Source organism: Lupinus angustifolius, chromosome LG07 (assembly GCF_001865875.1).
Source record: "Lupinus angustifolius cultivar Tanjil chromosome LG07, LupAngTanjil_v1.0, whole genome shotgun sequence".
NCBI lineage: Eukaryota > Viridiplantae > Streptophyta > Magnoliopsida > Fabales > Fabaceae > Lupinus > Lupinus angustifolius.
In genome coordinates, this window is record NC_032015.1 from 12,385,347 (window position 1) to 12,450,641 (window position 65,295).

At 32.2% G+C, this 65,295-nt stretch overlaps 5 protein-coding genes and 1 long non-coding RNA gene across 7 annotated transcripts; 1 reads left to right on the plus strand and 5 right to left on the minus strand.

Annotated features, from left to right (window-relative positions):
- On the plus strand, positions 10,244-11,024 carry LOC109352373. The gene is made up of 2 exons (XR_002108358.1): positions 10,244-10,712; positions 10,762-11,024. It is a non-coding gene; the product is annotated as an uncharacterized LOC109352373 (long non-coding RNA).
- Positions 10,745-15,622, minus strand: LOC109352372 (heterogeneous nuclear ribonucleoprotein F-like). Of its 2 annotated transcripts, XM_019594340.1 has the most exons (3): positions 15,477-15,622; positions 11,045-11,820; positions 10,745-10,920 (listed from the first exon to the last, which is right to left on the minus strand). In XM_019594340.1, exons 1-2 carry the CDS (start codon positions 15,488-15,490, stop codon positions 11,052-11,054), a joined length of 783 nt encoding a protein of 260 aa, XP_019449885.1. In that variant the 5' UTR covers positions 15,491-15,622; the 3' UTR covers positions 10,745-10,920; positions 11,045-11,051. The 2 variants fall into 2 exon arrangements, with proteins under 2 accessions (XP_019449885.1, XP_019449884.1); XM_019594339.1 differs by having other exon boundaries at positions 10,745-11,820.
- LOC109352374 (armadillo repeat-containing protein 8-like) lies at positions 21,608-27,854 on the minus strand. The gene is made up of 9 exons (XM_019594341.1): positions 27,392-27,854; positions 25,547-26,266; positions 24,378-24,473; positions 24,073-24,156; positions 23,174-23,408; positions 22,937-23,097; positions 22,263-22,541; positions 21,991-22,178; positions 21,608-21,822 (listed from the first exon to the last, which is right to left on the minus strand). Exons 1-8 carry the CDS (start codon positions 27,719-27,721, stop codon positions 22,128-22,130), a joined length of 1,956 nt encoding a protein of 651 aa, XP_019449886.1. The 5' UTR covers positions 27,722-27,854; the 3' UTR covers positions 21,608-21,822; positions 21,991-22,127.
- LOC109352940 (RNA-directed DNA polymerase homolog) lies at positions 35,092-35,921 on the minus strand. The gene is made up of 2 exons (XM_019595126.1): positions 35,900-35,921; positions 35,092-35,435 (listed from the first exon to the last, which is right to left on the minus strand). Exons 1-2 carry the CDS (start codon positions 35,919-35,921, stop codon positions 35,092-35,094), a joined length of 366 nt encoding a protein of 121 aa, XP_019450671.1.
- LOC109352375 (ruvB-like 2) lies at positions 41,847-45,477 on the minus strand. Its single transcript, XM_019594342.1, has 2 exons — positions 44,645-45,477; positions 41,847-42,654 (listed from the first exon to the last, which is right to left on the minus strand). Exons 1-2 carry the CDS (start codon positions 45,391-45,393, stop codon positions 42,006-42,008), a joined length of 1,398 nt encoding a protein of 465 aa, XP_019449887.1. The 5' UTR covers positions 45,394-45,477; the 3' UTR covers positions 41,847-42,005.
- LOC109352376 (proliferating cell nuclear antigen-like) lies at positions 60,320-62,610 on the minus strand. Its single transcript, XM_019594344.1, has 4 exons — positions 62,225-62,610; positions 61,057-61,209; positions 60,860-60,957; positions 60,320-60,702 (listed from the first exon to the last, which is right to left on the minus strand). The coding sequence occupies exons 1-4, from the start codon at positions 62,541-62,543 to the stop codon at positions 60,472-60,474; spliced, it is 801 nt and encodes a 266-aa protein (XP_019449889.1). The 5' UTR covers positions 62,544-62,610; the 3' UTR covers positions 60,320-60,471.

Sequence of the window (65,295 nt, forward strand, 5' to 3'; positions counted from 1 at the left end):
TTCCCTTGGCCAATGTCTTTATTTCTATAGAGTTCAAACTCATTACCACGAGTTGATGGATTCTTTCTTGATTAGTCACTAATTCTACAAGGATTTAATTATACCTAATAATCATTCAACTAATATCATAAGGCATTAGGTGTCCGATATCAAAATATAATAAATAACTTGTTAATTACTATGATAATCTCAAGTCTAAGGAAAATATATATTTCTTCACAAGAATATCCTATTGACAATTCAAATGTAATATATTAATCATTAGGAATTCTCTTTTGAGTCAGTTCAATAGTCATATCTCTATATGCACCATTTATATGTGTTATTTAATAAATGAGATATATTAATCATTATCTAATAAAGACCATTACACATATATTGATCTATCCGGATTAATAGTATCCTAAGCTCAATAATCCTATGATCAAGAACGATTTGGATTAAAATTATAAAAGATTTATTTCTCATTATTATAATCTCTATTATAATAATAAATCTCTAATTTTAATCAAGGAATTTTCATATTAATTATTTTGATAAATAATGAATATGATATTAAGATGATAATACATATAACTTTATTATTATAAACATGACAAATTGATTCTTGGGCATACATTATATCCCAACACAAACAATTCACAAGTGTCATATATATTAGGTGACACTACTTTCAATTTTGATTTCCTTGTGGCTCCCAATTCAAGATGATGGGTTTTAAATTTGTGTTGCAGATCTAATTTTTGAAATTCTTGCCATTTAGGCTTTAGAACTACAACACTGAATTTTATCTTAGTGTTTATCATGCCCGATCTCTCGACCTCCATGACTGAAAAGATGTAATGGAAATGACAAGATTTCACTCTCTCCCAAAAAGTTGGAATCGCCACCACATGTTTGTGAACAGAAGCATAAACCCCCCTTTATGCCCAGTTGAGGCAATATGAGTTACATTATCAAAAGTTTCCCGATGTTCTTGAAGGATATGCAATGGAAATCAGAACACTCTTTCAAATGATTCTAAAGAGATCGTTAGCTATATGCTTAGCATAGTTGAATGAGTTATTTCTTGGAAGTCAAACAAATAAACTATCCTAACTCAACCCAGTGCGGAATATGAAATTACAATACTAACTAGTAATAAAGAAGCAAGTTGGCGAAGAAGTTTGATAGAAAATGTTCTCAATGTAAAAATCAATACAACTGTGTTGATCCATTGTGATGGAATTAATTAGAGAAAAAGTTTAGAATACTTCTAAAAGATTGAGACTATTTTCTTTAGAACTGGAGTTATTCATGAAACAATCTGACCTAAAAGACTTGAAATCCCAAAAAATCAAGTGCAACCGGTAAAAATCAATCATTAAGTGATATAACATAGAACATGATTATTATAAAATAATAAGCATGATTCCTAAAGGGATAAGAGGACGAGATAATATAATGTATCAATGATGTTTATATTCTATTTAGAGCATCTACCTAAAAGAGTTCTCTTGATAGAGCGGCCTATGTGAACGTGGGAGTAGGTCATTTCCTATAAAATTTTGGGAAAACATTTTTAGAGTATTTACTATAGTAGGATGAATATTCATAATTTTTAATGCACTAGCTTTATGACTACACTTAAGAAAATGTTATGTATGATTTGATGTTAGAAATAAAGTTTAAGACTATCAGCTAGTATAGTTAAATCTGAATTTTACTTATTATCCAATGTTTCTGTTTTTAGACATCTTTGTTTATGTTGAGCCTTATGGAAAATGTTTTGCTCAAGGAGAATATTTCTTACAAATTCGAGTGGGGCATTGCAGAACAACAAAAGGGAATTCTTGAAAAGCTCGGATGAGCGGTGAATTTAGAGAAATGGAAAATTAAGATAAGTGAAGAAATTGAATAAGTGAAGAATCAAACAAGTTATGATTCAAATGAGTGAAGAATGAGAAAAGTGTTAGACATTATACGTATTAGATTTAATATGCATGTTTTAAGACAAGAAGTGTAGCTCCAATAAAACGATTTGTTAATCATATCCCTTTGTTTATGTCCACTTGTCCCCGATCATTTTGAACATTTAATTCTTTTCATTATTTATTATTGTTAGCAATGAGTTATAAAATGTAGTAATACAAAACATGAATGAAAATAGTCTCGAACATTTCAAGAAACAAAGAATTATAAGTAGAGAATTATGGTGAATGTGTAAGTTAGAGAATTTCTAACGTGCATTAGAAGTTTGTATATTAGTTTAACTTAGGTTGTTGTTTGTATCATGGAGATGATACAATTGATACATCTCCTTGCATTAATTAAAGTTCTTCAAACCTATTTTCATTTAATTAGGGAACTTTAAAGGAAATGAAAAAAAATCCTAACTTCTAAGTAAGTGATTATTCTCTTCAACAAACTTTCCCGAATTCAAAATTTAACGTTCAAATAGGAATTCTATTTTGGAATTACGTCTATAAAAAAAATTCCTAACTTTTAAGTAAGAGATTATTCTCTTCAACAATTTTTTAGAGAAAAGTCTAAAAACACCTCATAAACTTTACTTATTATATAATTTAATCACTAATTTTTTTTAAAAAAACTCGAAAACTCAATGTCCAAGGTGCTAAATAGTACAAAATTGTACAAGAATAAGACCATACATGATTATGAAAGAGAGAGGGAAATTTTGGAGGTAAATATGTAGCATAAAATTACTTATGTACCAAAAGAAAGCTGAAGATTACTTAAAATAATAAACAGTTGAATACAATAATTACCTGCGCTAAGTAATACATGGGAAGTTACACCATTAACTATTAAGTTAATAGTATTATTAACAGACACCTATTAAACTCTAAGCTTTAGTTATTTTCTAAGTAATAAGTGATTAATAAAGTGTAACTTAACAATTAAGAGTATTTTCTAAATTACAGCTTTCTCTATTCATGTCAAATTGATGTTAATTTGAACTTGTTCCATAATTTTAAGTGTATGGAACTGCAGAGCAAACAGAGTACTGATGCCGAAAACAATGAGAGATTTTTGCATACAAAGGGAAGTATATGAGTTTACTTTCTTTAGGTAACTAATTGCAAGTTTGCATAGACACATACCTCAAACCAAATCCATTACATTAGCACGCACCACACAACTACAAGAGGTAAAAAAATTAACATAAGGTAAGCATAAAATCTAAATGTAGCTGGAGAATCACCCAACTAAATTTAGTGACTTACAAAGCCTACAAGTTGTTACCCAAGGAAGGGTCAAGTAACTGTTCCTAACATCAAGCACACCAAAATCTTGATTTCTCAAAGCATACCTTTCATATTGCTTGAGGTATGAAGAGAAAATGTTCAAAAAAACATAAACAAAACACTTCAAAACTCCATCTTTTAAAGTGTCACCTTAGTATATGATATGTAACTAACTATCTATTAACACACAAGGTTTTAAATCTTGGTCCGCGACTTAATTGAGACTGCAAGGTTAAGGTTTCTGGAGACCGCAATTTAAAACCTTACACGCGAAGAAGTACTCAAAGTCAGGGGGTGAAAAGAATGATAGAGATGACCTATGCATAGAGCAATTCGATGAGAGTACCATTGGTTTCTTTGGTGCTGGAGGGCATGTTGAAATCTCTGGTATCCTGAAGTTATGACCTTTTGGGGTGGAACAGACACTGCTAGTGACATCAATTACCTCACAAACTTCATTGTCAACTTCTTTTGAAGAGTGTTGTGAGCTTATTGAGGAGCAGCTGGAGGGGGAAATAGTACCCATCTCTTGTTTTTTGCACTTTGTATGCTTCTGCTGGTTCTTGAAGTTTGTTCTCCTAGAATGTCTTGTTCTTATTCTTGTTTCTATTGTTGTCTTTGTCTTTGGTTTTGTGGTTGGTGTTGTTTTTGTCCTTCCTGAAGGGGCCATTTTCTTGTGGCAGAGGGAAAAGCTTTGAAGTAGGTTTTGGTTAAAAGAAATTGGCAAAGGTTGTTATAACCAAGCAGTTTGATGACACAAGCTTATCTATATTGGTAAATGCTTTCTAAATTTTGACTGAAAAGTGGAGTTTAGTAGAGAAGTTAGTACGGTTAGGGATGTTCCTCATACATATATTATTTGCATAAGAAGAGTACATATCCCAAATAGTATCTCATTTAATGTCCAACCTAATTAAAGTGTTTCATTTTATTACATTTTGCTTTTAAAATTTTTATTTTATCCACATGTCAATATATAATTGATTTGGGACAGAGAATAAGACACCATTAAGGACAAGTGATTCCCTCCATTATTTGCTAGTATTCATACCGGTAGTTTAATTAAATATTTTCTAAAATAATTATTTATATGATTATTAGTAAAAATTATTTAGATTTTAAATTTATTATTATATTTGAATCATCAAAATTCATTATAAAATAATAATAAAATATATAACATATAATTATACAATAAAAAACATTTAATTAAAAGATAATAGTAAATACTTATTTTAGTTTATTCTGTTTTTCAACCTTACTGATTTAGTCTCTTAAAATTTGAAAAACCCAAAATGATCCCTAAAATTTTTAAATGTTGATTAAATTAATTCTTTTTACAGTCAAATTAGTCCCTACCAAGTATTATAAAATATGTTAAAAATAACTAATTTGATCTACATTTAAATTTTTTGTCAACCATTTTGAATTATTCAATTTTTGAGGAACCAAACAAATGTGGTCAAGAAAAATATGAAAAACTAAAATGAATAATAAATTTATAAATATATATGTTCTCATGGAGCAAGTATTGTATAATAACATCTGTTCTCATCCCTAAGTTAAGTTATTTTTGTAAATATCCATAATTTGGATTTTTATAGCTACACAGTGCACATTTATTTTTGTCATCATCCCCAAGTATGGTAATGATGGTTCCACTGGAAACTATGATCACCCCATGTATATGTGACTGATATCTGATGACAACAAAGGAGCACAAAGTAACTCTCACCAATAACAGACTAAAATAACAAAATTCTAGAGAGTGGAACAAGGAATCCCAATAACAAGGTTTCTGAAAAATGTGATAAAAATAGCCCATGTATGTTGTTTTTAACACCCATTTGGGACTGTGAACAAATGTGATTAAAATTTTGAAACAAACCTAAGTAACTAAAAATTAAAAAATTGCAGCCTTGCCATAGCCATATTAAACCTAGGAGAACAATTAATGATAAGTAAAACCAAAATCACATTAATACATACTTATTATGAAAGGAGAAAATAGAGGTAGCAGCCCATAGAAAAGAGTAGCCAAATAAAGAGTTGGGATTTAAAGCCTCAATTTTAAGACTAGGGTGAGAAAATAAAGGGAGTATGAAATGGAGAGGAATGATTTTGACACCCCTTTCACAGTGTGCACCTATTTAGGACCTATAAAGGCTATATTATTAGGAAGGAAAATGATATATCTTCCTTCTAAATTCTTTTACTAGTCCTTATACCCATAAAAGAGTGACATATGTCATAAGATGATATTTTATTTATTAGCGATTGGTTTACAAGTGATATATGTCACTATCTTATAGGTAGGAGTATTAGTAGTAAGATTTAGTAATAGGAAAAAGCATCTAAAGTCACATAAATCATCTGTTCCAACATTTGGTGTTTTATTGTGTCTCATTCCAATTAATATGATTAGCTTGGGATTAGGATACATCAATTTTATTGTGTCCCAAAAAATTGTTGTCATCATGTCCCAAATCAATCAAATCTTATTAAATAATATAAAAAATATTGTTTTCTGTTTTTTTTTATTTTTCTTTTATGTAGGTGGCTACTTTTAATTAGATTGGTGCATAATTTGGACCAAATATTGTATGAACAAATATTACTTGTTTCTAATTATACATTATTTTCTGTCTCGAACCAATCAGATATTGTCACATAAATAAAATAAAACTTTTAAAAATAAAAAGTAACATTTTAAATTATTTATTAAAATTTGGGTGGTTTAAAAGAATGAAATACTTTTGAAGAGAGTGATTTTCGTTCATAATATTATAACCTTGTTCGAATTATCATGGGACCCTATTGAACTTTATTCATTCAAAAATACCAGAGGTGCCCCAATAATCAAAGAGAGGGGAGAAACTCATTCAAATACCAGGGACCCTATTGAACTTTATTGATTGGCTGTGACTTCAATTTTTGGGATTTCGTCAATTAACAAAAGCACTAAAGAGTTAGTAATTAAACCATTTGGAATCTTCTTTTTCTTTCAAGTTTTTATTGACAAAGAATACTTTATAGGTTACCTTAATAGCTTCAAAAGTTCAAAACTCAGTTAAACATATTAGAATTCAAACTTTGTCATTACTCCTCAAATTTATTAAGGTACTTCAAAGATTTTTTTTAGTGTTTTAATAAGACATATACATATTTATTTTTCCACTTATATGTTATTTGTTTTTGTTCTATCTTCGTTAAAGACACATAATAGTTGGGTAGAGCTGTTAAGATTCAGTTAATTATCGAGCCTAGAAGATTTGGTCCTAACAAATGTTAATGACATATAGATAATCAACCAAGCAGGTAAAGGACAAATTTGATGGAACGAGGCCCAACTAACATGACACGGGACCGGTTGCGGATTTTCAACTAAAATTAAATATTTAATTAATTTATAATTAAAATTAATTGAATTATAAATAAACATATAGAAATATTTTAAAGTTTCAAAATATATATTAATATATTCTAAATAACATTTTAACAACTAAGGATGATAAAGAATAATGTATATTCATTTAAAGTTCTATTTTTTTGTTCTTTTTTTTAGATTTAAATTCATCAATAATTGAGTCAAAGATAAAAAAATTAATTATTTTCTTTTCAATATAAATCACAATAATATTGTCATCAAAAAATTCATCTTGATTAATGATTAAATTAATGTATGCTATAATTGAAGTTTAGAATATATCAATAATGTCTATAATTATACTCCAATATGGAGTAATGATTGTGTAATATTAAATTATCAATTAAGAAAAAATAACATAAAAAAGTATTAATGAAAATTATTTACAAACACTGCATGAATCCATGAGTGATGATGAGAATAATGTAAACAAAAATTGGTAATGAAAGCGCATACAAAAATGGACTCTCAATGGTAATGTTGATTTTTTTAATGATGTTGCTCTAAGCCTACAATGTTGTGTGGCTGTGTCCTACGACGTAAATATAATAGTGAAATTATTTGTCTTCTTATGTGTCATCTAAAATTGATAAATTACATTTTAATTTAAACACTCACTTGGTAGATAAAATAAATATTTTAATAAGATAATGTTATATTTTCCTATTAAATCCTCCTACATTACAAAAAAATTGGCATATGTCACATGTAAATCAATCCTTGATACATTTTGTGATCCATATTACTTGTTACATTTCATACGATGTAGAGAGATTTGTAAGAAAATATATCATTTTTATTTTAATAAATTAAGCAAAATAAATATGTTAGAAAAATTGAAAAATTAAAAATTCAGGGACAGTTGCCCCTACCTATTCATGTGGAGTTTCGCCTCTGTATGGACCACAACTCTCTACCACCAAACTGTCATACCACCTAAACAACACCGACCTTTGTCACAACTATACATGCAGCATGCACCTTGTAGCACCCCTTGTTGCATAATAAGGACAAATCTAGTATATGACTATGAGAGCTAGGACAGACTATAAGTCAACCATTCTTAGAGTTTAGACATGATAGAGTCATTTGGCACAGATAAAATACTCATTGCTTGTCTGGGACAGGCTCGAAATAACAAAATATCGATCATGCAAACAATACCTACTAGAGAATATTTTATGTCTTTCTCCTCTATAAATAGAGGAGACTCCATAAGGAAGTTAACACCTAATAATATCTCTTATATGCTTGCATTCTATTCACTCTACACATATTCTCATATTGATATGAGCATCAAAGTATCTTTTCAAGTATCATATGGTGTTCCCAAACCAGATTCGAGTGACACTTCAGCAACCAATTACCTGGATCTTAACTTTCTAACCCGACAACCTCCATACAAAACAATAACTTTTAACTTAGGAGGATAAAATTGTAATGTTTTTAATTAATTTAATATCTAAAAATTTATTTAAGTAACAGTTATAGTTAGGGTTTGATTCATTTTATCATTTTGTTACTTTAACCATTGTGCACAATTTTTTTTTAAGATTAAGGGTGGTTTTAAGCTGATAGTTAGAGTTTGATTCATTTTATCAATAAGGGATTTTCCACACACATGATAGGAACCAAACCCATAATATCATGCTTAATAAAACTGAGAGAGATATTATAAATTGTGTTAAACCTTCTTATTGTAGTGGAATTTTAAGTAGAGTGATGTATTAATATAGTGGGAAAAGAGGTCTAATACAAAGCTTCTTCTTCTTCTTACTTTTGTACGAAATAATATAGGGTATTGAAGCTCAATCATGTCTTCAATTTAGTATCATGAAGAAAAATTAAGTTTAAAATTTAGTAACAGAGAAGATAACTAACTATATTAATCGAATACTAATTTTTAAGTCCAAATAGATTTGAATAACCAATTTTTATATACAAATATTTATATTTTCAACCCCTATATATTCAATTAGAATAAAAAATCTTAAATGTGGTTGCATCTCTAAAACATCTCTTTATTTCGATAAAACATGATGAATCGTCTACAGTTTTTGTTCATTAAAAAGGAATTAATTTAATTTTTTTATGTGTTTTACATTGAGAACACTTTATTGATCCATTCAAAATTCATTATGGTGATGTACACGGATTGATAGAAATTTGTCTCTATTGTCAATTGAAAAGCACTCTTGTTCTTACCAGGAAAAAAACAATCAATTTTTATTAAATTATATTGGGATACTTGTAATATATTTAGGATTTTATATGTATATACTCATAGTGTAATTTTTTTATACTATCGAAATATCATCTGTTATTCATATATTAACTATCATGACTCTTAAACAAAGGTAATGTAAATCAATGGTGGATAATATACAGAATTTTACACTTACATTGCATAGATATTAAATTCATATATGAAATATAAACTCATATAATTTGTTACATAATCAAAGGGTATTGGTTCAAGTGGTACATGTTTGATTCCTCATAAGCAAAATCTTGAGTTCGAGTCTTGTGAATAGAAAAATATCCGCTAGGAGAGTTAGGCCCACATACCTGTGGATGTTCCCAGTTCGGACAAGATTGCCTCCGATGCGAGGTTACTGTGGGAAACCAAAAAAGATCCTTCTTATAATGTGCATCAATTAGAAGCATTATAAGGGTCTTGGGTTTATGGGTGTAATAGAACTTATAATTATTATTCTCTAATAATATATTGATAGTCACTCAACATTCTCGAAAAGATAGACACAATTAGTTGAACACCATTAACAAATTCTCTTTTATTCTTCTTTTTATTTATTTACTGCGCTTTATTTGTTTTCTTGTGATCAAATTGTGCAATGATCGCTTTTGTTGCACCAATGACTAATGAGAGTCCATTGGTAGACAACTCTTAATCTAAATACCAGATTCATACTGGAAAAGTTTAATAAACTAATAACTATTAATTGTGCCAAAGGAGTGTGAAAACGTTAATAATGGTAATAAACTCTATCTCTTTGACTTGATTTATTTTTCTAATTTTGTTCCTCTGCTAGACCCTTTTAAACTATAATGGTAATGTTTGTTCTCTTTTGGTCAAATGCTAAGACTAGAAAAATAGTGCCGTAGAATATTGTGGAAAGACTGGACGAATAAAATAGACAAAGTTTTCCTAAGAGTGTTATTATATATAGCAAAATCTATAATGCTTTCTTGAAAAGTGTTGTAGTATTGTAGTCATTATACAATGCTTTATTGAAAACTGCTATCATATATAGCCATTCTATTTTGTTTTTCTAAGAAATTAAACAAGTAAAAATATTGATCGGAACCCGAACTATATGATTAGTTCATTTATGTTTTTGTACCATGAAATAGTAGGAACCATACTAAACCTAGTTGTTTTGTTCAGTTTTGTTTCTTATTTCCTCTTAAAACAGAATCAAACTACACTTTTACATCAATGTGGATGATTATCCTGTTTACAGAGATACTAGTGTTGGAATTCTCAATAGTAATCATGCAAGTTGAACCAAAATTTCTAATCACATTATCTGCTCTACATTTTGTGTCACTCCCTCTATTCAATGTGGTAACTGGTCTATAGAAAATTAAGTTAATTCAAATTGTGATACAAATAATGTTTTTCCCTGAATAACAGTGAGAAGAATAGCATGATCACCATGCACAGTGGTAAATCTTGAGCTAAGATTATGCACAGTGACATGTAATTTGCAAGATGATGGAATTTGAAAAGGTTGTTTTTTCCATTATGCAATTCTTCCTATAGACAACTAATGTGACAGATCATGTTTTTCCCTCGACTGGAGATTCACCTTTTTTTAATTCAGGATAAAGCTTCATGAATCTACTCTTTCTGCAAATAAAAGAATATTTCATAGTAAATAAAACTTGACACAAGCATGATAGATAACATAGAAAAGGTGGTTTCGGCTATCCACTCAAAAAACTAACTAGAATGCATGAAAATGAGCACTAAAGTAACAACATTTGCCTAATCAACAAATATTCCCATTCCCGTTCTTAGATGATGGAATGACACAAAGGAATCAAAGAAATCAAAGCCAGATCTATGCTACATCTCAATGCACTAAAGGCAAAGATAACAAGATGAGGGGTGATTTCATCATAATATTCTCATACCTGTCATTTCAAAAACTTCAATGTTGGTTGACCAAAAATAGGTCCAAATATTAAATCTGGTTAAATTCTTATACTTCCTTTTATCTGCATATTAGAAAGCATAATGAAGCTAAAACAAATACAGCAACGAAATGTCTCTTGAGCAAAATCTTGATTATAAGATGAAACTAATAATTATAACTACAAAAGAGCAAATGAGAGAGCCCACCAAGGAATCACTGTCCTCTTGAAATTGCATCTTCCATCTCGCTATGAGACGAAGGAAACAACTCTATGTAACGGCTACCGAGTGTCATCCTATCCTTTGCCATTGCTGCCTTTGATTCTTCAGCATTTTCAAATTCTACATAAGCCTCTCCAGAAGGTCGACACTCCAAATTCATTATGATATGAATAGAATCCTCTGGCAGCACAAAATCCTTGAAGAAGTCCATTATGTCATCCTTACTAGCAGAAAATGGCAGTCCCCTCAGTCGCAATACCCCTGTATGCTCAGCTGAATCTTTTCCTTCATGATATAATTTTGCACGGGAAGCACTTTGACGCGGTGAACCACCTCTTGCATCTGAAACCTCATTTGCAATTGCCTTATAATATTCCTGCCTCTTACTTCTGAAAACCTCAACATATCTTCTACCTATGTTGTGCCGGTTTCTTTGAAGAGCATAGTCAACTTGAAGAATATACCCCAGAACACAGAAGGCTTCCCCAGAGAACTTGCCACCTTTGTGAACAAAAAGAACATCAACTATGTCAAGACCATGGAAGAACTCAGCCACATCAATTTCAGTACAATCAAAAGGAAGGCCTCGCAGTCGTACAACAGGAAAAGGCGGAGGAGGAGGAGGTTGGTTGACATATCCATATGGAGATGAGTTGTACATAAAACTGGAACCAGGGGAACCATAGAATGAAGATCCTGGATCAATAGTCCGCTGGCGTTTTGGAGCCATTTCACGCCCATCACCAACATCAGCATATTTTCTACAATTTTCACCGATAACCAGAATGGAAATCAAGAAGCTCGTAATAAGTAACAAATGTGTAAATTTAAGCTTTTCACCTCAACTTTAAATTTCAGTTAAATCAAAAAAAGATACATAATTCGTAAAAGAAAAGAGTCCTATCACAAAGCAATCACATTTGAAATAAAGGTTGAATGTTGTGGAAAAAAACAGCTTCTTATTACACTAGCTGTGCTAGATAAATCTAGTAGCAAATCAAAACTGAAGCTAAGGTATTCATTGCATCATAGACAGTGTAAAAAAGGGTAAGAAATTTATTGAGATGAAGAAAACAAATTACAAAGAGGAATGATCATAAGGAATCCTCCTTAACGAAAGGACATTCTCTCTAATGCATTCATTTCTAATCCTATATTATCTTGTTGAAATTTATTCTCATTTTTACTATATGAAGTTTATTCTCTTGTTGAAATTTTTTCACCCAACATTCAGTATCATATAACATTGTGGGTCTTATAGTTGTGCGGTAAAACCTTTCCTTATGCTTGAGTGACACATTTCTATTACTTACATGACACCTGAAGCACTGCACTGTTTATCCACTCTACTTGAACATCAAGGTTTACATAAACGTCAATTTCTCCATTATGTTGAATGATTAACCCAAGATACTAAAATTTAGTGACTTGTGGTATGGTATAATCTCTAATCTTTACCTCCGCACATACCCCATCTACTTCGACTTATATGAAACCACATGATTCTAAAGGTTGTCTATATATTTGTAACCTCTCATTTAATTTATCTATTGAGTCTCTAACTAGGACAATATCATCTGCAAGCATGCATTGTAGTGTCAGTTCTTGGATATGATCAGTAGGTACATCCAAGACTAATGTGAACAAGTAGGGACTCAATGTTAACTCTTAATATAGTCATATAGAAATAGGAAAATCTTCTAAAACTCAACGGGCGAAATACTTTTTTTTTCTAGAGCTTTCCACAATACCTCACTAGACACCTTATCATAAATCTTCTCTAAATCAATAAAAATCGACTTGCGAGACAACTAAAGTTTTGCTCTCCTAAGACCTTTCAAGCCTAAACAGATATATTATTTGGTTCAATCGTTTTGTCATTCTCCATCCTTTTCAAAGTTTCTTTTACCTCTAACTTCCAAATTTTACAATAAATCTATAATTTTGATCCTTCACTTCAATGTTACCCACTAAAAAATAACACAAGAAATATCACAGTACTGCATATTGCTTCTTACATTAGCGTTATACTTTGTCAGGGAAAAGAAGAGTACCAAAATTATGACAAAAAGGTCTTTTCAGTATTTTTATGAATTCAAAATGGGAAACCTATGAAGCACCAATACTTCAATAACTTTTATGTATCCATACCCAATACATACTTTCTGATACTTCATCAATACGTACCCATAGCGTATCAAAATTATTTTTTTTGAAAAATAAACAATTTATAAATCTGATACTTTCTTGATACTCTCCAATACTCTTAAATTGTTTTCTCAATACCTTATAGACACTCAAACTACCATACAATAATATTCTAAGAGAGAAAAGCATAACATAATGAATTAAATATAAGAGAGAAGCATAATATTCAATCTATTAAGTAGACATGTAGCAAGAGAAAAAAGACAACATGCATATTGCATAGAGAATGAATAGGAAATGCATATGCATAATATTGATAATTCATTAAATGGGATTGATATTGTTCCTATTTGTCGACACTAAACAATGATTTCTTATGACAATATGAATTTCATTTTTTATTTAGTAATGTCTAATAGATATGTTCTTTATATGGAAATTCATAACAATAATTATATCTTTATTATTTTTATGGATTTTATATACATATTTTACATACGTATCTCAAACGTATTGTATCCTGAATTTTCAAGAAAAAACATATTGACGTATCGAATACGTATCGTATCAAATACTCATATCTGATGCTTCATAATGGGAAACAAATGAAGATATGAATAACATGATGACACTGGTCTAATTTTCCCATTCCTTGACATCATTTTCATCTAGCAAATATAGTTATCTAAATGATTGTCAGGTTTTGGGAGGATGCCCTTGTAGGAAATGTCCCTTTCCTAAAGGCTTTTCCTAGTCTGCAAGATCCTTCTACATTTCAAAATCCCCTCACAAAAATTTATTCTACTCAGGAGCCTCATTTAAAATGGGATTTCCACTTCCACAAATGTTAGGGAAGATCAAATGTTAAATCCATGGGGTAGAGTAAGATAAATATGGCCTCTACAAGAATAAAAAGGACAACATATGAAAGAAGACATCATTTATATATAAAACACATAAGACTTGTTTAGGATGTTTTTCCTCACATATTCAGAATGATGACAATCTCATCCCAAACAACAGAAAACTCACATTTGATCGTTTGCAACAGGCGAAAGAATAGATGTAAAAATTAAAAGTAATATGGGGTAAATTTTGTCATGGCATTAAGCATGTTAGTTTGTGCAATAATGCCAGTGATTCCATCCAGCAGACAATAGAATGGGAAGAATTATGAGCCAGTGAGCCAAATTGTTTAGGCTTAAAAATTAATTATACTAAAATGATTTTTCCATAAGTGTCAAAATGGTTTTCTTTTATCAAAATAATCACTTTTTTGTGAACAAATACTTAAACAAATAGGGCTGCATATTTTATGATAAACAAAGAGATAATACGCAAGTAATTAGATGAAATAAGTATAAAGCAAAACCGAATAAGAGCAACAAAACTATAAGGGATACAAACTAATCTAAAAACATGTCTTCTATAATCTCTTATGGGCCAACATCTCTTAAGAAGACAGCTATGACTCTGAACTCCACTTGGTTTCAACATAGCAACGACAACTAAAGCAATCAAGCCCTGATCCCATGAGGTTGGGTTGGCTACATAGATCGATTAATACCATAATATTCTATCATATATCAGGTTCATGGAGACATGGACAAAACTTTGATATCTAACTTTTCTAATCGTTTCGCGTTTTTTCTAAAGCAAATAATCAGTACACTGGTTACAGCACACTGAACAAATATTCATCTAAAGCAATGATTGTTAAGAATAAAGGATTTACCCATTTCCGGCATTCAATTTCATTACAGTTATAAACGCTATCATATCATTTATCTGAATTCTGAAAAGGTTATAACATCAGCAATCCCTAACAAGACATACCTGTTTGAATTATTTTTTAACACTAATAACATTATATCACAATGACACCACACATCACTAGAATAGACAAAAGAAATATCCTTATAACTTTTATCTTCTATATTGATCTAATTTTAATTATAATTCATCCCAAATTTAACAAAAGAAAAAGGGGAAATAGTTCAAATTAATTAAAGAAATTAACCAATAAACAAAGGGAAAAAATAGAATGATAATAGTTCTTAGTCTAAAAAATTATTGAGAATGTAAAAAACAGAGTCATACAGTTGTAGCGGGAAATAAACAGAACAAAAAAATAAAAAGTAAAGCAAAGTATGAATTAAAGCCATGATTTGCATAAGTATGAAGAGAAATAGAAAAAACCCCAAAATCTGGATGGAAGACCTAAGAAAAAAAAATAAATGGAAAAATATAGAAAGAGTGTGTTGGTTACCCTCTGAAGAACATCGTAGAAACGAAGAGAGGGTTGATGTTTGTGTGAAGATGTTGGATTGTAACAATCAAAAAGCTTTCTGCGAACCCGAACGACCAAGTCGCTGCTTCGTACTCTTCTATGTATTTTTCTTATTTACACACCCAACTAATTTATTAAATTATAAGACGTGTCATATGTTAGGTTAAATTTCCGACGGGTGTTGGTTCAACTGGTATATTGATTTCGATTTCCCTTGAACAAGGTTCATGTTCAAACATTGTGGATGAAAAAAATATTCGCTGTAAGAGTTAGTCCCACGTACCTATGAATGTTCCCGACTCGGAGAGGATTGTCTCTAGTGCGATGATACTTGTAGAAATCAAACAAAATAGGTTTGGTTAAATTCTAACAAGGGTATAGTGTAAGACCTATTGAATCCTAGAATTACAACAAAAAAAAGTTAAGAGTTCGATTTTTAGGAGTAACATTTGTTGGGAGAGATAACATGAACTTCAAATAAGATTGTTACTTAGCCAAAATGGTGGGGAAATACCCTGGACAACACTAAAAAATACTAACAACTTTGTAGAGTTTGTGATCATTTTAGACACTTTTTATTACATCCAGACTTTTTAGCCCGGCCCGGTCGGGCTATGTGAAAATCGGGCTCGGACCGGACTTACCTGGGTGGGCTCGGGCTACCCGTTTTCCCTTATTTTTTAATCTTTTTGGAACCTTTGGCTTGGTAATAAGCGTTAGGTAAAAATTATTTTACAAAACAACTTATAATAAAAAATAGATAATAAATATTATGTTATGAACTTTGAATAAAAAATAGAGTAATGTCTATACCATAAATATTTATAATTACAAATAATATAAAATTAAACATTATATTATTTTTCCTATTTTGCATAATATTCTTGCTCAATAAAAAATAATGTTTCAAATCAAATTAGAAGACATTAAACCATCTAGATTTCATTGTTTCTTTCTTAATTGTGTATCTAATTAGATTTAACTTCTACAACAAAAACACAATAAAAAAAGTAATTTTTGTAACAAAACTAAAGGACAACATAATTTTTCCCGTAGAGAACTTCACACAACCAAATTTAATATAATAGTTCATAATAAAAGGGTTAATAAAGAACATAATAATATTTTTTATAGTGTCTAAAAGTTTATATATTATAGTGAAGTCCAAATTATATTGTGTTATTGAGTAAGAATCAAATAAAGATGAGATATTTAACAAATGAGTTATGTTAAAAATTATATATGTGGATATCTTAACTAAAAAATAAGACATTAGATCTATAAGTTTGGTTATATTGAGCATATGAAATGTGTTAAAAAAGTAATATATTAATATCAAATTATAAATAGATTAAATAAGTTAATATTTAAATAATTTTCTTAATATTATGCGGGCCAGTCCGCCACAACCCGCAACCTACTTTGGGTGAGTTTAGGCTATAATTTGATATGCATAAATTGTATCCAAGTTTTTTAGTCCGGCCAGATTTAGCCCGAACTCGATGTGGGTTAACCCGAATCCGTTCGGGTAGCCCATTTTGACACATCTAGTTAGAGGCATCCAATGCCAGTATGCCATAAATGCAAATTGATTATGCTATTATGATCGAATAAGAATCACATGTCCTACAAAAAAATCACGCTCTTAACCAATAAAATTTCAACCAATATTATAAAAATGTTAGTTTATGTTTTTATAACTTTTATTTTAAATTAAGTATTACTTTTTAATTGAATTGTGACACAGAAAAAATATCAAATGATAGAACGGATCATGATTGGTCATATTTATGCTAAAATATTGATTATATTATAATTTAATGTATTAAAATACATGATAAGTTAACTTGCATTAAAGATTATTCTATTATATTATTTTCTGTGGAAAATTTTCATACTCATGACCCCTATAAATATCATAGTTTTAAAGTTTTTATAGTACTGTTACTAGATTATTATCTTATTATATTTGGGTTTTCTAACATTATAAGGAGTATGAGTTTCAACCTTGTTGAACACGCATTGTGAGACTCATACATTATATGGAGTATTAGTAATTATTATAATTAGATAGAAGTAATATATCTCCATATTTTTAACTGAAATAAAACAAAAAGTTAATAATGTGCATTTTTTTATTTCAAGTACATTGTTTGTTTATTCCAATTTAATTGAGTTTAACATAGATAAATTGAAATTCCTCCGTTCAAAATGATCCAACCCCTATTCAGTTAAAACTATAAATATAGACATTTTTAAATTTAATTAGCGATCAGTCCAATTGAAACTCTTAATTTAGTTCAGTCCAGTCCTCACCATCTAATTAAACTCTTACTTGGTAGGGATTCTCACATATCATTTTTTTTTAGCTGAGTCATTCTTTATCATGCTAATGTTGATTTCGTGATAAGTGTCTCATTCTTCTCTCCACGTATGTTCTTACTTCCCCAACCACATCAACAAATATAGATATTGCTTACTCTAAAAGCATTTCTTCAAATTTGTTTCCTCCACTAACAAGATATTAGTCTAATAGTGTAAGATCTCATTAGATTTCCAGGATTACCAAAAGGTCAATGACTCAATTCCTAAATGTATCATTTGTTGGGAGGAGCAAACATACACCTTAAAGAAAATAGTTCCTAACTCAAAAGCGTGAGGGAATATCATTGGTAGTACCGAAAAACTCTGTTTCGTCGAATACATTTTTGACAGTTAATAAAAAATTAATATATCACTTTTACTCTATTTATGACTATTAGGATTTTTTTATAGATATCAAAATTTTATTATATTTACTTTATAATTATTTATGAACTAATTTCTTAAAAACAATAATGAATTGAGGACCAACTATTGTAATGTTAGTGTAAAAATGATATTAAAAATAGTGAGAAACTAATTTTATTTTTTTTAAATGGAAGTTATAAGTTTTGATATAGAAAATTGTTGTAGAAACTGTAAAATCAAATCTCACTCCAATTTTGTTTCTAACATCAACAAATTAAAATTAATATCTCTCCAACTATGAACAGATCAAGATTGTTATTTGGTACTTTCTATTGTAATATTTGAAAGTGTTAATAAGATGAAATTATAGGCTTAATACTTTAAGAGTTTGAGTCAATATATGATATTAAACTCATTTATCTTGGTTCACTTTTCCATAAAAAATACTTTACTCCATAGATGGAAATCTTCCCTTGTTTGGAATCCTCAATCCTCAAAAGTGGTATTAGAGTTTAACGTTCGATGACTCGAACAAGTATGGAAGCAACAGATAGATCCATGCGTCAAACTTCTTGCTAACAAAAAGGTAATATAACATGTTCTATTGATGACAAGTCAAACTAACGATAATGCAAGTATATAGTAAGTTGACCTCTAGGTGTCTCATGCATCTAAGACTCATGAATAGAAAGACTTCTACCCGAGAGTGACCATTTACAAATGATTCCTACTTGAGAGTTGAAATTGTTTGAATTTATTATATGTGAGTATAAATGAAAAAGTCATACATTAGAAAAATATATATATATATATGCAAATGGACTTATAGATATAACATAAAGTTTTAGATTAAGATATTGTATCAAACTCAGTTATATTGTTTTGGTCCATGAGTAAATATACTATATTGTTTATACTTCCAAACTCTTACACATTCTAGAAGAACAACTATAAAAATCATTTAAAATCTAAATTATTGTATCGTCTACACATATCATTTTTTTTAGGCAAACGTTAGTATGTGAATATTTTATAACGAATAAGATTTGAACCATTAATGTCACTCTACTCTTTAAAGTCTATACCCTAACTACGTTATGATACCCTATCAATATCATTCAAAATTATACAGTTTCACATAATGTTGTTAACTAACACCACCCTCCTCCTTCCTTAAAAAATTAAATCACCCCTCTCTTATCCATTTTTAACCATGTGATGAGAAAACCAAGATAGAATAAAAACTTAGATAGAGATGGGGGAACCATTAAATGTGATTTAATTAAATAGACCTATGATGATACCTTTTTTCTATATAGAGTAAATTACACTGACACCCCCTGAGTTTTAGTGAAATTACACAAACCACCTCTCACTTTTCTACACCTACGCAAACCTCCCCTACTTTTTAACTTTCATTACATTGATCACCCCTGCATAAGAAATAAGTGTAATTTTTTAAACAAAAAATGTGATAAATGCAATCAAGTTAAACAAAACATGATATATTGTGGAGACACGTCCAAATTATATATGAGTCAATATTTCTTTATTATTTTTGGTTCGTTACACTATATTATAAGAGCGATTTAAACAATATTTCTTTAGAATTGTTGATGCATTTTGTAACAAAAAATAATAAAGATACATTGATTTGTATATTATTTAGACTTGTCTACACAATATATCATGTTTTGTTTAACTTAATTGCATTTATCACATTTTTTGTTTAAAAGATTACACTTATTTCTTATGCAGGGGTGGTCAATGCAACGAAAGTATAAAAACTAGGGGATATTTGTGTAGGTGTAGAAAAGTGAGGGGTAGTTTGTGTAATTTCACTAAAACTCAGGGGGTGTCAGTGTAATTTACTCTTCTATATATTAAGAGTGTGATAGATTCATAGTTCTTTTCTATTTTCAAGTTGTTCCTACAAGTTTTTTTTGTTTAAAATAGTTCATTTAAGTTATTTCCAAATTGGTCACATAAATTCTTTGTTTATTACTTTTATCTTAAAACTCATTTTTAAATGAGAATATTTTCAAGATCTTTTCATTTTTAAATTCAGTAACACCAAAATTAGGAAATTTAGTTGAAAACTGAGAAACATGAATCTAATAATTTTGCCTAAAAATTATAATAAATCAAACAAGCATTATTTGGTCCTAATAGAAAAATCCTTCTTTGGCTTAATGTTGTAAATATGTATGTGGAAAGTGAGAGCCGTGAACTTTAATCATTAAATCTTATTCACATTATTATGAATGTAATATATATGAATTGACAGTAAAAATTTATATATAATCAAAATGTATTATCTACCATTTATTTATATTATTTTTACTTAAAAATTAATGATAATTAAAAATAAACGTTATATAATACAGACAGTATAAAAAACTTTTACATTATCTATATATACATATTTTCTCTAAGAACATTCAGGCACATGGCTTTCTTTAACTGGACAATCACTGTATTACTTTTCATCTTGAAATCAATATATCATTGCATGATCTGGATTACAAGGCCACAAATAAGAAGGCATTTCATGAGGGGGTTGACCACGGCCATTCTGATATTGTTATTGGGTTTGTAGTTTAGCTACGATGGAATTTTTACCTTAAAATGAGAATTGTTTCATTATATATTATCCCACACATTCTACCACCAACCCTGGGACAGTGAAGTAGGTTGACCCATTTTCTAAAATGTGCTAAGAAAGTTAAGCCTGAGTTGACCAATAAACCCGTTTAAATAATAAAAAATAAAAGGAAAAAAGTTATTAAAAAAATAATTTCTTACAAATATGTCAAATTAGGTAATTTCAAATCTAGTATAGAAGTCCAATTATTTGTACAATTAGACTGTTAAATCTCCTCATCTTTTTGTAAAGAGCTAATTTCTTTTGGGGTGTGTAACTATCCCTCCCAACAAGTGTGCCCCAAAAATCAAAACATTGACGTTTTCAGTCGTTCTAAGTATCTAACGGAGCCTTACACCACTAGACCAACACTTTGTTGGTGATGCAATCACATTTAAATACATAACATCTCTATCTTAAAATATGAGATAACTCAATAGCCACATATGTTATTCGTATGATTTAAAGACTGCAAAAATGAAATTGGAGAAGTTGCCACTGTATTTTTTCATTTTCAAGAATAGAGTATAAAATTCTTGAGTAACAAGCATATCTAAGTGGGCTACAAGAGTTTTATCTTCTATGATCCTTACAGACACAAGATAAAGTAATTTAAGAACCAGAGGAAAAATGTTTATAACGCATGGATTAATGCCAGAAACATCCTCAATTGCTACCCTTTGAAATGCCGTTTACACAGAAAATTTCACTATTTGTCAATATGCCAGAACAAGAATAAAGTTGAAACAAATTCTAGAATTGGCATTTACTAACTACTATTCATATCATACAACACTAAGGCATGTAAATCTACCTTGATCATCCGATTTATAAAAAATAATACACAATGTATGCTATGAGATTTTGAAGATAACCTGCAGGAGTGCATATCCAAAAGCTCTCACACTGCTCTGACTGGTTAAAAAGAAAAACTACAGCAATTTGATATCCCTGTAAAGGGGAACATAAAAAGAGCATGCATCAATTCGGCAGTTAGAACAGCATTACCATCTTGTGAATAAACTTTATGGGAAATGTAACATTGGTAGACTCATAGAAGGTATGGCGAACCACTATAGGTGAAAGAAAAAACTTTGAAGAATGTCCATTGGAACATACCATATTGAAAGCTGATGATGCATAAGGCAAGATTCCACATATATGTATGGTGAGAGAATACAAAACAAACTAAGTTCTATCAATATCCCTCGGCTTTGCCTGCGCCTAAGGGTTTGGAACAGAGGACTTGGTAACATTTAGCCATCACCAAAAGTCATAATCTGCCTAATTGCAATTCTTGCACGAAGCTGCATCAACAGAAGAAAGTTTACAAATCCACTTGAAGGAAAGTACAGGAAAAAAATCCAAGTCTGGGATGAAGATTAAAAGACCTTCACATCCATGCAAGAATCATTGAACATCTTCTTTATTTTAGAAATTATGCCAAGACTACGTAGGGTTACAATCCGACCAAATGCACCGGGACTCTCGGGAAATGTGAGATTCGTTATGACCCAAATAGCAGCTGTGCGCAACTGATTCTCATTACTCTGCAAAAACTGTTTGAAGAAAGATTGAGACCCACTCTCTGCTTGTGGAAAAAGTAGTTGCATTACAGCTTCCTTATGAAATTCATTTCCACTTGCAATATTGCTGAGTACATACAACCCCTACATGGAATATAAAACAAATAATGATCACCTCAAAGAAAAATGATTAAAACAAATTGATCAATTTTCTTTTAATATAATAATCATATTAGTTAGTGATTTCTAGCAAGATATTGACAACTGGAAAAAAGGACGGGGAGAAAACACAAATTACAGCCAACACAAATGTAGCTCAATTGGTACCAACTCCAGTCTCTAAACTAGGGTGTTACAATGGTATATTATATCCTTCCCTGGCCTGCCTATTCCCTTCCCCTGCTCTACCTAGGTTTTTGCACCTCCCATATACCCAAAAAAAGTAATAAATTTTTTTACAACACATATATATTAGAACAGGGAAATCTACATCTTCACTCTAGACAGAGCAATAGGTAGTTTTAAAAGTTAATTCCAACCTGTATTCCAATTTCAACTTTTGAATAGTTTCGCAATTGCCTTCCAACAGCATCCAGTATGATACCATCTTCAGCAAATGCATATTCAACAGAGTACACACATCCGTCAACAAAATTACGAACAAGGGCCAGAGCTTGTTCTTGAACAGAAGGCTCAGGGTCTGCAGAATATTACACAATCAAAGACAACTTAATTGGTAGCTACTATGAACCAGAAAAAACATGAGGTATAATTACCACAGATAAGGCTAGCCATTGAAGATGCTGTCAACTCCACAAACAGTACTTCCTTGCACATCTTATCAGTTAGGAATACCATGTTCCTCAAGGCCCGTACAGCATTTAGCCTTAAAGAAGAATCCATTGCCTTTGACAATCGCACAAGCTCTTTAATGCCTCCACAATGCATGAATGTGGACTTATGCGGCATAAAGTCAACGACTATGTTGCTTATGGCAGCAAGGGCTGCAACCTGGAAGATAAAACAGAAAAATGTCTGCATTACTACACTTTAACAAGATTAATGAGCCTATATCTGTTTAATTATGGTTAATGAGTATTACATTTTCAGAAAAGAAAATAAAATTAAGTGACGGAGAGAAAAGGGCATTACAACTTGACTCAAATTAAACATAAGCTTCTAATTATGATTAATAATAACAAATGGGATAATTATATCATATATAGCCTTTGTGATAACCTCATTTAATGTAACATATAATATGGGTCTAATGAGAGGACAGCTTCTAACAATGACCAATGATAGTATAACATATAATGCCTTTACGACAACCTCTTCAATGCAAGATCTAACACTTTTAATGCAACACATCATTTTTACAACATCTTTTTTGTTCAAAAACATGTCAGTTCTTCTTGCTAAACATTATTTTTAATGTAATTCAGAAAAGTTGTATGAGATTAACATCCAAATTATCATCAGAACAGCATACAAATAGTCACATATAAATTTATACTAGCATATATTTAATAAAAAAAAATATTGTATCCCTCAGATTCTCAAGTTTAGAATCCAATTCTTTAGTATGATAGGCAGACTCTATTTTGTAACCCTAGCAACTACTCGATTGAACTTAAACATGAGAAATATGAACATTATACATACAATAACATACCTGAACAGAAGTAGAAAGATCAGAAAGAAGCCGAACCAAAGGAAAGACAATCCTTTCATTCATAAAACAACCTGCACTCAAGTTCTGAACGGAGTTTTATGAGAATTAAGCAGTATATAGGGAGAAATTATTGGATGACCCGGACCAATGGTGCAAAACAAATCTTTATCGTTGATTTTGAATTAACTCATAATCTTAACTCACTAATGCATGATAAACAATAAAAATGTGTTCAGGACTATCCAAAATTTCTCATATATAGCATAAAAAACTTCAGTTGCCAGATGTCATTTCATGTTACAGACCTTGATTGAGTGAGAGACACTTCTTAAGCAAATGCAAGCTGCGGTGCGCACACTGGCATCGTCGTGAGTTAAGGCCTCAACTACTATATTCAAGACCTGCATTCGCAAAAGTAGGACAAAGGTCATCTATCAGGAAGAAACACAGTTTAGCACTTATTCAAACTTGATCGAAATTTGGGATGGTATAAGACATAATGTCAACAGCAACAAATGTCCAAAATCACTACCATCTTAAATAATTAAATCCAATACCATAACACCTTATCAACAATCCATTAAAGGGGAAAAGGATTCCAATCATTATGGAAGACTTTAAGGTACAATACAACCATCAGTTGCAACTTGCAATATAAATTAGCTTACTAGAAGGCAAAAGTGATATTTATTTTGGTATGACCAAGGTATGCCCTCACTCTATGGGTAAAGAACTAATCTCTTTCGGGGTATGTGGCTGCCCCTCTCAACAAGTGTCCATCCAGGAATCGAACTTTTGACTTTTGACCTTTGACCTAGTACAATATCTGGTGATCTAGTGGGGCCTTACACCACTAGACCAAAGCCTCACTGGTTAGTTGCAACTTGCAATATAAATTATCTTATTTGCAGGCAAAGGTGATATGTCATATAAGAAAACATAAGCAAAGGCTATATTTACATGAAATTTTCCTTAGACAAGACCTGAATAAGTTTTGCTAGTAAGAAAGTAAGATGAGCTGGTTGAACTTAAAAACTACTTCCATTTTAAAAAAAAAAATTGTCAATCAAAATTGTTCTCCAAAACAATGTGGCACACAGACATGCATGCAACTGCAAATAAACACAGGCAACTAAGACACCAAAAACAGTCATAGTAACCTGCACTGCAAAATAAAAACAATCACATAATCCAAAATGGCAAGACGTCACAGCAAAAAGAGAGATAATAATGATGATGATGATGATGATGATAATAATAATAATAAATAATAACAAGTTAGAACATTGTAAGATATTAGCAACCCAAAACTCTCTAACATACTGAATGAATTCCTATAGAAATTTCTAACTGCAGCTTTTTCTTTATGACTTTCATGTCTTGTTTTGCATGAACAAAGATAATCATGCACATGTCAACAAAAATGGGTGCTAGCAACATATATAAGACATTTAGAGTCCATGAAACAACAGACCTGCAATGAAAGAAAACTCGACCTGCAGCACTCCAATTTTGAGCAAAGATCAGCCAAGGCCAAAAACACCCCTTCGAGCCGTTTGGGTTGTAAAGGACGCTTTTGCAAGAGACTATGGAACTTACCAATAGCATTTGCATCAAATGCTAACTTCTGCAAATCTTTCTTCTTTGCAATTAAGCTTGAGAAAGCAAAAGAAGCTTCATCCCCAACTGGACCAGAATCATCAAGGAGCTCAAGCAAAACGTGTATCAATTTCTTTTTAATCCCTGTGGCTTGAAGATGTGAAGAAGAAGAATTCATTACACAAATCAAGAACAAGCAGGCCAGCAACCTGGTCCGAGCATATCTATCCTTAGTTAATTGAATTACAGAACTTAAAGCTCTTCCACAGTGAAGGTCCACAAATTTAGACACAGCTTCTGGGTTGTTTTTAATAATTGCAGGTAAGGAATCTAAACTACCATCTCGCTGACTTAGAGAACCACCAAGAAGGCTAGTAAGTTTCTCCAAAACACCAGCATAGCATAATATATTTTGTTCAGCACTTGTCTCGCAAGAATGAATAACAATGCCAATACCTAGTAAACTAAGATTTTCTTTCTCACTATCCAACAGTGACAGAAGAAACTGCATGTCCTCCTGTTTAAAAAAATCATACTTAGGGGCTACTTTTGATTGATAAATCATTCGTAAAGAACGTGCAGCAGAATCCACAACCTGAAATGAACAGAGAGAGGTTACTAGATGGCATTCCAAATGAAAGTAGCATTAAACAATAAGATAAATAACAAATATGAAAATCTTTTCCTATTATATCTTTCCAACAAAGCACTGCAATTACTTCACTGCATCAAATTTCAATCCCCTTCCATTTCGGCTCCAACCAACCATGCATTTCCCTAACCCGGAGTCCCATATTCGTCATTAAATAAGAAATACAATAAGTTTTGTCTGTCGCTCGAGTTACAGGTATTCCAAAAAACAATAAGCATTCTGTCCACCAACAGGACAGAATGTACCAACACTTCATTATTTCATTAATTTATAATAAAAAACATTCAAAGATCCTTCATACAATTCAGCAGAAGGAAAATATTTTAATATCCAAAACTTTAAGGAAAGAGAGTGAGTTTGGCGCAACTGTAAGGTTGTTGCTTAGTTACCATGAGGTCACGGGTTCAAATCCTAAAAACAATCTCTCTGCTTGCAGGATAAGGTTGTGTTGTCACTGTTGTGTACATCTACCCTCACCAGATCCCACTAAATGGAGCTTTGTGCACCAGGCCCGCCCTTTATCCAAAACTTTAAGAAAGTGAACTAGAAGTCTAGAACATAGTTACATGGTTCCTTCATTTAGCCTATGTACCGCATACCGGGTTCGGCATACCGAGTTCCATATAAAAGAAGTCTTTGTAATAATAATGCAAAAAGTAAAACCAGGTAATGCGCATTGCAACCAGTACTGCGAAGCATGTAACTATGCTCTAGAACCAAAAAGCAGGAATGACACAACCAAGACCATAATTGAACTTCGGAAAAGGTAATTCAATTTTAAAGAAGCACTTAGCAGAAAGCTTTACAGGACTCACCAAATGAAGCAAAATCAAAATAACAGTTACAGGTATTTCATTTCCAGTTTTCATTGGATTATGATTAAGAAAAACCAAATTGTGGATCAATCAATCTACATTTCATCCAAAAACTTAAAAGAATAGCACAAATCACACAACACAGTGATAATCCTACAAGTTCTGAACAGGTATCAATTTCTGGTAAACAAAAGAAGAAGAAAACAAAAAACAACAACAAAAGAGATAAGCGGTTATGATAAATGGATATGACCTTTTCATCGGAAGAAGAGAGGAACCTAATCAAATGAGGTAGGGCTCCGGCATCAAGAACGGCGGAGACTCCGGCGTCAACACCGCAGGCGAAGCTGCCAAGGGCGACGACGGACTGGACAATGAGGTCGGATGTAGATTCGGAGCCAGCAAGTACGGCGGCAACGGCGGGGACTGCGCCGAGCTTGATGTAGGAGAGCTTCTTGGTGCGGTTACCGATGATCTGGTTCTTGACCTCTCGAACTGCTTTGAGCTTGATTTCGCTGTCGGAGGAGGACAAGCGGTCCAAGATGTGATCGGAAGGAAGGTTCGCGGCGGAGGGAGTTGGCATAGCGGCGGCGGAAGTGACGGTCGGCGGAAGTGGAAGAAGTTTATGCAATGCGGAGGAAGAGAAAGGAAGCTCCGCGTTCCACAACCCACTATGGAAGAGAGAGAAAGAAGAAGAGGGAGATGGAGTTTTTTTGTTTTTGTATTTTTTTTTATTGTTTTTGTATTTTATTATTTGCTATTATTACATTGGATGAAAAGTTTTTAACTTTTTTATTTTAAAGTAATTATTTACCACCACAAAATGTGTTGTATTTAATTTCATTTATGATAGTCTATTAAAAAATATTATATTCAGAGTTCTTTTTTGTAATATCGAGAGTATTTCTTATTCTTTTGATGAAGGAATTAGTCTATTTAGGGGTTCGTAGTTGTTATTCTCAATAAATATTGTTCCCAAGAATCGAATATTTAACATTTGGTCATACTGAGAATACGGAGGAACCCTACATCACTAGACTAACATTTTTTGTTGGTATTATATTGAGTTTGATTGTTGCTCAATAATATTTTAATAATGAATAATATTTTACTATGATTTCATAGTTGCTAAAATAAATGGATAATGTCTTGGATTTATTATTGCCTTCAATTTTTTTCCTATCCTTATAATCTAAAACAGATATGTGCCATGATCATTGACCAAGAAGACTCATCAATTCATCATTAAGCTATATACATAAAGAAAAAAACATATTACTCCAATCCTTTTTAGAAGACAATTTTAGATAATTTCATTGGTTTTAAAGAAGTTAATTAATATGTGTACTAGTATTAAATTTTTAACAGATAGATGTATTTTTGCAGAATTAACATTCATTGTTTAGACTCATTCTTTTTCCATTCAATTAATAATTTGTATATTCTTTTTCTTTATCTTTCCACTTAATAAGAGTAATTTTATAAAAGAATCAATTAACATACTAAAAAATAAGAGCATGATGAAAATCAATAAAATTATTATTCTTATATCATATATAAATGTTAAACAAATACCACAATAGCATATAATTGGATCCTATATACTTAAAGGAAAAAAGTTATATGGTATAAAAATTATACTATCCGATCCTTTTTATAGGTTCATTTTTTATAATTACACATGAATTAAGGAAATTAATTGATAAAGCTAGAAATATTAAATTTATAAACATATAGCTATTTTTTCTTTAAAATTAGCCTTTTGTTATTTAGAACCACATTGTTCTCCTCTTTCCACTCAATTAAAAATGGTATATTTGCAAGATAATCAATAAATATAATCAAAATTTGAAATACAAAAAATCATATAAAAGGGATCAAAATCAATTCTCAAAATAGCCAAATCAATTGTCAAGATAATCAATAAATACGAAAAAATGCTTCATTAGTTTTTAACATTGATAATACCAAAAGGGTTACCATAATAAATATAAAAATATCATATAAATATAAAAATAATCATACAAATTAATTAAAAGTTAAATTCATTTTTCCTTGTGACATAGTCATTGTAGTAATATTAGAGAGATTTAGGAATTCTATATCCAAGGTATAGCTATAAAAGAGAAATATGATGGGTGGTGTAATGAAAATGTACAAACATAAATAATATGTCTGAACGGAAAATATCACCCATCATACAACATATGTAGCTTCTTAACACTTTTTATTTTTCTGAAGAAAAAAATTAAATTACTGAGACGTAAATATTTAATAACTTGATATTCTTTTACCAGATGAAAGAATAACAAGCGTTATTCTAAATTGTGATGTTAGAATTTTTTTTGTAAGAATATAATATTTCGTTTTAATATCACACATTGAGTATTGAGATGAAATGGAATTAGAAAAACATAAGCTTTCAAGAAACATTATGTAATGAGGAAAAACTGGGAAATTATATAAATTGTTTCTCCTTTTTTATTGAACTTAATTTATATACATAAATTATATTGACTCTCCCTTTATGATAGACTAATATATTCTTTTAAACAAAAAAAATGAACTATGCATGTAATTAAGTTAAACTTTAAGGGGTTTTAGTATAATTTGAAATATTGCATATAGAATTTAATTACAAATCACTATATTGGTGTAGCGGGAGCTATTATTGTACAGCGTTGACTACAAATAATCAAATGAAGTTCCTTATTATGCCTACATCGTCAGGAGCATTGAGCTTGAACCAAGATATTATTAGAGGATTATAAGCTCTATCACACACATGAGCCAAGTGCCAATGAAGTATTTCTATTTAGTGGTACTTATATTTGGTGCACATTATAACAAGATACTTAAGTTCAATATATTGCATGGTCATTCTACGTTATTCCAATACTATACAATATGTGACTAATACAATGACATATTACAACATCCCAACATTCTCTATATTGATTTAAATATAAGAATAACTCGCTCCTTAGGAAATCTACACAAGAATCTCCACCTTGACGAATATCTCGTTCCACCTTGCTCAATGCATAATTCTCACTAACAACTCCTCCACATAAGATTTTGCTCCCCTTCAGCATAAGCCTTTCAGAGTATCATTGACGATGTTATGAAAAGTCTAACTCTCCAAACTTGTAGTGCAGTTTCACATACCACCATCTAATGGAACATGATGCCTATCTATCTATATACACCATAGTTCACCAACAATTGCCTTCTTCAATACTCAGTCAAAATGAACCATGAAGCTTCCTTGAAAAGCATTGGCCGCTACCACCATTGTTCATTCCGACAATCATAGTTTCAAAGAACTATCATACTCTATCATAAGGAATATACCCTTAATACACACCATGCATAAATGTCGACCGATGTCTGTGTCTATCATTGGCAATTTGGGCCATGTCCATGGGTCGCGCTCGCCTGCCCGCACATTTCGGGCACATAATGCATGAAAAATGTGATATCCGCCCTAAAATGTTCACCCAACATGCAATTTTCACTCATGGGCATTTTAAACGGGCGGACAGAGCGGCCCACAGGCATCAATGAATACTATAGTAAGAAATTTGATGGGTCAAGTATGACATGGGTAATTCACATTCTCACCATTCAAGTATAATATAGCAATTTTCCAAAATATAATATCTTACCAATTAACTACATGTCCAGTTTATGCAAAACAAGGTGTTATGTTTTGTGTTTTGAATCTCACTGTATCCATGTAATCTTAAGTATGATAACATCAATATTGCAATGTTTCAGCAGTGAAAAAAAAAATAAGAGACAATATATAATATCTTGCAATGTTCGATGTACTAGATCATTTTTATTTTATTTTTTAATTTAGGGCGGTCCACAAGCCCGCCCTATCCATGTTGAGGGCGTGTAGGGCATGATATTTCATGTCCTATTTAAAAATGGGCATGCTCATGCCCGTCCTAATTTTAGTGGGCATTGTATGGGCATGGGCAGAGCGGCCCTAATTGCCAATACTATTTGTGTCACACTCTTGGATCCAATCTAATATCCATGTCACATCTTACATATCTATGAATACTCGTGTTCATTTTACATCCAAGCCAACGTACATGTTACACCCTCCATCAAAGTCAGTCATTGTCTCTGTGATTTTTGTGGATGCACTAACAATTAACATTTTTCACTATGATGCCACATTCATACCATAAGGATACTTCACTACTCATATTAAATGAAATCATCTTCTCTAAAATCTAGAAAGATATGGACACATTTTTCTCAGAGTTTGACTTAGCACCTGATTTCTTAATGCATGAACTTTTGTGGTTCTGGATCTAACACACTTGTGGTCCCCCATCATGTTCACGTCATGTTTCTTTCTCTTTCAACTCATCTACTTTATCCATGTGCAATACCTTTGACATATCTTGTCCAACCAACATGCCTACACCATCTTTAGCTATAATCTAGCATCTTGGTTAGTATGAGTCATCTACCAATTGGCTCTAATATCAATTGTTGGTACAACAAAAACGATCGTTGCGCACGGTTAACAACAAGCAATCGAATAAAATGCATAGAATAAATAGAAGAAGAGAAAACAAGAGAATTTGTTAACAGAGTTCGGCTAATTTTGCCTACATTCTTGGGAACGTTGAACATATGCCAATATATTATTTGAGAATAATAATTGTAAACTCTAGCACGCCCATAAGCCCAAGTGTCCATGATGTGTTTCTATTTGGTGGTGCTTATATTTGGTACTATTATAACAAGAGACTTGACTTCAATACAAAATATTGGTCAATCTACTTCATCCTAATACTAAGCAATATGAGAATAATACAATGACATATTTCAAACATCCCAGCATACTATTCTCTTTTGCATATTTAAGCAGGGTATCCTTTAAAATATTAATATATTTTATAATAAGTCAAAATGAGTTTATACAAATTATTTAGTTTTTACTTTCCTTTATATTGTGTATCTGTTAGGCTAATAATTAATTGAAGACAATCTTAAGACAAATTAAAGGAAGGAAGTAAGATAATTTGCAGAAAAATATAATTCATTCATTCATTACTTGCCCTTCTAGGGTTCAATACATCCTTAAAATAGAGAAGATGGATGAAAATATCTAATTGTAGGCAATCTCCACCGTACAAATGGTGAACATCAAACATACTTGACAACCTGTTTTTTCAGCATAATTATTTAATGGAATTTGTAATCCTTATGCCAAATAGGCTTGGTTATCACTATTTTGGGCCTAGAAGTGTCATCTGGTTGGATCCTATCATTGCCCAACACAACAGGAGCAACCTTGTCCTCAAGGTTGGGTTTATGGGCTGAAGTGGGTGAAGGCATTGGTCCAACGGAGACTGGTAGGCCTCGTTCTGCAGAAAATGAAGAGCCACGGTTGTGAGTATTAAAATATCGAGTGGGTGTGGAAGACAGTTGTTGCCAACTGGTTGCCATAGGAACCGTGTTCTGCACAGCAGGTGGTAGCAGTCTCGGTTTCTGTGTTGAACCGTTGGATGGAAAGAGAGAACCGTTTGACTCCTCTTGGAAACCGTTGGATTTGGAGAGAGAAGTCTCCACCTCATTAATTGCTTTTTGTTGGTCCCTAGAATTTGAAAATAGAGGAGGTGTCGTGTGGGCTTGTGCAGCAGGAAAAGGACCAACTTTAATGACTTGTCCTTTTAAAGTTGGCACGTTGGATTCATCCAACGGTGATGATTGTGTTTCAACAATTAAAGATGGTACATCATGGAGAGTCTGATCATTAAGTGGGCACATGGGTTTTGGTTGTCCAACTCTTTCACTCCCAACTGAAGAGTGTCTTTCGTCCTCCTCTGGAACTCCATTGATGGTGAGTGCTCTTTGCATGTGTTTCCATTCATTTAAAATTTTGCCTTTGTTATCCAAAGACCGTGTCTTGTCTTCTCTGTTCATATCTTCCACTGTTATGTCTTCTTTTTGGCCCGGTGGGAGAGGAATATAATGGCTGACTGGATCACCAAGGAAACACCGGAGAAGCGAAACATGGAAGATCGGGTGAACTCTAGCTGACGGTGGTAGTGCGAGCTCATATGCAACTGGTCCAATACGTTTCACCACACAAAAAGGACCAAAGAATCGAGGGCTCAACTTGTGGGAGAGGCGTTTTGCGATGGTGACTTGTCGGTATGGCTGAAGCTTCAAAATGCCTCTCAAAGGTAACATCTCTCTGCCCTGTTTGTGATTGAGCTATCATTCGTTGTTTGGCTTTGAGCAAATTGTGCTTGAGTATTGTCATGATGCCACTTCTCTTTTTGAACAAATTTGTAACGCTGCCATGGTTACCCTGCTGATGCAAGACATTTGTGAGTGTTGGGGGTTCTCGGCCATACAATACTTCAGAGGAGACAAGCCCGTGGAAGAGTGCTTATTGGTGTTATACCAATACTCCGCCAAGGGAAGATGGCGGAACCATTTCTGTGGCTGGGAACCAGCAAAACACCTCAAGTATGTTTGTAAACACCTGTTGACCACCTCAGTTTGTCCATCGGACTATGGGTGATAAGCAGTACTGATACAAAGGTTGGTGCCCTGGATGCGAAAAAACTTCTTCCAAAAGGAACTAAGGAATATTTTGTCGCGGTTGGATACAATAGATTGAGGTACCCCATGAAGTCTTACTATTTCCGACATGAAACAGCCAGCCAGAGCTTCGGTAGAGAACTTAGTGGGCAAACCGACGGAGTGTGCATACTTAGAGAGTCGGTCCACCACCACCCAGATGACAGAGTGACCATGAGACATGGGTAAGTTGGTGATAAAATCCATTGAAATGTCTGCCCATACCTTGTCTAGCATAGGAAGTGGTTGGAAGAGACCACTCGTTTTAGCCAGTATGTATTTGTTATATTGACAAACTGAACAATGACGAATGTATTCTTTTGCCTGTTTGTAGATCCCGGGCCAATAGCAAGATGCTGCCAAACGAGCTAATATAGGCTTAAGTCCAGAGTGTCCAGCTGTTGGTGAATCATGGAATTCACGGATCAAGGATTGTCGGAGTTGATTCCGATCTGGTATGTAGATACGCTGATTATATAACATTAAGCCATTTGAAAAATGAAACTTTTTTTTTTCATGTTAATATATGTTTCTGTTTTTGTGATGAATGTGTTACCTTCTGGTGTGAGGTAAAAAGCACAAATTTGTTCCAAGATGGCCGGAATTGGTGAAGACAGTGATGCATAAATGGGTTGTTCTTCAGAGTGACGTCGGGATAGAGCGTCAGCCACTCTATTAGAGGTACCTGTTCCGTATTTGATTTCAAATTGAAACCCAATTAATTTGGTAGCCCACTTTTGTTGTTCTGGTGTAAGTAACCCTTGTGTCATCAAATGTTGAAGGCTCTTTTGATCAGTTAATATGATAAATGGATGTCCAATTAGGTACTGACACCATTTCTTTACTGCCTTTGTTACATCGTACATCTCCCGGACATAGGCTGAAGCATTTTGGAGGCGGTTGGACATTTTCCGGCTGAAGAAGGCGAGGGGGTGACCTTCTTGAGAGAGCACAACTCCTATCGCAACAGAGGATGCATCTATTTTGACTGCAAAGTCTTTTGTGAAATCTGGCAGCCGTAGGACTGGTGTTTTAGTCATTGTTTCTTTTAATTTTGTAAAGGCCAGCTGAGCCTCTGATGTCCATGTAGAACTGTGAAGTCTTAATAAATTGGTGAGCGGAGCAGCGAGAGTAACATAGTGTTTAACGAACTTACGATAAAATCCAGTCAATACTAAAAAACCACGTAATGTCGTAAGTGATTGAGGCGATGGCCAATCTACCATTGTATGGATCTGGTTGCACACCATCCGACGAAATGATATGTCCCAGATAATCAACTGAACTCACCCCAAAAGTGCATTTAGACCTCTTTGCATAAAACTGGTTAGACTATAATAGGGCCAAAATAGTAGAAAGATGCAACAAATGATCATGTAAATTGACACTATAAACAAGAATGTCATCAAAGAAGACTAGAACAAATCTCCTTAAGTAAGGCATAAACAAGTCGTTCATGGCCGCTTGAAAATTAGAAGGTGTGTTGGTAAGTCCAAAGGGCATGATCAAGAATTCATAATGCCCATCAAACATTCGAAACGTCGTCTTGTGAGTATCCAGTGGGTTCACCCGAATCTGATGATAGCCGGACCGCAAATCAATTTTTGAAAAAATGGACGCACCTCCGAGCTCATCCAAAAGCTCGTCAATAGTTGGTATGGGAAACCGATCCCTGACTGTAACAGAGTTTAAAGCTCAATAATCCACACAAAACCTCCATTTCCCATCTTTTTTTCGCACCAACAGTACTAGCGAAGAAAATGGGCTAGTACTAGGTACCACAATACTAGTTTGCAACATCTCTTTCAACATAGAGCTCATAACTTCTTTCTGGGAATGTGGGTAGCGGTAAGGTTCACTGGTGCTGAGTTTGGTAAGAGAGTAATGAAATGGTCATGTGAGCGTGGGGGGGGGGAGTCGCATCCATTCGATATCCAAGACAACATCCGCCCCTTGATGGGTAATAAGTAAAAAGGAATCAAAAACTCCTGATTTTGGAGAATAATGGGTGTGTGATCACAAAACCCGCTACAGTAGATATGGGCGCCATTTCCCACCATGACCGGAAGTTGGGGCGTCGGTGTGACCGGTAGTTTCAAGTGACTTGCAATGCGAGGTTGCAGTATATTGTGGGAGCTACCTGTATCAACCAGAACAGTCATCGGATGACCATAAATAGAGCCAAAAACATTTAGTGTCTTGGGTGAAAATGACCATCCAATGCTTGGTCAGAGATGTGAAAATGGATAAGTTCATCCACATGAGGATCCAGAATGGGTTCAGAGATCTCCTTGGTAATAGTGTCCACAGTTTTGGAATAAGCATCATCATCCAGCATCAAAAAAAAATTTATTTGGTTGGCAACGGTGACCAGGAATAAACTTATTGTCACAGTTGTAACAAAGTCCTTGGGCTCGCCGTTCCTGCAGTTGTGCAGTGGATAAACGACGTATTGTTATAGGCTGTGCCGGACTTGGGTTTTGTGGACTAGGCAAAGTTGAGGGTGGAGTTCGGGGAAATGTGGGTTGATGATGTTGGAAACCAAAACGTGGTGATCTGGCAGCAACACGATTGGAATCTTTCACCTTAGCCTCCACCAATTTGGCTAAGCCCAATGCTTCAGAGATGGTCTTGGGCTTTAAAAATGCCAGTTCCCGTCGGATCTCAGGAAACAAACCTGAGATAAAACAATTGAGAATAATTTCTGGAGAGAGACCCCAAATGTGATTACACAGTTTCTCGAACTGCTTTTGATAATCAGCCACTGTAGTATGTTGTTTGAGTTAAAAAGCTATGCCTGATGATTAATATAGGAAGAAGGACCAAAACGATTCTCCAAATCCTTGGTGAAAGAGTGCCAATCCGTCAACTGATCATTATAGAACATCCATTTGAACCAATTAAGGGCATCACCCTGCATATAGAAAGAAACCATACCAAATCGTTGTTCCTGTGGGACCATATAAAGCTGAAAAAACTGTTCGACTTGAAAAATCCAATCAAGGGGTTCAGATCCATCAAACGGAATGAGGTGCAATTTGGGTGGGCGTGGCTGATTTCTGTTAAGCGGTTGGTGATAAAAAGTAGAAGGTGGTGGTTGGAAGTGGTGAGTTGGGGTTTGGAATGGAGGAAGGGACGTGGGAGGAATGGGTGTGGGTGGAAGTGGGGGTTGAGGGGAGGAATTATGTGGCTGAGTAGTAGAGTGAGTGATATGGGAAGAAGAAGGTTGAAGTGGTGAGAGAGGATGATCTGCTGGAAGAGAGGGTAGAATGTGAATACCAGCCAACTTATCTGTGATGTTATGGAGGACAGTAGTGATGGCAGCATGTCTAGCATCCTGTTGCTCTTGATTTTCCTTGATTTTGTCAATTAGAAGTTGGGTGAGGGAATCCTCAGGATCCTTTTGAGTGGCTTTGGGAGACATTGAGGACCGAATGAAAGCACCAAATGTTAGGCTGATAATTAATTGAAGACAATCTTAAGACAAATTAAAGGAAGGAAGTAAAATAATTTGCAGAAAAATATAATTCATTCATTCATTACTTGCCCTTCTAGGGTTCAATACATCCTTAAAATAGAGAAGATGGATGAAAATATCTAATTGTAGGCAATCTCCACCGTACAAATGGTGAACATCAAGCATACTTGACAACCTGTTTTTTCAGCACAATTATTTAATGGAATTTGTAATCCTTATGCCAAACGGGCTTGGTTATCACTCTTTTGGGCCTAGAAGTGTCCTCTGGTTGGATCCTATCAGTATCACTCATCATATAGAGAATAGTGATGAAATAAGTTTTGACATATACTACATTATTATGTATAACAATCATAATTTCTTACAAGTTAATGGAGAAACTGAAATCCAACTTTCGTTCGACTAAATAACAAGTTCTTTATCACTTTATTATTCCATTAAAAAAAATTCAAAATGTTTTCATCCTACAAAATAATACATATTTGTAAAATAAGATAAACTCAATTGTTTTATTATTTATTAGTAATAATATTTTAATATAAAAATACATTATTACGATATTATTTATAATATTATTAGCTTTTTGTATAAAATACGAATTTTTTATTTGATCTTGAGTTGTCTACCCGATCTTTAATCATCTCCAATAAGTCATAAAATAATGATAACAAAGTGACGATCATATAATATTGTTTTATTTAAATCATTTCTTGGCTTTAACCTTATAGCATAGCAACAACTAATTTAAGTGTTTTAGATAAAATAAAGTTTATTGTGATTGACTTTAGTTTGAGTTTCTAAATACTTATGAACTGTCATTTATTTTATAAATAAATATATATGGTAATGACAATAACAATAGAGAAGAAATAATACAACTTTATTTAATGTCGCACATGATTTTCATAAAATATCGTATACTATGGAGTCAAGCCCAACTAGCACAAGAGTTAATTATCTTTATTATTTTTGGCCTATTATATAATACATCAATAATTTTGTTGCTTAAATATACAAAAGAGAAAGACGGGTTTCATAATTAAATTCTATATGCAAATTTTGAAATGATTCATTAATCATAACTAATGTTTGATTAATTAAGAATAAATTATATTGACACTCATCGAAGTTTAACTTAATAACATTTATCATTTTTTGTTTAAAAAATTACAGTCATCTCCCCTTTTGGATAGTCAGTGTAATATACGTATATAAATTAGGAGCGAGTTGTGTAGGTACAAAAAATGAGGACTAATTTATATAATTACACTAAAACTCCATATATAGGTAGGTGTTATTTAATATAAAATAATTTGTGTCATTAAGTTTTTATTCTTTTTGGCACTACCAAAAGTATCTCTTTATCTTTTGGGTAAAGAACTAATTCATTTCGGGATGCATAGTGTCTTTCCAAGCAAATGTTACTCGTAAGAATCGAATCACCCTCCTTTTAATAAGTTTTTACTTTAAATATTAGAATAGATTGGAGATTCAGTTACTCCAAGAGTAAGTTTTTTAAACTCACTCATTATCCTAGCCATCAATTATAGAGAAATCTAATGGTTTAGATACACTCACAAACTCAAACTATTAGATTTTCCTAGAATTGATGGCTAAGATAAGAAGTAAATCTAAAAAACTTACTATTAAAGTAAGTGGGTCCTATTAGAATATAGTAACTCTTATTCATGAGGGAGAAAGGTCTATTTCACTGTTTTAGACTAATTTGGAATCTAATGAGATTTTAAGAGTTGGTGTTTTTTTTCTATCATAAGAATGTATACAACCATAATATAAGAATTTTTTGTAGTATTATTGTGTTTTTAGTTATCTATAATTTATATTTAATTATCATTGATTCTAACTTTTAAATATAAGTAATAATACATGTGAATGATTTAATATTGTGTAAAAAACTAATTTACAATAAGAGTATATAGATATTATTTTGATACAATCTCTCTTTAGTTGTGTATAAAACATAAGGCTGAAACATAGGCGATTAGGAATTTAACATTTTTAGGAGTAACTTTTTTTTCTTTCTTTGATTGATCTTCCTTCATTGGTGTGGTTACACAAAGTTCACTAATACTATAATTATATAATTTAAATCTCTAACCTACAATTAGTGGATGTTTCTTCTTTTGTTATTAGCAACATATTTTTATGAAATAGATATTAATATGTGATTTGAATTTTTTTCGGTAAATGTAAAAATAACAAATTATATTTAATATAATAATAAATAGGATTATAGATGTAAAAATTGTTTTTGTTTGAATGGTGTGTCCCTTGTTTGCGTCCAGAAATTAGAAGACAAGACAAAATGAAGAGATAAATGTGAGTTGTATATAAAATAAATAAACTTAAAATATTATTAAATTACTTAAATAACATAATTCGATAATTCTCATAGGGAGCTAATCTCAATATAATATGGATATTTTCAGATGGGACAAAATAATTATTATAGGGATACTTGTGCTAGATAAAAAAATTATATAAGTATATTTACAATTATATAAATAAAATATTACATAATATCCGTAACAAGGATTTTCAAACAATTGAAGTGCATAGTTAAATAGAATTTTTAAATAGCTTAGTTTAACTTGTTTTTCAAATAGGTAAAACATATGGAATCATAGACCCTTATGGATCTTCTCAACAAATTCCTATATACTAATATTATTTTCAACAAAATATTAGTTTAATGATATAAAATTCTATTAGATTCTTATAAAGATTAAAAAGTCAAAACTCATTATAGGAAGTGACATTTATTTGAAGAGATATTTACATACTCCCAAAGTTATTAGTTTTTTTTATTGATAATAATAATAATGAGATATCCTTAGTAATAATGTTTACTACCAAGAGAAAAGCATGTTGGTACCACTTTTACCAAGATCAAGAACGACCTACTCAAACTAGATTGATATGTTTCTAGATTTATATGGATTATTCATGGTGATTACTTGAAGAGGTTTGCTACATAAGCTGTTTAATGTGGACTATATAAAACATGATTCAAGGGAATCTAGGCAATGAAAAAGTAGGTGGTTCTTGAAACAAACATTGCTCAAATCATTAAAACACATGATATGATGGGCATATTTAGCTTTTACGGTATATTTGATTGTCATTTTGTCTTAGATCAACTAGGTCATTATATTTTTGGTGGACCAAAATTCATGTTTTAGTAAAGTTAATAGTACATGAGTTAGTACATGAACAATTGAACAAAAGAAAAATACATGTAAAGGTTTTCAAGAAATAAACATGGAGAAAGAAATTGAAAATTTCCCCCTAAAACTAAATACATTAGGGAAGATTTTTTGGCAAACCCACAATTCATTCCATGCTCTAATCAATAATTTTAATAAGATATTCTTAAATTTTATAAGCTAAAACTTTTAAAAAGACATTATTTTTTTTAGGAAAGATCTGTTTACATTCAAATTAAATTAAACTAGATACATCCGATCTCACCTGTTTATTTTTTCAAATCCAACATACCATAAGTAAGGATGGGATGAAAGAGTCACCTAATATCCATTTTTACCTCTTTCATCACCTCTTTCACTCATTCTATGTGTTTCGTTGGATTTAAAAAAATAAATAAATGAAATTGAGTGTAATGTATAATTCAATTTTGTTAACTGAATTGTCTTTGAAATCAAAACTCCAACAGCAAGCAATATATTACAAAACTTTAAGGATGACTTTGTCTTTCAACCACCAAAGACAAAATTTGTAATAGCTTGCTAAACAGCAATGCCATCCATTACTGGTTCTTTACTTCAACGTTTCCATAATTCTTCAGTTTCTTTAAAATATGCTTGTTCTTAATTCCAATCACAGACCGAAGGTAGTTTGATAAATGTGTGATTTACTTTTTTTTTTAATCACACAACAGCTAATATCTATTTTTCATTTGCCCTATCTTAAATAATTCTCTTTCCAGCTCATACCACTTTTCTCTTTATTTTGATACTATCAATGATATTCTCTCACTATGGCTAAAAACTAATCTCTTTCGAAATACGTAGCTGCTCATCTCAACAAGTATCACTCTCAAGAATTAAACCATTGACATTTAGAACATTTTAGAGATCTAGCAAAGCCTTGCACGAATAGACTATCATCTTATTAGTACTTATTTCTTGAATTTAATAAAAAGGAAAATACACACATTGTTAAAAGACCAATGAGCTGAGCCATCAAACAAATGTTATATGAGAATTTTGGAGATGGGGTGGGGGCCAGAAGTACAAATGAGCTATTGAGTAATTCTAGTACAAACTTGCATTCAAATTATTATTTAATACAGGTAAATGTAGTTTTCAAATTTGGTGGATTTTCTAACATATTCATAAAACTATGAACCGTCCACATCAAATAAATAATGAGTGCGGATTAGCAAACGGTACCTACTTAAAAGGTACTCTTATGCTATCATCGGTTGATGACATGTGCAAGGATAAGAGAACTTGAAAGTGTATGCATCAATAACAACTAAGTTTTAGTCTCACCAAGTAGAGTCTGCTACATGGATCAAAAGATCTCTATGCACACATGATAGAGCAAATTAATTTTCTTTTAAAAGGAAGACAAAAAGAAAAAATTGAAAACTTCAGTGTGAATATGTGATAACACATACAGTGCAGCCTCTTACATGTAGAGTAGTAGTTCAAGAACAGAAAACTTATGGTGATCCATATTCAAACACAAGTCAAGTGCATTAATTACAAACTCAAACTGAATTTCATGAGACCATAGCATTTGTATCATCTTCATCAACTTCTCCTGTTTCACTGAACATGTACTGATTTTGATACTCCATCAGGTATTGTGTTGATCTTTTGACATCCAAAAACAGGTGGTAAACCCGATTTATATCCTCTAACTCCACAACCTTTGCCTTTCGCTTTTGGCATGCCAATGCCGCTGCTGTGATGAGATGGATAGCATATCGCAAGGATGTTTCTCCACCGATTTTGGTTAACAAATGCTTTGCACCGTCAGACATTTCTACATCTTCCTCTTGGCATCTGATGTCCAGAATCTTGCGAATTTCATCCTCGGTATAAGGCTGGGTAGAGATGATGAGCAGGCGATCAAGTAGATCAATGGGAATACCATGTGGGGATTTGTAATTTGTGCCTCGGATAGTTGTGATGCCTCTGTTGGTAGCAACAACTAATATGGGAGCCATCTCATTCTCCAGAGCTCGATTGAGGAAAGAAAAGCACTCGATGTCAAGCATGTGCACCTCGTCAATGAAAAGGACACCTGGCACGATCTCTGCCTTTCCTTCCTCCCTCCACTCTGCTACTTTGGTGTCAATTTGTTCTCTGACTTCTGCCCGGATCTCACCTGTATCACCAGTGAAAAGTGCCAGAAATCCCTGTGTTCTGAAATTAAGATAACAATATTAGATGATAAAAAGAACTAAATAGTAACCTGTTAGGCAATAACACGCCTAACTAACAAGTTAAAAACTGGGTAGTCGATCGCACACGATAGCAGAGGTTGCGGAGGTTTCCGTCCCTCCCCGCGATGGAATGGCATATAGCGGTGCGGCTGGCCGTCACGCCCGTCACGGGTTGAGTTTCAGCAGAGGCATGAGCCAGAACCCACTGCAGAACCCGCTTCAGGTTGAAGAACCCTAATTTAATGGGAAATGTCAATTTTACCCTTACTTTTTATTACATGGCATTGGTTTTTTAGGTTTTTTTTATAAAACATTCCTCTCTTTGTTTCTTTTAAGAAGACACATGACTACTAACCCAAAAAAAAGTCAGGTGACACTTCTTCCCCTTCTTCTCCTCCCCTTCTCTTCTCCTCCCTTCTCTTCTCCTCCCTTCTCCCCCTTCCCCTCTGCCCCTTCCCCTCTGCCCCTTCCCCTCTGCCCCTTCTGTGAATTTATTTTTGGTTTCCCTCTTTACATGTCAACACTTGCATCTTAATGTATTACTTATATTTTTTTGTTTTCCTTTTATTTTCCCTTCCCTTTCTTTTGTGAGTTTCTTTTTAAAACATAAAGAGTATGAATTACTTATATTTTTAATGTTTTTGGTGTATTTGTATATTTATATGTGGAGGATATAACATATAATTTTGTGTATTTTAAGTTTTCTTTGTATATTTATATGTGTAGGATATAAATTACTTATATTTTTCCCTTAGTTGTAGCGGTCATCCCGCTATCCTGCTATCGTGTTTTTGGGGTCGACCACTATGCTCCGCGATCCGCAATTGACTACCTAGGTTAAAAATCTCCGACACTGACAAAGGAGTTAAACAACTACATAAAGCCATACTGGAAGCTTAGACACCTGCTAATAAAATAGGCACTTCATAAAATCATCAACTACGAAGGACGCAACAGTCATCATGTATCAAAGCTAGTGTTGATGATTTTGTTAAACAGGAATCTCAATTAACAGAATGGTGTACTTTGCTTCCCCAATCGGAACAAAGGGTCAGCAATGACCATAATGCCTGACTGCTTGTCAGGATTAATCAAACTATTTAATTACTCAAACTAGTTGATTACTCAAATTTATCCCCCGAAAACCAGCATTGGCTAATGACAACTACATTTACAAATTAACTGAATCATGAGAAGCTGATCCACTGACTTTAACATGAGGCATAACCATTGCCTAGATTACATTTAATTACTTCAACTAGAACTTGCAAACTGCAATATGTAATAATCAGGTATATAGCAGGAATCTTCTTCCCTATAAAACCATCATTGCCTAATAGCAATTTCGATTCACAAGTTAACTGAATCATGAATTCATGATATCCTAAATCACTGACATAATCACCAAATGCTCATAGACAAGATAATCACAGCAAACACAAAAACCAAAAACATTTATGGAAACAAAGCGTGTTTGGAAAACTGTCCGGACCTCAACCTAGTCTGGAAGGTCAAAACTCAGATTTTTTTGAATGTTTGGCATCTCATACTACCAGATAGCTGTATGTAAATAAAATTCAGTCCTCCGCTCATCATACTACCAGATGTTTGGCATCTCATACTACTTTGGCACCCGAGCAAAATTGAATGCTAATATGCTACATTGAACTCCAATCCTTTTTAAGGTCAACTTACTACTTAAATATGTAGAAGTTATTTCGATTTACATTTTTCATTCCAACAAAGTCACAGATCAATCATTTGTCAATGGACATGATTTAAAATAGACATTATGGCATCATTCTATCCATATAGCCAACCCGACCTCAACTAGTGGGACTAAGGCTTAGTTGTTGTACACTAACAAAGTCACAGTTCAGCTTTCAAAACCATATTCACCAAAACTCAATTTTGAAAAAGGTTCCTAAAAGAACCAAAACTTCAACAAATACCACACCATATTCACTCACCTGCTATTAATAACATCAATCTCATGAAGAGTAACACAGTGCACCACCTCCTTCCTTTTCTGCAGCTCCCCATCCGGGCATTGCACGAACTTCACCTGCGGTCCCATAGCATCAAAATCCCTAGACCTCGAAAATGATCTCCCCAGCTTTGTGATCTTCCCGGACGCCTTATCAATCGCAATCACATCACCACTACTCACCTTCTCCTTCCCCAGTGCCTCAATCATCTTAGCCCCCAAGTCATACACCGTCTCCATCTCAGTCGTCTTCAACGTCAATTTCCCTGATTTCGATGCAGCCCCAGATGCCGAAGGTCGGTCAATCTGCACCTCAACTACCTCACCCTCAATAACCTCATTCTCCTCCTTAATTCTCACGCCTATGGCCTTGCGGAACGCCTGGGTTAGGGCTTCGGTTTTCGACATCTCGAGTGAGAAGAGCTCGCTGCCAGCGATCATAGCGAAGGGGGTTTCGAGACCGAGTGACTTAGCCATACCCATGGCGATGGCGGTTTTGCCTGTTCCAGGTTGGCCGGCGATGAGGACGGCGCGGCCGGCGATTTTGCCGTCTTTGATCATGTGGAGAATGACGCCGGCGGCCTTGCGGGCGGAGGTTTGGCCAACCATGCCCTCGGAGACGTCACGGGGCTCCAAGGTGGAGTCGAGGCCTAGGCCGCGGATGTGGGAGTGAGCGCCTATGCGCTCTATTCGGGTGAGATCGCGGCTCTCGGAGAGTTTGAGCTCCGCCATTGATAGCGGTGGTTTGGTTTTAGGGTTTTTAGGGTTTGCAATGTACTCTGCTCCTGAATACTGTTACAGTGTGTTGCTAGTTTGTTACAAAAACGTTAGTATTTGCTTATAACCAAATTCAATTGCGCCATAGAGATTAGGATATAGTTAGAGTGTAATATTTAGGGAGAGAAAAAATGTAATGAGTTTTTTTTTGGTATATATAATGTAATGAGTTTAATATCACTAACTTCATCCTCCATAATTCATATATTAACGGTATATAAATATTTATGTGAACATTATATTTCAATATTTATGTATTATTAGCGTAAATATTTAATTTATATACATTTAGTATATTAAACATCATTCATTTGTAAAGCTCTACTGATAGATAATGTAATAATAATATATAAAACTTTTATATTGTCATTTCATATATTTATGTATTATTAGTATATAGTTTTTTATCAATATATACTCTATTAAGGTAATATTCAATTCTAGAAAATGACTTGTTAAGAGAAATCAATGATGTAAAAACCATACTGTACCGGTCAGTTCTATCGGAAAACTGGTAAACCGGACCCCTAACCGGTACGGTACAAATGTCGAACCAGTCAAGTATCAAAACCGGTCAAAACTGGTGAACTGATCGGTATTTGATTAAACCGGCCGGTTTATACACATATTTTTTTTTTGAAAAAAAACTTAAAAACTTAAAAACTCATTACAAGATGAATCATCTTTTCAACCCTTCTTCAATACTTCAAGACACATATTTCCAAGGCATACTTAGATTACATATTTGGTTCCTAACATTTGTGTGTGATCTCAGTGACATTTGTTAATTTTGGAGTACTGTCTGAAGATAGGATTTGGGTGAAAAAATATAATATAGATATGAAACAACTTTGACTCCTTGGTGTTAAATGTTCAAACTCCAAATTTATTTGTTTTGTAAAGTGAGTTGTGAACTTGTGTCATTTATTTATATTTTGTGGTTGTTAAGTGATACTTTTGGATTGATATATGTTTTGTAATTTAGACTTTGAATTTGTTAAAGACTTAAAGTTGTTTGTTTATGTGAATTTTGAGTAGATTATAAATTTGAGTATTTACCTATTTTGAATTTTTTTATAGGTTTGTATATATATAAATATAAGTAGATATGTCCGGTTTAACCGACATGCGGTTTAATTACTGAACTACCAGTTAAACCACTGTACCACTATACTAGTACCCTGACCGGTTTGATAACCGATACAGTTTTAACAACACTGGGAGAGATAATTATATACCCAAAAACAAAGATTTATATTGTGTTGTCGACAACCCAAATAATATAAATTTCTAAGCAAACAATAAAATAAGGTAATGATGTTTAAATAAAATTTATAAAAGAATAAATATTGAGCCAAAATAAGTGTGTTAAAAAATATATATTAAAAATCATCGAATAGAGAAAATAAAATACAAAATCCATAAGTGAGTGAATAACTAACTATGAATAAAAAAATGAAGGTATCAATAACTAACTATGATTTTTATCTTATTTCAGAGCGGATACAACCTAGAGGTGTTTATGAAACATGCAAAACAAAAAATTAAAATGATGATTCTTTGAATAAAAAATATAAGTAAAATAAGAGATGCATATAGAGAAAATTAACCTTAGATATATTTTAAGGGAGAACCAAACTACAGAGGAGGAGAAAAAACGATAAAAATAAGATAATATAATGAGATAAATACATTAATAACATATTATAGGTTTTGAAGGTTTGGTCTTCCTCGAGAAAGATACTCTTGCTTATCAGAAGCTAAAGAAGGAAAATGTTGGAAGAACAGATCTACAAAATAAAAATTTATCTACAACATAAACAAAAAGATCAATGAAAAATGTATTTTAAACATCAGATTTATAAAATAAGAATATATCTACAAAACAAATAAAAAGATGCACTTTAAAGAGGATGATTGGAAGAGAAAGAAAATGACGATAATGAAGAGAAATAATAGAATGAAATGAAACCAAAGAAAAAGAAGATTGTTGGGAGAGAATGATTGTTAGAAGAGAAAGAGAAAGTCATGACCTCGATAATAATTCGAATGCAACTTAAGGTGTAGCCATAAAAAATGCAATAATTATTTATTAAATTATTATTATATTCAAGAAAAAGCAAATATAGTGTGGAAATGTATATATGATTACCATGAAACCGTTTAGGAGAAAAAATAAAGGAGAATGTGACATATGACAAATGATAAGGTGATATGAGTTTTTTTTGTTATCTATATCTATATCTATATTATATATAAAGTCAAAACTTGAAATAACTACCACTATGATTTTATTTTCCTATTTTTCCCTTAATATTTTTTATTTCTAAAGTAAAACCATATAATCTTATATAACTATATACATCTCACTTTAAGTTAGATATTATAATAAATACAAAAACTATAACATGAAGCACATCCAATAAAAAATATTCTAATTCTCTAAAATAAAAAATACAAATTTAATACTTAATATCATAAAATAAGAATACAGGTCGACAGACACGCTAGTATAGATAATAGAAGAAATTAATTTCTTATTGATAGTGTTAAAATAGTTTAAAAATATGTGATGTTGATTGGTGCATATATTAAATCCAAATATAAAATTAAACAAAAAAATATACACGACAATGTGGGTGATTATAATGCAATGTATTAAGAGAGTGTTACAGAAGTTCCACATGGAAAATGCTAAGGCGGTAAGCACTCCTCTTGCTATTCATTTTAAGTTGAGTGCTAAACATTGTCCTTCAAATGAAACTGAAAAATCAGATATGCAATGTGTTCCTTATGCATATGCTGTGAGAAGTTTAATATATGTAATGGTGTGTACAAGACCAGATATTGCACATGTTGTTAGTATAGTTAGTAGATTTTCGCCAAATCCATGTAGAGAGCATTGGAATGTTGTGAAATGGATTTTGAGGTATCTTTGTGGTACTGCTTGTCTGAGGCTTTGTTTTGGAGGTGATAAACCTACTCTTGTGGGCTATACTGATTCTGATATGGCTGGAAATATTGGTTCCAGAAAGTCAACTTCAGGTTACTTGATTAAGTTTGGAGGAGGAGCTGTAACATGACAATCCAGGTTGCAAAAGTGTGTTGCATTGTCCACTACTGAGGCAAAGTTTATTGCCATTACAGAAACATGCAAAAAGTTGTTTTGGGTAAAGAAATTCTTGCAGGAGCTTGGTTTTGTCCAAGACAAATACTTATTATTTTGTGATAGTCAAAGTGTCATTCATATTGGGAAGAATCCAACTTTTCATTCTAGGTCCAAACACATTGATGTGAGATATCACTGGATAATGATGTTTTGGATGCTAGGTTGTTGGAATTGGCTATGGTTCATAAAGATGATAATGATGCCGATATTATGACTAGGCCTTATCAATGTGGAAGTTTGAAACTTGTTATGAGATCGCGGATTTGGCGATTCTCTCCACATAGTTGTGGGGGAGATATGTTGGGTTTGGGCTCCCTTCCTATGTGGAGAAAGACCGAGTTGGGCAAAGCCCACTTGTCCCATTTAATCTAATAATAGATAGGGGTAAGATGTGGCAAGGGGGTGAAGGTAATTTATGCAAAAAGACGCAATTGAAAAGTGTGAGAGAAGATAAGAAAACTCAATCCGCAAGAACTCCGAGCAGCCATGGGAAATTCGCGACTGTGTCTTCGTTCACTGTTGGATCGGGCTGAAATTTGGACAGCAGGTTCACAACTTATAGTACTTCATTCTAAAGGGTTGGATCGGTGAGACAACGTCTGAGGTGGTAGAAAACGAGTTGTTACAACACCTGTTTTTTCTATTTTTTTTCCTGGTTTTTCTTGTTCTCATTTTCAAGCTTGTTGAGCATGTTTTGTGCTGTATATTGGAGACACTCCTGTATTCCTATTTTGATTATAGTGGAGCTTGATTGACTGGCTTGTGCTCGTGGTTTTTACTTCTCGCATTGGGAAGGTTTTCACGTTAAAATTCTGGTGTCCATTGTGTGTTAATGTATTATTTGATATTGCTTCTCATAGATTATAGCAAGTTTGAAAAATTATTATCCGCTGCATACACTCTGTTAGAGTTTTTATTGTTACTGTGTTGAATTTCTTAAATGATGTCATTTTTCCTATCAATTTGTACAACAAAGTAAAGATTGAGAGGAAAAAGCAATAATGAATGAATACAAGTTCTAGATCTTTCAATGTTATTAACACAATTTAAGAAACCAATATAAAAAATTAATATAATTTAATTAAAATAATGTTATTAAATCCAATTGGAAATTAAGTTGAAAAGAAATGAAGAAATAAAATAGAAAAACGTGAGTGATAAATAAGTATATAGTTGGAAAATAACAAATAAATATATATTGAATTTCTAAAACATCAAAAAAATCAAAATATGAAAAGATATAAAACAAAGAAAATAATTTGTACCCTCTTATATGTATCATTCATGTTCTACACCCATCCCAATCCTCTTGTTGTTATTTACATTATTTCTTAATCAAACGTAATTTGATTTATATTTTTATAAAATTGTGATAATTTATTAATGAGGAGGATCGTAAATAAACATATTAGATTATGAATCACATTATCTTGTTGATAGTAACATCATATTATTATCTAGATGATAGATGTAATAGTATTATAGTTTTCTCCGGTATAAGCATATATTTTTATTTTACCCTTGTGCAACACTAACTCATAAATGTTTGAGTTAATGGGATTAATATTTTGTTAAAATGATCCTCTCAATCAATAATGTAAGGAACGAACCTTTGTCCGATCTCTAATTGAACGAGGGTTGAACAACTTTGAACAAAAAAAAAATTTAGTTTAACCATGTTAAACCTGACAGTTCACATTTTTTTTTAAAATAGAATATTATTCTAGTGTGTTGTTTTCTTCTACTCCAAAATAAGATGGAGATTGTTACTTTAATATAATTATATATAATTATTAATATATAATTATATATTTATAAATAATTATTAATTATATATAATATCTTCTAACCCAACTATACGGTTTAGTCAATTAAACCTATTAAGTCTAATACATTACATCTTCCACTTTCATGTTCTACTCGGTATCATCTTAGATTTAATTAGTAATGATGGCTTAGCATTGCACATAAAAATAATAATACTAAAATGGGAAGACTCATAGTCTCCAGACTCATAGTCTCCATATAGCAGAGTTTAGGCATCAATTTTTCAATCTGTCCCAGGAAGTATTTTTCTAAGACTGAACAGCGTGAAGACTGAACTGCTTCTACATGCTTATGTTCATATAAAGTTGGCAACTTTTTTATCTAGTGAGAAAAATGAACCTTCCCTTATTTTTTCTTACTAACATATATTACTTAGTAATATTATATTTCTTATGATAGAATGTTTTTTGGTATTACTAAAGGTATCTCTCACCATTAATTCTTGAGTGTGTGATTGTCTTGTTAGATATTTTCTAATGATTGGTGAAATATCAATTCTATGATCTTGAATATCATGATTCTCACACATAATATAAAACAAGGATATAAAGTCATACCTAAATATCTGAATCCATGTTCTCGGATCTACTCCTTTGATATACCTTTTGAGAGAGTTTTGACCTTTTAGGACCTTCGTTTTCTATCTAATGAGGAGGAGTGAAAACTATTTGCGATTTGGTGTATTGGGGACCATAACCATTTCTTATGTGTTAACTTATAGGATTCTCATTATCCCCTATAGGTCAACCGTTTGAGTATCCACTCATTAAACTCATATCTGTTATCAGTTTCAGAAGTCTTATAGGTTGTCATTAATTAGATCACATGTTTTGTAACCCCAAAATAAATAGTCAATATAATTGTATTAAATATATGATACTTACCTTAATTAGAAATTATGAATTTCTAACACTCTCCCACTTGAGCTTCATATTTTTCCTGGAACAATTATATCACACACATGTTTTGTAACCCCAAAATAAATAGCCAATATAATTGTATTAAATATATGATACCCACCTTAATTAGAAATTATGAATTTCTAACACTCTCTCACTTGGGTTCATATTTTTCCTGGAACAATTATATCACATATTCTTTAGGCGCACATCTGTATGCTATTTATAATTAGACTTCTCCTTAATACAATCTGGTTCATCTCATATATCAACTATGAAATCACCGCGACCTCCATCACATTCAAACATGACTCGACCCCGATGATCACCATACCAATATACTAAATGACATAGATCAAATATGGATGAGTGACATGGAAATTTCATGCAATGTGATCTTAAACATGTCTATTTTCAACTGGTCCTTCTTTATTCTTTAGTGAGATCAATTCAAAGTCTTTAATTGCAACACAATAGTTACAATGCACAATTTTTTTTATATGGAACAATAAACCATCAACTTTATTATGCATAAAAAACTGTATATGACATCCAAAGTAAATCATAAAACATATAGACTCTCACTGAGCTAAGGTATCCTAAGGAATAACACTCATATGAACAACATGCTCATGAAAGACTTTAGGTACCAAACTCTTAGTCATGGATCAACTAGTATAAAATTTGTCCTTATATGTTCTATGTAAATTTGTCCATTTTGAACACTTTCTTTAACAACCAGAAACTTTATATCAATGAATTTTGGCTTTCTAGAACTCCTATTATTGTTGGAGTAAAGAACTGCGGGCTTACTATCACAATAAATATCCATTTGCAACCAATAGATTTCGCACCTTCAGGAAATTCGACAAGATCCCAAATGTCATTATCAAGCATAGACTTCATCTCATCTTTCATAGCACCGATCCATTTTTGAGAGTTAGAACTTTTTATGTATTGACAGAAGTTCAATAGACCGTCTTTTGTTAACTCAATGTCATCCTCATGTTCTTGAAGAAATACAATATAATCATCAAGAATTGCACTTCTCATGTCTCTAGTGGATCTCCTTAATGACACTTCTACTTCTTGAGGGAGAACCTCATTATTGTCTTGTTCTGAATTATTGTCAGGGACAATATTCTGAACATTATCTCCTATTACCTAATTTATTCCTTCAATGGTAATAAGCACAAGAACTTGTTCACCATTAGTGATAGGTTCTTCCTCAAAGACAATATTCTTTATATTCTCTTCCTTCCAAAATCAACTTCCTCAAGAAATCTTGCATTTCCTGTCTCAAAAAAAATTCTTGAAGTGAGATCATAAAATTTATAGCTCTGGGAGCGTTCAGCATAGCCAACAAAATAACAGCTATTTGTTCTTGAGTCCAGTTTTCTTTCATGCGGCCTATAAGGTCGCGCCTCAGCTGAACAACCTCAAATGTGCAAGTGTTTTATGTTTGGTCTTTTATTAGTCCAAAACTCATATGAGATTTTTTTAACTGCTTTACTTGGCACCCAATTAAGGATGTAAACTGTGGTCTTTAAAGCTTTCCCTCAAAGAGAATCTGGCAAGGAAGAATGACTAATCATACTTCTCACCATATCCTTAAGAGTTCGGTTTAATCGCTCATCAACACCCTTCATGCTAGGTTTGCCTAACATAGTGTATTGCAGAACAATTCCACATTCTCTGAGGAAAAACCATAAATAGCCCTTTCACAACATTTTTATTGTTCTTTCTTATCTTATTCTGAGAGGTCATAACTAAGTGAACACTTTCAGTCTTATCTCTCTTCCTCTTGCACATAGTCCATATGAGTGTTATAACTCACTTTCAATTGCCCAAAGTGTGTAGGAAGCGAGATCAAAACCAAATGCATGAGCAAATCATCACCAAGCTCGAACTTAAATGACTTGAGTTTTGATGCGAGATTAGACATCTCCATAATGTACTCCCTTATGTTCTCTTTGCCTTTATACTTCATGGAGATGAGTTTAGCCAAAAGGCTACTCGTCTCCGCCTTTTCATTTATGGCAAAGAATTGTTCTGTTTTTTCAAGGAACTTCCTTGCACTTTCACTCTCAGATATAGAACGTTTCATGATCATCAACCACATTTGGTTAGAGCATTCCTATTTCTCAATTTTAGTCTCATCGAGGTTTTCCGCAGTAGAAATAGCTTTATGCACACGAAGTGCTAGATCTAAATCCATACAGCCGAGAATAATTTCTACAGCTTCCTTCCAGACCTTAAAGTTTGTCCCATTCAACAATTGGATGTTCTTAATTTGAGCAGAAATATTTGCAACACAAGTAAAAGAACAAAACAAATTGCAATATTCTTGCAATTAAACTCATATTCAACTTTAATACTTAAATTAAAATGATAATGAGACACATCACGAATTACCTAGCACAACTTTAATATCCAATCTTTGGACAAAATATTAACTTGAAAGTGGTACACTCAATGTAGTAATAAAAAATTGATAATCAATCTTGTCAAACAATAAGTCTTTCTTTGGATCGACTTACTATTCACATGGAAAGCCAGATGATTATCACATATTTATTACTACAAGTATGTTTGTAATTTGGGCCAAATAATAATCTTCCTTTAGGCCGATCATTAATTGCATAAAATCTAGACATACAATTGGCTTGATATTTCATATCAATCACTATTGATACTCTTGTTTGTGGTCAAACATTGATTATAATGCATGTCAAATAATAAACCCTTCTTTGGACTGATATGTCATTCACATATTCAAGTTTATAATAATCACATGTTTACCATCACTTATGTGTATATAATCCGGCCAAATAATAATATTCTTTTGAATCGATTAATACTCGCATAGATACATATACGCACTAAGACATTTATTTCAAACAATTCACAGAAAAGATGTCACATTGCCGACATCTTGTTTAATAGGTTCACTTAAAATGTCAAACAATTTTATTTTCCAAAATAAAAAACCATTTAATTGAGTTTGATTCAACATTTAATCTCAAATATATATTATTTATATCTGCAATAAATACATATATTCATTATAGTCTATTGGTAGTGTTGCATCATTCTCATCACAAAGACTTCATTTCGAATTCAAGTAATGGTCCTTTTGAATTTTCCATAAAAGAAAATATTACCATTTTGTACATGATTAAACATGGCAGAGCAAGTTGTCCAAACAAAAATAAAGTTTCAACAATAGCATCTACTTAATAATGCTATTAGCCACCAACCAATGCAATAAACCATAAGTGTTGCAACCATTTAAACAAATAAGTCATGTAATGAATATAAAACAAGACATGTTCATATAATAGACTCATCACAAAATACCTAACACAACATTAATTTCTAGTCTTTGGACAGAGAAATTAATTTGTAAGTGGTACTCTCAACGTAATGATCAAATGTTAACAATTAGTTCTGTCAAACAATAGCCTTTCTTTGGACCGACTATTATTCACATGGAAAAAAAACTTTATAATTGTTACATATCTATCATCACAAATATGTTATTATTTGGCCAAATTGTGTCTTCTTTGTGCCAAACACAATTCGCATAAATAATCTCATACTCATCTGTGTAATTTTAATCAATTTCTACAATAGAGGTTACTTTGGCAACATATTGCATCAATTAATTCAAAATAATTACCAGACAAAAAGAAAACAATATAGGTTCATTATAAAAAAAATTATGATCTTGGAATTAAAACCTTCAGATTTGATATCTTTTATGATTAACAAATCTAATATCATAATATAATTTCAAATCAAAAAAGATATTATCAACGCATAAAAATAGATGCAATTTTAATCAAATACAAAGTATATCCAGAGTGAAAAGCATAAAAAGATATACGCAAAACAATATTATAAATTTTAAATCGAATATGATCATGCCCAACTTTAAAACATCAAGAGCATATCTTTTATATATATTTGGTCAATTATTTCATACATATATATATATATATATATGCACTTCCAAAATACAATATATACAAAATATATATTTAATTAGAAGCATTAAGCTTAAACATAATATAATATATATATATATATATATAACTTAACTTCAATCCTTATTTATGTGTCTTAAAATATATATACATGTTTTATACAATATTCATATTCAAAATGAATTGAAAACAAGAAGTACAATATTTAAAAATCCCTAATATACATTAGCATATTTGATCAAACCATGAATATATATATATTCAGATTGCATAATATCTCAATGTATAAGAAATACATATTGCTTACATATAATATATATATATATATATACCTTATACATATACTTTAACAATTGAAAAAACTGTGAAGTAATAAAAGTCAATATGCAACATTAAGACATTAGTGCACATATAATATACATATTACATAAGATAGTCATAAAATTTAATGTAATATTCATGCACAAATCTGAATATATACTTCAACACATGTTGCAATGATTCATAATTCACATCAGCGGAAGCGAATAAAAGTTATCCTCATTATTCCTAAATACCCAATTTTTATATCCAATAGCGGAATCATAAAAATTCTCAAATTTAAAAAAGTAGGGTTCATAAAAAAATTGGAGGAAAATATCTTTAATGGATAACCATAAAATTCAGAACCTAAAGCTCTGATACCACTTGTTAGATATTTCCTAATGATTAATGAAATATCAATTCTAGGATCTTGAATATCATGATTCTCACATATAATATAAAACAAGGATATAAAGTCATACCTGAATCTCTGAATCCATGTTCTCTGATCTACTCATTTGATATACATTTTGAGAGAGTTTTAGTATGATGGTCTTCCTCAACCAAATCTTTAATTCTTTTGGGACATTCGTTTTCTCTCTGATGGGGAGAGGTGAAAACTACTTGCGATTTGGTGTATTGGGGACCATAACCATTCCTTATGTGTTAACTTACAGGGTTCCCATTATTCCCCTATAGGTCAATCGTTTGTGTATTCACTCATTAACCAATATCTGTTATCAGTTTCAGAAGTCTTATAGGTTGTCATTAATTAGATCACATGTTTTGTAACCCAAAATAAATAGCCAATATAATTGTATTAAATATATGATGTTCACCTTAATTAGAAATTATGAATTTCTAACATGTCCCCCTCAACAAGTATCACTCTTAAGAGTCAAACTCTTGACTTTTTTATCTTTCTGATGATCTAGTATGACCTTACGCTACTAGACTAATGTCTTGTTAGTTGATAGAATGTAAAATACTAATTTATTGATGAATGTGATAATGCAAAGCATAGTTAATTCTGAAATTCCAATATGGTTCATTCTCTATTTTCTATAATATCTGAAACCTTTGTTTGTGGGTGTGTTTCATGAAGGGAAATGAGAACACCGGGTTAACCTTGAAACTTGGCCCTTTTTTGCTTTCAACTTTTGGATGTGTGATGGAATTCTCTTCCCTTTCACATTTGAATGCATAGAGGTTGTGTGCAAATTTAGGAGTATGGACCCTTTTCTTGATCCTGCTGTGACTGAAGAGTGATGTTGTTTATTCTAGTTCTGATTACTTTATTGGCGTTGGAAGCTATGATATTAGTGACCGTGATCCTGATGTTACATGAATATCATAGCTTCAAATTGCATCCAGGATTCACTTTAGGCTGCCAGCTCGCACTTTCATTGTTGTTGAGCCAAAGGGTAACCTGATAGTGTTTGTGAACCTTGATGCTTGCATGTAGGGCTAACAATGAACCGAACCAACTTGGTATTTGTTCGAAACTCGATTCGTTATTTAGCTCGATAAACTTGATTCATGAACCAAATAAGCTGAACTTGAGCTGAAAATTGAACTCGTTAAATAAACGAGTCAAACTTGAGTTAGATATAGTTCGAATTGTTAGATTCATGAGCTAGCTGGATAAATTTATATATATTTAATTATTTATTTATGGTGTTTGCTAACATGAGTCCACCCCATTTCATGAAGGATCATGTTAGCAATGTGTACCCAAAAATTTGGTCACAATTATCCTTTGTTTTTTAAATGAACTTAACTCTATCCCAAGGTTATTTTAGTAATAAAAACAAATAAAAATCTCTCATCCTTTGGCCCAAACTTTCCAAACCAATTTCTTTCTTCAATATATGCCTCCAGAAAATCACAAACCTCTTCAACTCCTCCCTTCCCAATTTCTTTTAGGCGGGTTTACTCCCAGCATCGCCGTCCAATCCCAAACCTCTCCATCCTTCTAAAACAGAAACCTCTCCACTTCCAAACAGCACAAAACTGTTTCCTCCCTCGTCGGTTTCCTTCACTCTGCTTTCGAACTAGTGCCATCGTTCAATTTCAATGCTGCTGTCCGGTCTCTCCGTCCAATTCTAGGTCGTCCAACACTGTCCATACTTATGTTGTGTCGTTTCCGATATGTGCAAGCATCACCGTCTAGACCCGCTGATAAAAGGTTGATGAAACTTGCCTTGAAGCAAAATGTGGCTTTGTGAGGAATACGGATGACGCTTCAACACTTTTGGTAACATCAGGATCAACACCAAATGCCATTTGGGAAAAAAAGTTATTAATTTGATCCTGGTTGTGTGTAGTGTAGCCATAGGTTTGACCAACATGTTTTGTGGTCTTTTGTTTAGAACAATTTTCTCATTTTGTTTGTATAGCCATTTACTATATTTTGTATGTTTTGAGATATTAATTTGTATGTGATGAGATAATGGTTTTGAAGAGATGTTTGTGTTTTTTGATTACATGTAGTGCAGTTACGTAGCAGAGAATTAGACTAGTTTTGGAATATCAATTACTTTCATTATAAAGCATAAAGTATTGAGTATAAAGTGTAGAAAAGAAACATGTTTTGTACTATTAATAATAACGTAATTCAACTACCTTAATGGAAACACATCAAGGCACAAAAATGCATTTGGAAACGAACCTGGACTTGGCAATGTGCAAGCTAAATTGGATGGAATAGTTAGCAATGTGCAAGCTAAATTGCCATCTACTGTACTAATAGTATTGTAACAAATTCAATTATCATCCTTTTCTATACATCAAATTTATTTAGTCTAACATGTTACCACCTTATACATCCCATTTCCCACTTTCTACTCCTCCTAAGGCTCCTCAGTTTGAATGGTGTAGCTGAATTTTTGTTGAAGACTCCACAACATCAAAACATTTGTGTCATTTCATAATGTTTTGGGTAATTTATTTGATAGGAAAAAATGTGTGATTTCATAATTTTTTGGGTAATTTATTTGATAGAAAAAAATGTGTCATTTCTTAACTACTTATATTCAGAATTTTTTTGGGTCAGACTTATTAGTTCATATTACTTCCCCATTGGATTATATAAACCCTTATTTGTTTCTACCACCATTTGTTGTTGGACTCCATGACAACACTGAAACAGTGTAAATGGAGGAGCAGTCATAAACAAACACAAGTATATTGCTTGCATCAGATTAAGTGTTGGGAAACATAGAGATGAAGAGAAAAACTAATCAGCACATTTTAACTTTTAGCATTACTATGTCTGACATGCATTTCTATGGTTCTTTACTACTAGGCAAGATTTGGCATTAACACTAGGATCATAACATAAGATCTCATTTTCATTGAAACTAAATCACAAGAACAGTCCAACTTTTATTTCATATTTGGTAGCAATGAAAAGGTGATACTGAACTGATAGTTATATGGGATTAGTTTTGTAGTGGATAACAACTTAGATACTTCCATATGATGAACCAAACCCTTCTTAATATTCATATATTCATATTTGGGTGTTGTCACACTACACAACGGAAGGAAATCAACGGGTCTAGACGGCGTTGGGTGGTCTGGAACTGGACAGAGAGTTCGGACAGCAGCGTTAGGACTGGACAATAGCGTTGGGATTGGACAGTGGCAGTGGTTCGAAAGCGGAGTGAAGGAAACCGACGAGGGAGGAAAATGTTCCGTGTTGTGTGGAAATGGAGAGGTTTATGTTTTATAAGGATGGAGAGGTTTAGGATTGGAGGGTGACGCTTGGAGGAAACCAGCGTGAATGAAACTTCGCAAGGGAGGAATTGGAGAGGTTTGTTTTCCTAGAGGCAAATATATTGAAGAATGAGATTGGTTTGGAAGGTTCGGGCGAGAGGATGAGAGATTTTTATTTGTTTTTACTAAAATAACATTGGGACAGAATTAAGTTCATTTAAATAACGAAGGATAATTGTGACCAAATTTTTGGGTACACATTGCTAACATGATCCTTAATGAAATAGGGTGGACTCATGTTAGCAAACCCCTTTATTATTATAATTCATACATTATTTTTTATAAATATACATATATATTTATATAAATTAATTTTTATGTTTATTATAATTCATATATTATTTTTTATATTTATTATTATTATATATAAAAAGATTATATTTTTATATATAACTTTTTAAGTATTTTTCAAATTTTAATTAATTATTTGAGTTGTCCAAATGAACCATTCAAACTGAACCGAACAATTTACAAACTTTAATCGAGCCAAATTCGGGCTAAAAAAATAAATCGTATCAAACTCAAGTTGAGTTTCAAACTGAGTCAATCCTTATTGAGCTGAACTGAGCTGAACTCTAATTCGACTCGTTTCCAGCCCCACTTGCATGGCTTCGCAAAGTGTGATGATCAAAGTAATTGAGCGGCTGAAAGCAAGGTACCAACAATAACTAGCCTTAGATCTCTCAAGAGTGGGGTTTTAAATCACAGTTGCAGTTTAATACGGCCAATGTGATATTTTAAGCAAACTAGGCTGGGTTATTTGTCTCAAATCATTTGGAAAAATGAATCAGCCTAGTGTTTTACGAATGTTTTTACCACAGAATGCTCATATTCATAAAGCTACTAAAGACATTAGACTGAAAATGATGTACATCCATATCTTAACATTGTACTAAACAATAAAACGGTGGAAATTAAGGGAGCAAAAACCAAATCAACCATATGAAACTCATTACCAATTTGTTTTAAAAAAAGAGTAAAACTCTTGAGTGGATGAGGTATCAACTATCAAGGCAGGCATACTACACTTACAACAGAATTGAATTCTAATAGACTATTCCAACATCTAAACTTGAGGTTTTGTCTCTTCTTCATCCTCTTCAATCTTGGGAGCCAAATAGAACCTGACATAACCCATCTCAGCAATCTTGTACTCGACAACAACTGGCAACTCGTTTGAAAGACTGATGGTAACTGTGCTTGACAATGGTGTTGCCTTTGTAAACGAGTTCATGTATCGCAAAGCGAATGTCAAGGACACAGGCTCAGTCATCTCTATCACGGTAGCTTCTTCAGGCTGCAATATCATTCAACAAATAAAATTGAGTCAAACAAAATATCAAAAGTATGCATTTGAAATTATAGACTTCAAAGAAAACAGGCTGTAAATACAAGGACTGAAGAATCTATGCTTGTGAGTTACAACAGAGAATAAGAAATAAATCAATATTCACCTTATCCACACTAGTATTCTGCCTGCAAACTATATTTGCAGCACCAATATCTCCTTTGGTAGAAAACTTCACACCTTCCTTGGTGACAGAAATGACAACTACAACATACATCGCAAAATGACAAACATTTCTCAGTAAAAATATTAAAAACATCAAGAATTAGATAATCCCTGAAACTTATCAACAAAACAAATTACCAGTGTCACCAATACTGCTGAGATCTTTGCAGATCCTAGCGAACTCGGATGATGGCATCCTAACAATAGCATGGTATTCTGCCTCAGGGATTCCTAGGTGCTCACTGTCAATGTCCATTAGCTTCATCTCAAAATCAGAGATCTTGTCTTGAGCTGTAAGGCATAGCCCCAAAAACCAGATGAATTGTGTTAATAAAATTAAACTTTTACTAGACAATTGTATAAACAAGCAATTTTTTTAAAAGAAAAGACACATGCATATTGTTTAAGCACATAAATAAAAGCACAGTAACCTTATAGCTCAAACTCACCCAGGTTGAACCTAAAACAATAGTCCAATACAGAAATTAGGTTATCTTGTGATATTTAGGTGTGGTGCAAACAACAATGCCTCAAAAAGGAAAGTCATATCCCTTACAGAATTATTCCCTCTAGGGCCATTATTGTTTACAAAGACTTTGAATTTTTAATACTCAATCAAGACCCAGAAAACAAAAGTTCACACCAAATCAAGGGGAAACAAAGAAATGCATTTGAAATTTGAGCCATACAGATCACTTAAATAACATCCATACGCTAAGACAGTCTTATTACTCAACCAATTCCCTCTAGAACCTTGCTAAGAATTTCAGATACTGGATCAAGACCTTAACACAAAATCTCACACCAAATTCGGGAGGAATGGAAGAAACACTTGAAATCTGAACTAAACAAATCACAGTTTAAATAAAATCAAAATCCTAGACATTCCTATCACTCAACCAGTTCTCTGTAGAACCTTGCTTGTTTTCAAGAACTTGTGAATTTCTGATTCTCAAATAAGACCAAACACATAATTCCCCACCTAATTAGTGGGAAACAAAGAAACACATGAATTTTTAAGTACACAGAACAAACCCAGTGTAAAATCAAATATCACAAAAATTAAAAAACAGAAAAATAAATAAAAATGAATATTGAAAAGAAACTAACTATTGAACCAATAAAACATTAATTCTAAACTAAAAAATGGCTATCACAAATCCTACCAATTTTTTTTATAAAAAATCAAATTGATTAAAGAAATCCACTTCAACAATTGAACAATACAGAAATAAATTACATCAAAATGCAAATAAACAAAAAAAATACAATTAAAAATAAAAAGAATAGTGGAGACGAAATTTACTTGGACTTTCAAACATGAACGTAACGGTGTCGCTTCCATCATCAGCCTTAATAGTAACAATATCATCATTCCCAGCGCATCGAAGCATCTTCGACATGTTATTAAGGTTCATACCCATAGACATGTTACGATCGCATCGATAATGTTCAAACCCTTCAGATCGGAGCAACAGAGCCACGAGTGCCACGTGGCTTGAATCCATGGCTTGGAGAGAGAAACCGGTGGATGAACAATCGAAGTTCGCATCGTTGACGAGTTCTCTAATGGATTCTAGAACCTTCTTCAAGAGAGAGCCTTGGACCAAACGGAGTTCCAGCATTTTGAATGAGAGAGGGATTTAGGTTTTGGGTTTGGGAGGGAAAAAAGGTTTTCTATATATTGGAAGGTTCTGGAATTTGTTTCGAGATTGGTTTGGGTGAATTGATTCATTTCCCGCCGTGGAACTTTTTATTTATATGAGTGGAGGGAAAGAATGCTTTTTATTTTATAATATATTGGTTCAAATTACAAAAATGTATTCAAACAAATGAAAAAAGACATAAAATTATTGTTTTATTATCAATTAAAAATAAATGTTATAATTTTAAATTAAAAAATTTATTATGATTAAATAAACATTTTTGATTGATATGATTAAGGACATAATTAAATAACACATCTTTGTACGATAAAGTTTTTCTTTCTCTTTCCATTTTCTCCTCATAAATGAAGATAAATAAATTCATGGGTCCACCCACTTTTTTTTCTCTCCCTTCTTTCTTTCATCTCAACCAAATAGGAGAAATTTCTCATTTCTCTTCAACTTTTCTCTCCCTCTTTTATCTCTTCTCTAACTTTATCATTCGAAACAAAAGCTTAGTTTTTTAAATGAGGGGAAGGTATGTCTTACCTTTTAATAATAAATTAATCTCTTTTAGGTTACGTGGCTTCTCCCGCTAATATGTGTTGCTCATATAAATTAAAACTCTTGATATTTTGGTTGTTCTTAGATCTAACGAAGTTTTATACTACTAAACCAACTTATTCTCAGTGCATTATTTCAGAGCATTTATATCTTTCTTACATGTTCGCCTACCCCATATTCTATTATTTATTTATATTATTTATGTTTTGTTAATAACATTAAATAGAATGTAATATTATGTACAATTAGTGTAAAAATTTGTACACAGTCTGTTTAGCATCAATCATTCATTTGTATTATTTTTTTTGGTAAGCTCATTTGTATTACTTATATTTTATGTATTGATAATAACTAAATATTAATGGTGAATGATTTAGTGACAATATATAAAAAAAATTATACAATCAATGCATAAATTATGCACAATTAGTGTAAAGATTTATATATAGTGTGTTTATCATCAACCATTCATTTGTATTACTTTTTTGATAAGCTCATTTGTAGTACTTATTTTTTTGTGAGTTGATAATAATTAAATATTAGTATTGAATGATTCAGTGCCAGTATATAAAAATGTTACACAATCAATGCATAAACTTTTTTAATGTAATATCTATGTACTATCACTATACATATTTATATACAATCATTATATCATTCACCATTCATTTGAATTATTTTTTTGAAGAGACAATAACATACAGTATTGTTAAAACCGTACTGGTTATCAAACCGGTCAGGATACGAGTATAGTGGTACAGTGGTTCAACCGGTGACTCAGTAATTAAACCGCATGTCGGTTAAACCGGACATATCTGCTTATATTTATATATATAAACTTATAACAATTTTTTTCTTCAAATAGGTACATACTCAAATTTATAATCCATATTCATAATGTACTCAAAATTCACATAAACAAACAACTTTAAGTCTTTAACAAATTCAAAGTCTAAATTACAAAACATATATCAATCAAAAAATGTCACTTAACAACCGCAAAATATAAATAAATGACACAAGTTCACAACTCACTCTACAAAACAAATAAATTTGGAGTTTTAACATTTAACACTAAAGAGTCAAAGTTGTCTCATATCGAGATTATATTTTTGCACCAAATCCTATCTTCAGGACAGTACTCCAAGATTACATAAATGTCACTGAGATTACACACGAATGTTAGGAACCAAAATGTGTAATCTAAGTATGCCTTGGAAGCATGTGGCTTGAAGAGTTGAAGAAGTGTTGGAAAGACGAGTGACTTTGTAATGAGTTTTTAAGTATTTTTTTTAAAAAAAAATATGTGTATAAACCGGCTGGTTTTCCAGTTGAACCGGCCAATATGGTACGGTTTTTACATCATTAATAACATGAATGATGGATAATTAGTGACAATGTATAAAATTCATACATTGTGAGTGCAAACATCCACCCCATTTTTTTCCTATTAAATAGGAATAATAGATGATGTATCGACTATATACAAATTTCTATACATTTTGTGTATACATATTAGATCTTATCTTTTATAACACCCAAATATGAATATTGTATATATCAATTATGGATATCTATAATTATACTTTATATAAAGGGAAAACATGGTGTAACTACCAGTATAACTTTCCCTACCCTCTTTTGCCCTTAAGCCTTTTTAATTTAAACAAAAAAAAAATATAAAATCATATGTAATCATCACCAACATATTAATCATCATCTCACCTTAATTTGACAATTAAAATAAAGATAAAAAATACAATATAAAGTGCACTAAATAAAATTTACAATATAAATAACATTTAATACAAAAATTATGTTGATTCACCAAAATAAAATATATAAAACTTAAATTCTAATATATAGAGCATAATAATACATGGCATAAGTGAATGACATAATGATACATAACATAATTGCTGCTAGGGGTGTTCCCGGTCCATTTGGATCGCCTTTTAGGCAAAAAATGATCCGATCCAAACACGTAATTAACATGCGGTCTGGATCGGTCTGGCCTGTTTATATTAAGATGTCCGATCCAATCCGATCCAAATATAATATGCAGTTTCGGTTCGGTTTGGATCGGTTTTATTATAAAATATTAAAATTGCACTTATATTCAAAACTCATAAAAATGACTAAATATTAAGCATAAAACAACAATAAA

What these genes read in the sequence shown, in the direction of transcription:
- LOC109352374 (XM_019594341.1), bottom strand. Translation starts at nt 27,721, where the DNA reads ATGCCAACTCCCTCCGCCGCGAACCTTCCTTCCGATCACATCTTGGAC. An exon ending in AATGGCTAGCCTTATCTGTG is followed by an intron (nt 23,098 to 23,173) that starts GTAATTATACCT and finishes AATATTCTGCAG; the next exon opens with ACCCTGAGCCTTCTGTTCAA. An exon ending in ATTCTTGCATGGATGTGAAG is followed by an intron (nt 22,179 to 22,262) that starts GTCTTTTAATCT and finishes CTGTTGATGCAG; the next exon opens with CTTCGTGCAAGAATTGCAAT.
- LOC109352940 (XM_019595126.1), bottom strand. Translation starts at nt 35,921, where the DNA reads ATGACTGTTCTGGTTGATACAG. An exon ending in GACTGTTCTGGTTGATACAG is followed by an intron (nt 35,436 to 35,899) that starts GTAGCTCCCACA and finishes ACTCTGTTACAG; the next exon opens with TCAGGGATCGGTTTCCCATA.
- LOC109352375 (XM_019594342.1), bottom strand. Translation starts at nt 45,393, where the DNA reads ATGGCGGAGCTCAAACTCTCCGAGAGCCGCGATCTCACCCGAATAGAG. An exon ending in ATTGATGTTATTAATAGCAG is followed by an intron (nt 42,655 to 44,644) that starts GTGAGTGAATAT and finishes TCTTAATTTCAG; the next exon opens with AACACAGGGATTTCTGGCAC.
- LOC109352376 (XM_019594344.1), bottom strand. Translation starts at nt 62,543, where the DNA reads ATGCTGGAACTCCGTTTGGTCCAAGGCTCTCTCTTGAAGAAGGTTCTA. An exon ending in CAGCAGTATTGGTGACACTG is followed by an intron (nt 60,958 to 61,056) that starts GTAATTTGTTTT and finishes TGTATGTTGTAG; the next exon opens with TTGTCATTTCTGTCACCAAG. An exon ending in AGAATACTAGTGTGGATAAG is followed by an intron (nt 60,703 to 60,859) that starts GTGAATATTGAT and finishes ATGATATTGCAG; the next exon opens with CCTGAAGAAGCTACCGTGAT.